This window comes from Cololabis saira, chromosome 8, assembly GCF_033807715.1.
Source record: "Cololabis saira isolate AMF1-May2022 chromosome 8, fColSai1.1, whole genome shotgun sequence".
Taxonomy (NCBI): Eukaryota; Metazoa; Chordata; class Actinopteri; order Beloniformes; family Belonidae; genus Cololabis; species Cololabis saira.
In genome coordinates, this window is record NC_084594.1 from 47,875,083 (window position 1) to 47,947,171 (window position 72,089).

Consider the following 72,089-nt stretch of genomic DNA (forward strand, 5'->3'; position numbering starts at 1 on the left):
AGTAGGGTTTTACTAATATTTATAACTTACAAATATTTAAAAAATTAGGAAAAAAAAGTTCCAGACATTTTATCGCTATGTTGGTCTGCCCTAAGCCAGTAGGTCAAATAAAAGGTATAGCTGAGACTTAGCTCAGCCAGATTATTACGGTCTTTGCTGCCAGAGGTCGAGAGTTCAAGCCTGGCTTGATATGCCAAAATTTTTGTCAGCAATTTTTGTGTTTTTTTTACATCAAAATGTTCGTCTCTGTCCTGTGATGACGCACATTACTTTTCTCTTTCCCCTTCTTCTGATTGGTTGTCCCGATTTTCTGCCATAACTTTTGAATTTGAGTGGAGTTTGCGCGCGCAGCTCCCGCGGGGGGAGGGGCTGATGTTCAGCGCGGCCGCCATCTTGGTCGAGGCGCCGCATTGACTGCCTGAGAACGTCGGGCGTGGCCGCCATCTTGGATCGGTATCGCTTTAACTCTAGAGCGTTCACTTCTATTGTGGAAGGAGGTGTCTGCATAAGTAAAATAACTATAACTCACTTGATCTTCAACCGATTTTCACGCGGTTTGCTTTGTTACAAACGGCAGACATGTAGCTATGATACAGGATGCTTGATGTACGTTAAATATGCAAGCTTTCATGCTAAAATACGTTCTGCAGGTAGTCACACTTCAGGTATACACACACACACACACACACATATATATATATATATATATATATATATATATATATATATATATATATATATATATATATATATATATATATATATATATATACACACACACACACACACACACACACACACAATATACACAATACAAAATACAGTATAGCATATTAATGAATGTATTAATATATTTGAATAACAGACATAACAAGCTTAAAAACAAAAAACATAACGGATGACAGCATACAATTGTCATAATGGAGAAAAAAAAGAAACATTTGGAAGGAGTGTGTGTGTGAGGAATTGTATATTAGTGTTATAAATTGAAATTATATAATAATGCAATCGCTATGATATATAATTTTACAATATAATACAGTCAAAAATATATGAAATGAAGCAACATACAATGCAATAATACAATATGCTATATTACTGGGTACGCTAATATGAAATAACAACATGTAATATAATATGGTATAATAGATTAATATAATATCATCCATTCTGGACCATGAGATACAGCTGTACTGTATGATCGTCGTTCATTTGAGTGATCTGATTTTTTTTTTCATGGTTTGCATTAATGGGCGTGTCCTCACGGCTCAACAGCGCCCCCTAGAATACTTTTTTCTGCCATAACTTTTGAAAGGTTTGACATAGAGAGTCGTGGGTGGTGTCATGGGACTCGGCATTGAGTCCTTGACCATAATTGGTGACAATTAGCCCAGTCCCTTTTTCTGATTGGTTGTCCCTATTTTCTGCTATAACTTTTGAATGTTTTGACATAGAGAGTCGTGGGTGGTGTCATGGGACTCTGTAATGAGTCCTTGATCTTCTTTGCCCTGAATTAGCCCCGCCCCTTCTTCTGACTGGTCGTCCCTTTTTTCTGCTATAACTTTTGAAGGGTTTGACATAGGAAGTCGTGGGTGGTGTCATTTCTGATATGCTTATGGGGGGCGGTTGACGTGAGTGCGAGGGCCCGTTCATTGCTGCTTGCAGCTTTAATTATTATTATTATTATTTTCCTGACAAAGTGAAGGCCTTTTTGCCCCCCTTAACATGCCCAAAAAGTCACCAAATTTTGCACCCTAGTCAGGCCTGGCGAAAAATTTGATATTTAAAGGTTTGCATTAATGGGCGTGGCAAAATGGCTCAACAGCGCCCCCTTGAAAACTTTGTGCCTCAAGCCCCACGATACGGTTTGACGTACATGCACGAAAATCGGTACACACCTGTATCATGGGACAACTTAAACAAAAGTCTCTTGGGGTCATGCCCGAAAGCGAACAGGATGTCGGCCATTTTGAATTAGTCGTGTCATTTTGGCGAAATTTATGCCATTCCTTCGAAAGTTAATTCAGCCCGAACCGTAACGTGCCCCCAAGTGTGTTATACATCAAAATGTGCGTCTCCATCCTGCGACAACACGCATTACTTTTCTCTTTCAAAAGCGTTACCGTGGCAGCGCTAGACGCCAAAAAGCGCGCCCACCCTTCATCTGATTGGTTCGACAGAAAAAACTTTGTGCCTCAAGCCCCATACTACGGTTTGACGTACATGAACGAAAATCGGTACACACCTGTATCATGTTGCAACTAAAAGAAAAGTCTCTTGGCGCCATGGCCGAAACCGAACAGGAAGTTGGCCATTTTGAACATTCTGAATTAATTGCGTAATTTTGGAGCAATATATGCCATTCCTTCGAGAGTTAATTCAGCCCGAACCGTATCGTGAACCCAGATGTGTTATACATCAAAATATGTGTCTCCATCCTGCCACTACACGCATTACTTTTCTCTTTCGAAAGTGTTACCGTGGCGACGCTAGACGCCAACAAGCGCACCCCCCCTTCATCAGATTGGTCCATATTTGATAGTTCCCCAAAAGGCACCAAATTTGGCATGCAAGCCATGCCTGGCGATAAATTTGATATTTCATGGTTTGCATTAATGGGCGTGGCAAAATGGCTCAACAGCGCCCCCCGGAAAACTTTGTGCCTCAAGCCCCACAATACGGTTTGACGTACATGCACGAAAATCGGTACACACCTGTATCATGGCACAACTTAAAGAAAAGTCTCTTGGAGCCATGGCCGAAACCGAACAGGATGTCGGCCATTTTGAATTAATTGTGTAATTTTGGCGCAATTTATGCCATTCCTTCGGCAGTTAATTCAGCCCGAACCGTAACGTGCACCCAGGTGTGTTATACACCAAAATGTGCGTCTCCATCGTGCGACACCACGCATTACTTTTCTCTTTCAAAAGTGTTACCGTGGCGACGCTAGACGCGAAAAAGCGCACCCACCCTTCATCTGATTGGTCCATATTTGATAGTTCTCCAAAAGTCACCAAAATTTGCATGCAAGCCAGGCCTGGCGATAAATGTGATATTTCATGGTTTGCATTAATGGGCGTGGCCTAACGGCTCAACAGCGCCCCCTAGAATACTTTTCTCTGCCATAACTTTTGAATGGTTTCACATAGAGAGTCGTGGGTGGTGTCATGGGACTCTGTAATGAGTCCTTAAGCTTCGTTGGCCTTAATTAGCCCCGCCCCTTCTTCTGATTGGTTGTCCCGATTTTCTGCTATAACTTTTGAATGGTTTGACATAGAGAGTCGTGGGTGGTGTCATCAGATTCTTTATGGAGTCCTTGACCTTCATTGGCCTGAATTAGCCCCGCCCCTTCTTCTGATTGGTTGTCCTTTTTCTATAATAAAATTGCCGCGAGCCGCCAGTCGCTCTCGCGCTGACTCCCGCTTCCTGATTCAAACGTCTGCCGGCCCCGCCCCCTGACCAATCAGTGGCGAGTAGGGTGATGGCGGCCCCGCCCCCCGACCAATCAGTGGCGAGTAGGGTGATGACGGCCCCGCCCCCCGACCAATCAGTGGCGAGTAGGGTGATGACGGCCCCGCCCCCCGACCAATCAGCTCCCTGTAATGTGGTGACTTCAGAAATATTCCCGGCTCAGCCCGGTTACAACCTTGGCAGAATGGTTACAGAAAAAGTAATAATTTAAATAGTAGGGTTTTACTCATATTTATAACTTACAAATATTTAAAAAATTAGGAAAAAAAAGTTCCACACATTTTATCGCTATGTTGGTCTGTCCTAAGCCAGTAGGTCAAATAAAAGGAATAGCTGAGACTTAGCTCAGCCAGATTATTGCGGTCTTTGCTGCCAGAGGTCGAGAGTTCAAGCCTGGCTTGATATGCCAAAATTTTTGTCAGCAATTTTTGTGCTTTTTTTACATCAAAATGTTCGTCTCTGTCCTGTGACGGCGCACATTACTTTTCTCTTTCCCCTTCTTCTGATTGGTTGTCCCGATTTTCTGCCATAACTTTTGAATTTGAGTGGAGTTTGCGCGCGCAGCTCCCGCGGGGGGAGGGACTGGTGTTCAGCGCGGCCGCCATCTTGGTCGAGGCGCCGCATTGACTGCCTGAGAACGTCGGGCGTGGCCGCCATCTTGGATCGGTATCGCTTTAACTCTAGAGCGTTCACTTCTATTGTGGAAGGAGGTGTCTGCATAAGTAAAATAACTATAACTCACTTGATTTTCAACCGATTTTCACGCGGTTTGCTTTGTTACAAACGGCAGACATGTAGCTATGATACAGGATGCTTGATGTACGTTAAATATGCAAGCTTTCATGCTAAAATACGTTCTGCAGGTAGTCACACTTCAGGTATATACACACACACACACATATATATATATATATATATATATATATATATATATATATATATATATATATATATACACACACACACACAATATACACAATACAAAGTACAGTATAGCATATTAATGAATGTATAAATATATTTGAATAACAGAGATAACAAGCTTAAAAACAAAAAACATAACGGATGACAGCATACAATTGTCATAGTGGAGAAAAAAAAGAAACATTTGGAAGGAGTGTGTGTGTGAGGAATTGTATATTAGTGTTATAAATTGAAATTATATAATAATGCAATCGCTATGATATATAATTTTACAATATAATACAGTCAAAAATATATGAAATGAAGCAACATACAATGCAATAATACAATATGCTATATTACTGGGTACGCTAATATGAAATAACAACATGTAATATAATATGGTATAATAGATTAATATAATATCATACATTCTGGACCATGAGATACAGCTGTACTGTATGATCGTCGTTCATTTGAGTGATCTGATTTTTTTTTTCATGGTTTGCATTAATGGGCGTGTCCTCACGGCTCAACAGCGCCCCTTAGAATACTTTTTTCTGCCATAACTTTTGAAAGGTTTGAAATAGAGAGTCGTGGGTGGTGTCATGGGACTCGGCATTGAGTCCTTGACCATAATTGGTGACAATTAGCCCAGTCCCTTTTTCTGATTGGTTGTCCCTATTTTCTGCTATAACTTTTGAATGTTTTGACATAGAGAGTCGTGGGTGGTGTCATGGGACTCTGTAATGAGTCCTTGATCTTCTTTGCCCTGAATTAGCCCCGCCCCTTCTTCTGACTGGTCGTCCCTTTTTTCTGCTATAACTTTTGAATGGTTTTACATAGGAAGTCGTGGGTGGTGTCATTTCTGATATGCTTATGGGGGGCGGTTGACGTGAGTGCGAGGGCCCGTTCATTGCTGCTTGCAGCTTTAATTTCTAGTTAAAATGTCTCATTTTAGTATAAAAAATCTCATTACACTTAAAACAAGACTCATCACTGGAAAAAACAACAATTTCCACCTGTTTCAAGTAGATTTTCACTTAAAATAAGTAGAAAAATCTGCCAGTGGAACAAGATTTTTTTGCTTGTAATAAGAAGATAAATCTTGTTCCACTGGCAGATTTTTCTACTTATTTCAAGTGAAAATTTACTTGAAACAGGTGAAAATTGTCAAATAAGTTATTTTTCTGGTGTTATTTTTCTGGTGATGACTCTAAATGTTGAAATAGCAGTAAAACCACATTCATTGATGAAATGACATAAGGGATGGAAAGGGGGGATGGAAGTTTTACAGGGGGGATGATTTGGACCGTTTTTATTTCAGGGGGGGATGATTTGGACCGTTTTTATTTCAGGGGGGGATGATTTGGACCGTTTTTATTTCAGGGGGGGATGATTTGGACCGTTTTTATTTCAGGGGGGGATGCCATCTCCCCTCACCCCCCCTCAACTCCAGGACTGAATGTAGTTGTCCGTTGAGCAGTTTCTTTGCTGTGGGTTGTGTGGAGTCCTGAGTGTCTCTCCGCCTCAGATCAATCCTGACATGAACATTGACCAGCGGTCGGTCAGAACGACGGCCGTAGAGAAATGCTAACTTGTTTTGCTGGTAAAGGTTCTCTGATCTACTAAATCTTGCAGTGTTAGGTTTTTTCCACACACTGCTTTTGCATAAGCTTATTTTTGTTGAATGGCTAATGAAACTTTTCAGTCTATCTTGTGTTTGTGTTCATCAGTTGTCGTAGAGGACTGTCTCAGAAAATTAGAATATTGTGACAAAGTTCTTTATTTTCTGTAATGCAATTAAAAAAACACTCTCTCGGCTGGCCTGGGAACGCCTCGGACTCCCCTCGGAGGAGCTGGAGGAAGTGTCTGGAGTGAAGGAAGTCTGGGCATCTCTGCTGAGGCTGCTGCCCCGCGACCCGGGAACGGATAAGCGGCGGACGATGGATGGATGGATGGATGGATGGATGGATGGATGGATGGATGGATGGATGGATGGATGGATGGGCAATTAAAAAAACAAAAATGTCATACATTCTGGATTCATTACAAATCAACTGAAATATTGCAAGCCTTTTATTATTTTAATATTGCTGATTATGGTTTACAGTTTAAGATTAAGATTCCCAGAATATTCTAATTTTTTGAGATAGGATATTTGAGTTTTATTAAGCTGTAAGCCATGATCAGCAATATTAAAATAATAAAAGGCTTGCAATATTTCAGTTGATTTGTAATGAATCCAGAATGTATGACACTTTTGTTTTTGTAATTGCATTACAGAAAATCACAATATTCAAATTTTCTGAGACAGTCCTGTAAATGATGAACGTTCCTTTGTGCTGCTTCAATGGCTCCAGGTATCTAAGTGTCTTCACGTCGACGTGCCCTAAGGTTTCTGCAAGGAAATGGATTTGATCAGAAAAGCGGAACTGGTGAATCTTGTCCTTGTTAACTGCAATTGTCAAAAAAAAAAAAAAAACAAGTGTCGGTGGATGAAAACAGCAAGTCCAGAGCAAATCAAGAGGAATCCACTCGTTTTGACACAATTATGAGAGAATCATATGAAACACAACACAAAAGATTTATTGTCATTCGAAAAGACAAAAAAAAACAGAAATGTACACCTTTAAATTATACAAGCTCTTATAAACAAAATAAAGTCTCTATATTTACACCAGCAGGGATAATGACAGGTGACTCCTACACATCTCTCCACTAAAAGAAGATAAACAGTTTCCTCTGATATTCATCTCTGTACATGAAATCCAGCATCTTCAGATGTGGAGCCGGGCGTTTCCAGGCCTTGTGATTTGTCAGCCTTGCATTCAGGTGATGGTGAATCCACAGCAGTTTTATTCTTTTATTTTCAATGTTCCTACTGGTCAGCAGGTTGATGTAACCTTGAGAACAAAGACACCAAAACCTTCATATGAGGTAACGGCATCAGCCTTTTAACAGCAAACACTTCAATATTACGCAGGAAATGCGTAATATCAAAAGTGCCTGCAAGGTTTTCCAGTCAGCAGAAAGCAGCCACAGTAACTTCACACTTCTGCTCGTCTCTGGTAAAAACCTCACATTGCTTGTGGGACCACTTCTTTTAGTATTTAAAAACTTTACCAGCACATTAAGCCAAATTCTTTGTACATGTCTTGTACTTTGCCGATTCTGAACTACAGGACTGTCTCAGAAAATTAGAATATTAGATATTCTAATTTTTTGAGATAGGATATTTGAGTTTTCTTAAGCTGTAAGCCATGATCAGCAATATTAAAATAATAAAAGGCTTGCAATATTTCAGTTGATTTGTAATGAATCCAGAATGTATGATATTTTTGTTTTTGTAATTGCATTACAGAAAATCACAATATTCTAATTTACTTAGACAGTCTTGTATAGCAAGTGTGAAGCATTGGGGAAGGCTCTGTATCTTTCACTTATTGGTAGAATTCAGAAGAAAGAGGACAGGAGTGGGAAGCCAATCCTCTCCTGCTAATTAAACCATACCCGAGAAGTTGCGTTTTTTTCTGTCTCTGTCTGACATGTAGGAGGTGATGGAGTTACGGCAGGTCTAGTGTTGGGTTACAGACAGTTCTGCTGCTCCGCAGGATTAAACCGCTGGACAAATATCTCTCTTTCAGAAGAAGAGTACACTAAACACTGCTGGCTGAACTATCCATGGCTTTTATTCTATTTAGTCAAATCGGGTGACGGATCCCATTGACTTCGCATAGTGCTATATCCGTGGTGCTCCCATTAAAACCTCAATAAAACATTGCTAAAACAGCGTTAAAAACATGCTTTTACAAACTGACAGTAACAAACAGTACCTTGCGCATCAAAAACGTATAACTTAGCCACTATAATAAAGAATAATATATAAATAATAATAATGTCATAATCCGTGTATATATCACGACCACGGATCCCATTGACTTTGCATAGTACTATATCCGTGGTGCTCCCATTAAAACCTCAATAAAACACTGCTAAAACAGCGTTAAAAATGTGCTTTTACAAACTGACAGTAAAAAACGGTACCTTGCGCGACAAAAACTCATAATTTAGCCACTATAACAAAGAATAATATATAAATAATAATAATGTCATAATCCGTGTATATATCACGACAATGGATCCCATTGACTTTGCATGGTACAATATCCGTGGTGCTCACACGGAATTATACAATTTTCCGTGTATATACCACGGAAAATAGTGGTGAGAGGTCGTGGGCATTTCATGGATTTTTGTGAGATCAGGTTGGCCTGTGCTTCTGCATTACCAGCTCTCCTCTTGTCTAAGCTGTTCTGGTGCTACACCCGGCTGCAGCATGTTGGTGTTTTACAGCACCACCACAGCTGACTGATAACAGGAAGCAGGAAGTCTGCAGCATGTGTTTGTCTCTGGCATGTGTCTGTCTGTTTTAGTCGTTTTCTCTCTGGATTTTAAGGATTTTCACCTGTGGTTTTTTGCGCCGATAAACGGACAATTCTCAAAAAGACTTGTTTGACGAAAAGTGGCATCAAGGACAACCTTATTGTTAGCTTGCAGCTGTTGCTGCTCTTCCTCCTCTGGAGGAGAGTCAGGCCTGCTAGCAGTAGCTTCAGGAGACACAGCCGTGCTGTAGCATCATCTGACTTGAGCTGCAGACACCCCCAGGACTCACCTGACCTCCACCCCATCCAGGCTAGGCCGGGGGCCTGCCGGGCCCATCCACCAGGCCAGGCCCTTCCATCAACTGGGCCCAGGACCTGCTGCAGCCCATCCATCCAACAGGCTTCCATCCAACAGCCTGACTACCAGGCCAAGGCTAAAGCCAGGCAGACACTGTGCGATTGTCGGCTCGTTTTGAGTTTCGAGCTGAGGATTATGATCGTATAGTGTTAGCAGACGGGTTGCATCAGAGCATCAGTACAGTGTGAGACCATAAATCGTGGGCTGTGAACTTTTGAACTCAGCGATCTAGTCGTGCAGTTTGAGATGGGACTGAATCAAACGATTTAAAATATCGCACAGTGTTTGCCTGGCTTAAGACACATTGTTCATCCACTCATTCATCCGTCAATCTGCTGAGGCCTGATTACCAAGAAAGATGGCAATGAAAAGTCTCCAAAATTGCATGGAAGAGTTAATCGAAGCAATGAACATGATGACAGGCGAGATGAAAACCTTCACAAAGCAGCAAACCGTCATAACTGACCTGTTGAATGAAATAAAGCAACTCAAAGGGAAACACTTGGAACATGAAAGGAGGATTGAAGAATTGGAAAACCGACTTGATGACTTGGAGCTTGATGACTTGGAGCAGTACTCCCGAATGAACGACGTAATCATTTCTGGTCTGGTGATTAAACCAGAGAGTTACCAGCAAGCAGTGAAAGGCATTGGGTCGGAGAGCAGAAATGATCATGATGAGCCGACAGAGGAGCAGGTAACAGCATTTCTTCCTGGCAAGAACTTAGACATTGAAACTAGTAATATTGAGGTATGTCACCCTCTACCAGTGAAAAAGATAAAGGATAAACCCAATCATACCTGCAATAATTGTTCACTTTACCAACCGGAAACATAAAGTTGATCTGCTTAGACAGGGTAGGAAAGTAAAAGGCACAAATGTTTACATTAATACGCACCTTACCAGGAAAAACGCTGATATAGCCAGGAAGACAAGACAGCTCAAGAAACTGGGGAAAATCCAGACCACTTGGACTGTCAACTGTAACGTTTTCATTAAACCAAATGGTGCACCAGAAAATTCCAAAGGGTTGTGCATTAGGAGCATGGATCAAATTGAAAGATTTGACAGCGCCTAGTAGTCTTTGACTCTCACTTTTACGTCTTCTCAGGGATGGATTGCCATTGTTGTATGTACTTTACTCATGATAGAAGCTGAACAAGACATAGATCCTGATCAGAACCTTCTTAATAACATCCATGCAAATTGTTGCTACTACACAGGAACAGTTTAATACTACCATCAAATATGACCATGGTATTTTCATCATCCATTTTAATAGTAGAAGTCTTTATGCAAATGTTCAGAGTATAAAAGATTATCTCAGTCAATTTAAAAAACCCTTCAATATCATTGCTGTTTCAGAAACATGGATAAATGCAGAGAGGGGGTCTGATTTCTTTATTAAGGGATATGGGTTTCATTGCACCAGTAGATTGTGTGGCTCTGTTTGTTGAAGAAAGTCTCTCTTACAAGGTTCTTGATGACTTGTCAGTAACTGTTGATGATACAATGGAAAGTATTATGATGGAACTAGAATTAGTGAGAAGGAAAGATGTAATCATCAGATGTGTCTACAGAAAACCAGGTTCCAACATTGACACTTTTATCACAATCATGGAAAAATTGTTTATCTCAACAAAACAAAAAATGTTTGTGGGGATTATAACATTGATTTGCTGAATCCAAACAAGCATAAATCAATAGATGAATTTATTGAAATAATGTATAGTATGAGTCTTTTCCCAACAATAATTGAATTGAAAAAAAAATCAGTTTTTCAGAAAATACAGACGTCACATCATTGACCCATCCAGACTAGCTATCGTTGGGCTGGTCCTTCCCTACAGCAGCATTTCTACCACCAAGCTATGTTTGGGGATGTTTTAGTTCTTGCAAACGTAGAGTTGCTGCAGCCTCACCTCCACCGTGTCCTCCTTTTACCTTTTCTCTGCTCCCCCCAACAATAAACACTATTCCTTATCCTCTGTAGTGTTTTCATTTCCCGCCTTTGCATTTACAACACTAAAGTTAAACAGCAGCTGATACATGGAGCCTGTCTTTACCTTAAATAGCTCTGAGAGAGGCGTGTGCCGGCCGGGCATCGGCTCGTCCTTTTACTGCCGTCCAGATCCAGATAACTCTGAGTCTGACTGGTGCGCCGTCGTCTGCTCTCTGTCCACAGGACTATAAAGGTGAAGAGAGGATGTCTCACTGTGAGAGGGCTGAGGAGAGACACGGCCTGCCCACCGAGGAACACCTCAGCAGCGACTCCGAAGGTTTGATACTCTTCATCTCTGGGCAGTAACAGTTATTATTCCCTCCTGATGTCACCAGAGGAGACAGATATCAGAAAATCCCCAGTAACTATGTTCATCAGCTCTGGGGCTGAGAATAAGGGGGAATATGTCACATTAACAGAGCTCAGTCTGGGCATGAAGAGGGATTAACCCTGGTGCTGTCTGGAGGGAGGGAGGGAGGGAGGGAGGGAGGAAGGAAGGAAGGAAGGAAGGAAGGAAGGAAGGAAGGAAGGAAGGAAGGAAGGAAGGAAGGAAGGAAGGAAGGAAGGAAGGAAGGAAGGAAGGAAGGAAGGAAGGAAGGAAGGAAGGAAGGAAGGAAGGAAGGAAGGAAGGAAGGAAGGAAGGAAGGAAGGAAGGAAGGAAGGAAGGAAGGAAGGAAGGAAGGAAGGAAGGAAGGAAGGAAGGAAGGAAGGAAGGAAGGAAGGAAGGAAGGAAGGAAGGAAGGAAGGAAGGAAGGAAGGAAGGAAGGAAGGAAGGAAGGAAGGAAGGAAGGAAGGAAGGAAGGAAGGAAGGAAGGAAGGAAGGAAGGAAGGAAGGAAGGAAGGAAGGAAGGAAGGAAGGAAGGAAGGAAGGAAGGAAGGAAGGAAGGAAGGAAGGAAGGAAGGAAGGAAGGAAGGAAGGAAGGAAGGAAGGAAGGAAGGAAGGAAGGAAGGAAGGAAGGAAGGAAGGAAGGAAGGAAGGAAGGAAGGAAGGAAGGAAGGAAGGAAGGAAGGAAGGAAGGAAGGAAGGAAGGAAGGAAGGAAGGAAGGAAGGAAGGAAGGAAGGAAGGAAGGAAGGAAGGAAGGAAGGAAGGAAGGAAGGAAGGAAGGAAGGAAGGAAGGAAGGAAGGAAGGAAGGAAGGAAGGAAGGAAGGAAGGAAGGAAGGAAGGAAGGAAGGAAGGAAGGAAGGAAGGAAGGAAGGAAGGAAGGAAGGAAGGAAGGAAGGAAGGAAGGAAGGAAGGAAGGAAGGAAGGAAGGAAGGAAGGAAGGAAGGAAGGAAGGAAGGAGATTGATATATACACACACACACTCTTATGGCACTTTTCCACTAGTACTCAGTACTAGTACTACTCAGCTTGACTCGCCCTCGTTTCTTTTCAACACCCAGATGAGAAGTAGGAGGTTGGAGTGAAGCTGCTGTGACGTATTTGATTGTGTATCTAAAGGAAGAAGACAACAACACTAAAGATGTAGAACCTGGAGGAGATGATAGATGTGCTGCTGGGTCTGTGGCTTGTGTTGGATATTAAGTTAAAAATGAGAGTGAGAGAAGATTCAAGCGGCGACGCTTTTTTGTTTGTCTCGGTGCTGCTGAAAAGTCAGCTGGAGCCGTGAGCAGCTATGAAGAGACAGATCTCCTGGTAGAACTGGTCGTTCCTTATCCCCGTCTAGATCTTTTTAATTCTCTCCTCAGCACCAGGTTTATGAACATCTGACCCTCAGAGTTGGATCATGAAACAGACTTCTGCTGCCGTTGCTGGTTTAATAAAATGAACCAGAATCCGTCAGAGTCTCTTTCTCTGATTTCCTCCTCCTGACTCAGACGTCTGACTCCAACCCCCCGACCAATCGGTGGCCTGTAGTGTGATGATGTCAGATACAGCCGACTCAGCAGCTTAGAACCTCGGCAGAATAGTTACAGAAAAGTATCTACTCGGCACGTTAGACCCCTGGTGGGAAAGAGCAAAACCGAGTGGAGTCGGGCTGAGTAGGTTGTAGTGGAAAAGCACCATTTGTATGAAAAAGTGTAGCATTCTTCGATGGTCCAGCCCTAACCCGGTCTCCTCCAGGTGCCCTGCCGGTCTCCGTCTCCGGCAGCTACGCCGAGTCCCGGCCCACACCCTCCTCCGGCCACATCAAGAGGCCCATGAACGCCTTCATGGTGTGGGCCAAGGACGAGCGGCGGAGGATCCTGCAGGCCTTCCCCGACATGCACAACTCCTCCATCAGCAAGATCCTCGGTGAGCACACCCGTCCGTCTGTCTCCATGTCTGTGGTTGAGGTATTTATTCATGCATGTAGCAACATACCAAACATCCTTATTGCCATCTTAGCTTCTTACAAATGAATGTTATCATGATAGTAATAAATCACGGAGCATAATTAAATCTGTTGCCATAATTGAGATGAAGGCCAGAAGCATCTCTGTGGTTCCACTGCGTTCAAGAAAAGACTACAAAAGAGTAAGAAGCATCGCTGAAAGACGTTTGACTAGATCTCTGAATGACTTGCAGCGAAAGCTGATGCAGACAAAAGCTTGATTGGAAACCAAACTTCCGCTGAGTTCCGTTTCAGAGCGAGCGTTTGGGAGTGAACTGCGATCCTTGTGTGTGTCCAGGCTCCAGGTGGAAGGGCATGTCCAATCACGAGAAGCAGCCGTACTACGAGGAGCAGGCGCGCCTGAGCCGGCAGCACCTGGAGCGCTACCCCGACTACAAGTACAAGCCCCGGCCCAAACGCACCTGCATCGTGGAGGGCCGGCGGCTCCGGGTGGGCGAGTACAAGGCCATGATGAAGAGCCGCCGGCAGGAGCAGAGGGCCACCTACATGCACAGGTAGAAGCTCCACACCCACGCAGTTTTACTGGTGGGGGGGCTGGGAGGACCATTTTTATTTCAGGGGGGATCCCTCGTCCCCCCTCAACTCCAGTACTGATCTTAACCCATTTTGGGAATGAGTTGAAGTCATGTTAGCAGTAATGTTAGCAGTAATGAAGCAGTAATGTTAGCAGTAATGTTAGCGGTAATGTTTGCAGTCATGAAGCAGCTGTCGGCCGGGGCAGCTGCTCTCAGGAAGCCCGGCCTCCTCACCTTCCTCGTGTCCAGGTTTATTCTGAATATCACTGTCTGATCTGGTCTCACTGGACAAATGTGTCTTCTTGTCTTCCAGCCAGACGGAGCCGCAGCAGATCCATTATTCCCACGGCGACGGCCAGTTCCCCGCCGGCGGCTCGGTGTCCGTGGCAGGCATGCCGTTCCACCCGGCGCTGCTGGAGCATTACATACCGCAGGTCCCGGCCCCCCGGGGCCGACCGGAGGGCCAGGCCACGCCCACGGGCCCCCCCAGGGACAGGGACAGGGACCGGGAGAGGGAGAGACCTCCCTACAGCGAAGGGGAGGAGAGTGATGCGGGAGAGAGGAGTGAGGGGGAACTGGTGCTGCTGACGGACTGAGGAGGAGGAAGAGGAGGGACGGACGACGGGGGGACGAGTCGGAGAGGATGGTTGGAGGAGGGACAGACGACGGGGGACGAGTCAGAGGGGATGGTTGGAGGAGGGACAGACGACGGGGGACGAGTCGGAGAGGACGCTTGGAGGAGGGACAGACGGCGGGGGACGAGTCAGAGGGGACGGTTGGAGGAGGGACAGACGATGGGGGACGCTCTCTGGACTGCAGAGGTTTCTCTTCACTGAACAGCAATCAAAACTAACAAACTGACGGAGTGAGTGAATAAATAGAGGAAAACTCCTAATTGTCCCCTTTAAAGTGTCCCAGTCTCTGGTGACGTCCTGCCCGCTCACGTCCACGCATCAAGGCAAGCTCAATCCTCAACAGATGTTTCATGTCTTTACCTACATTGTTTTATAACATTGTAGATATAATGTAAAAAGCTTATTGTTTAATCCATTCTGCTTCTTGTTTTCCTCCCATGTTGGCTTTTAACCAACAATAGGCCTGATAGAGATGATCCACCTGTAAGGAGTTTAGAGAGAGGTGCACCGCCCCCTGGTGGTCAAGGCTTCTCATTACCGCTGCTCCTTTTATTTCTACAAACCTTATTCTTATTAGAACATAGTGATATTTGAAGCAGCAGACTAACTTTCTGCCAGATATACAATCTCATAATGCTTCTTGACATTACATTTTATATGTCATTCGGGCTTTTTTTACATTTTTTTTTTACATCTTTTTATCCAAGTGGAAGTGAAGTGGAACATTTGGCATGTGGACTGTATGAAAAACAAAGTGGAAGAAAGTAGAAATGGACTCAAACAGGGACTCCAGCCTTTCCATCCCATTAGCGGTTTGTGCATTCATCCACCACGCCATTTATACAATAGATCTCCAGAAAGTTCTGTATCTGAGAAAGTAGGTAAAGCGGTTCACGTGTCTGTGGGAGGATTGGGGGAAACCAACCATTTTGTGGCACACGTGACCCAGGTATATGTTGTACATATACGTACATATAGAGGGAATGCATGACGTCACAGATGAGACTTCACAGCGGGTTAATGTACGCCCACTGAGTGTCAGAAAGACTGAGTGTCAGAAAGACTGAGTGTCAGAAAGACTGAGTGTCAGAAAGACTGAGTGTCAGAAAGACTGAGTGTTAGAAAGACTGAGTGGCAGAAAGACTGAGTGTCAGCGTAAACTTTCAGTTTGAGCAACTGGAAAACATCTAAAATGGGAAAGAGCTGTTGTGCGATCGACTGTACTCATAGATTTAGCAAGAAATCAGAGTTATCGTTTTACAGACTGATGAAAAATAAGCTTAAGAGAGACAAACGGATCGCTGCAATTCACAGAAACAACTGGATTCCAGACACTGAAACGTGGATTTGTGGTTCCCATTTTGTATCAGGTAATGTTGGATTTTTGGGTAGCTAACGTTAAACGGTCAAATCATAAAGTTCGGTGTCCTCATCACTTTAATTTCTACAACAAATCCTGCCTTGAAGTCGGACCAAGCGTCAAGACTTTTGTCTGCCTTCAAGCTTTGCTTCGTGTATTTCCCTGGCGTAGAAATTAAGTTCATATAAATATTAGGAAACTGCATTCGTGGCCAAATATTAATGTTAATGTAATATTAATGTCCATGGAGCACTGGTTCTTGGCCGATAATCAGCTGTTGTTCCGTCTTCTCCACTCAGTGCAGTTAGGGGGCTGGTCCAGTGGGAAAGTGACATCATTGCATTCCCTCTATACTGGTTTTATTTTAGCGTCACAGTTACCTTGATTTACAAAAACAACAACAAAACATTCCCCATGTTTCTAACACACAAATTCCATGTTTTCTGCCTCCTGTGAGTTGATACTTCATCTAAGTGTGATGGGATCAGGTTATCTGGAAACAGATCATCGATGCTTCCAGCTCTTTCAAACTGGGCGGGGAAAAAAACTTGAGCAAAACACATTTTAAATATTGAATAAGATTAGAATCAGCAGTTTTAGTTGGAATCAGAGAAACATTTGAGTTTAAGGTGGCACCAAGCGGTGTGGCCTCCACTTGGCTGTTTCACAGACCAACATGTCAGTTTAAGGCCTCTGGGTGGGACGTGGTACTAAGGAAATTCCCGTTGTCGTCCCGATTCTCATCTTTCCAACCCTCCTCTTCCTCTTCCTCCCACGTTCCACTGCTGATGGGAGCTGTGCGGGACGGACTGTCTGCTTTAACTCCCTCCACAGCACGGCGGGTCGACCTCAGTGTCGCTTATTTATGTATTTGCTTCTTTGAGTTTTGAATTAAGTTTTGTTGTTGATTTTATCCGTGTATACAAATATTTACTGTATTTCCTCTGCCGATATTCTTTTTTTCCAATCTTGAAAAGTTTGGTGAACTTTGATTTGAAAAGCTGTCTTTCATCATCCGTTCTGTGGTCGTCAAGGCAACAATCAACGAGAAGAACAAGCCACAAATCTGCGTTGTTGTACATGTATCTGAAGTTAGTTACCCTTCGCTACGTTAGTTACCTACGTTCTGCTTCTACCACACTCAACAGTGAGCTGTACTTTGAGATTGGGCCCACTTAATGTTGGGCATCATGTTGTCTGGAAACCTGTTTGCGTTACAATTCTTCTAGCCTGCAGACACAATGGGTCTCTACAGGACTGTCTCAGAAAATTTGAATATTGTGATAAAGTTCTTTATTTTCTGTAATGCAATTTAAAAAAAACAAAAATGTCATACATTCTGGATTCATTACAAATCAACTGAAATATTGCAAGCCTTTTATTATTTTAATATTGCTGATCATGGCTTAAAATAATAAAAGGCTTGCAATATTTCAGTTGATTTGTAATGAATCCAGAATGTATGACATTTTTGTTTTTTTTAATTGCATTACAGAAAATAAAGAACTTTATCACAATATTACAATTTTCTGAGACAGTCCTCCAGACACGCCGGATCTCTGGACACGCCGGGTTTCTGGACACGCCGGGTCTCTGGACACGCCGGGTCTCTGCACACGCCGGGTCTCTGGACACGCCGGGTTTCTGGACACGCCGGGTCTCTGGACACGCCGGGTCTCTGGACACGCTGGGTTTCTCTACTTTCACAGTTCAGTCGGTCAGCTAATTAGATTAGAAGGCAGAAAGTAGCAGGAAGTTATTTTGGACACAGCCTGGGACTGGGGGGGTTGCAGAGGGAATCAGAGATCAGATGGGGGTTAGGGGTTAGGTTTAGGGGTAGGGGCTAGGGTTAGGGGTTAGGGCTAGTGTTAGGGGCTAGGGTTAGGGCTAGGGTTAGTGGTAGGGTTAGTGGTAGGGGTTAGGGGCTAGGGTTAGGGGTTAGGGCTAGTGTTAGGGGCTAGGGTTAGGGCTAGGGTTAGTGGTAGGGTTAGTGGTAGGGGTTAGGGGCTAGGGTTAGGGTTAGGGGTTAGGGGTTAGGGGTAGGGGCTAGGGTTAGGGGTTAGGGTCTAGGGTTAGGGTTAGGGCTAGTGTTAGGGGCTAGGGTTAGGGCTAGGGTTAGTGGTAGGGTTAGTGGTAGGGGTTAGGGGCTAGGGTTAGGGGTTAGGGTTAGGGGTTAGGGGTAGGGGCTAGGGTTAGGGGTTAGGGTCTAGGGTTAGGGTTAGGGCTAGTGTTAGGGGCTAGGGTTAGTGGTAGGGTTAGTGGTAGGGGTTAGGGGCTAGGGTTAGGGGTTAGGGCTAGGGTTAGGGGCTAGGGTTAGGGGTTAGGGGTAGGGGCTAGGGTTAGGGGTTAGGGTTAGGGCTAGTGTTAGGGGTAGGGTTAGTGTTAGGGTTAGGGTTAGGGCTAGTGTTAGGGGTAGGGTTAGTGTTAGGGGTTAGGGCTAGGGTTAGGGGCTAGGGTTAGGGTTGGGGGCTAGGGGTAGGGTTAGGGGCTAGGGTTAGGGTTGGGGGCTAGGGGTAGGGTTAGGGGTTAGGGTTAGGGTTGGGGGCTAGGGGTAGGGTTAGGGGTTAGGGTTAGGTTTGGGTTTAGGGTTAGGGCTGCTGGTCATCTGGAGAGCAAAGATGGTCAAATCACGGCTGCATTGTTCTTATGCTTTAGCCTGCTGAGTGATGAAAGGCACTAAGCACTTACTAGCCATATTAGTTCAGGACGGGGGGATATTCTTGGTTTAAGAAATTGTAGATATATAATATGCTTTAAAGCACATTATACATACTTGATCAAGCAATATTTGTTCTCTTTTGTAACCGGATCCAGACCGGATCGGTTTACTCCATGAAATGAACTGGGACAGAGTTCAGCTGTCCGTTATCAAGACATTTTAGCTGTGCGGAATCTAACGGCTCGGCAAAAGGAGCACTGCTTTTTTCTTGTGGTTTTATTTTTGCTTTCTTTTGCAGGAAACACAGTTTTTCACTTCCTGTAATAAAACACTGTAAGCTCAGTGCTCATGATGCTTAATCACACTGTTCCACTGCTTCCTCCAACGATTCCCTTCATGAACTCGCTGCAGAGCAGACGCTGAGTTGTTGGGGGATCTCGGGTCATTGTTTTAGGTCAGGAATTTCTACATTTTGAATTCTCATTTCAAGCCCTTCTAAAGTCAGCCCTCCGGGAATTATACAGTAAATACATTCATGTTAGAAGAAAATGTTGCTCCATTTCTTTTTACTGTACCAGTACGCTGTTTCATACTGTATTACGGCCATGCAGGAGAAAAAATATTTGAGAGAGGAGGATTTTTTTTATTGTGCACTTCGAGGAAAAAATCAAAATGTTGAAATACAATTTCGAGAAAAAAGTTGAAATGTCACCTTTTTTCTCAACATTTCAACTTTATTCACGAAACTTTGACTTTTTCTCGACATTTCGACTTTTTTCTAGAAGTGCATAAAAAAAATCTTCCTCCTCTAAAATATTATTTTTATTTTTAACACTCTTCCGTAGTTTCATGATTGTATGAAGCAGCGCATCAAAACCTTGCAGGCACTTTTGATATTACGCATTTCCTGCGTAATATTGAAGTGTTTGCTGTTAAAAGGCTGATGCCGTTACCTCATATGAAGGTTTTGGTGTCTTTGTTCTCAAGGTTACATCAACCTGCTGACCAGTAGGAACATTGAAAATAAAAGAATAAAACTGCTGTGGATTCACCATCACCTGAATGCAAGGCTGACAAATCACAAGGCCTGGAAACGCCCGGCTCCAGATCTGAAGATGCTGGATTTCATGTACAGAGATGAATATCAGAGGAAACTGTTTATCTTCTTTTAGTGGAGAGATGTGTAGGAGTCACCTGTCATTATCCCTGCTGGTGTAAATATAGAGACTTTATTTTGTTTATAAGAGCTTGTATAATTTAAAGGTGTACATTTCTGTTTTTTTTTGTCTTTTCGAATGACAATAAATCTTTTGTGTTGTGTTTCATATGATTCTCTCATAATTGTGTCAAAACGAGTGGATTCCTCTTGATTTGCTCTGGACTTGCTGTTTTCATCCACTGACACTTGTTTTTTTTTTTTTTTTTGACAATTGCAGTTAACAAGGACATGATTCACCAGTTCCGCTTTTCTGATCAAATCCATTTCCTTGCAGAAACCTTAGGGCACGTCGACGTGAAGACGCTTAGATAGCTGGAGCCATTGAAGCAGCACAAAGGAACGTTCATCATTTACAGGACTGTCTCAGAAAATTAGAATATTGTGATTTTCTGTAATGCAATTACAAAAACAAAAGTGTCATACATTCTGGATTCATTACAAATCAACTGAAATATTGCAAGCCTTTTATTATTTTAATATTGCTGATCATGGCTTACAGTTTAAGAAAACTCAAATATCCTATCTCAAAAAATTTGAATATTTTGGGAATCTTAATCTTAAACTGTAAGCCATAATCAGCAATATTAAAATAATAAAAGGCTTACAATATTTCAGTTGATTTGTAATGAATCCAGAATGTATGAGGTTTTGTTTTTTTTTTAATTGCATTACAGAAAATAAAGAACTTTATCACAATATTCTAATTTTCTGAGACAGTCCTGTAGTTCAGAATCGGCAAAGTACAAGACATGTACAAAGAATTTGGCTTAATGTGCTGGTGCAAGTTTTTAAATACTAAAAGATGTGGTCCCACAAGCAATGTGAGGTTTTTACCAGAGGAAGTGTGAAGTTACTGTGGCTGCTTTCTGCTGACTGGACGACCTCCAGGCAGATACGTCCTCAAACCAAGCAGGAATTTTAACGTGAAACTAATGTTTGTGCTGCTTTACAGTCAAGGCTTTTTAGCCTTTATTACATTTGTAAAATTGGATCAAGTCCAGCAATTTCCCATCAGCTTGTAAGCAGTGGCGACTTGTCAATAGGGGGCGCTAGGGCGCCGCCCCCATTAAAATTACAGGAAAAAATATAGACACAGTACACATAAATTACGTAATAAAAAGTAATTATCACATCTGTGCACTCATAAAATGTGTCTGACTAAATTTTTCAAGCCTTCCCATCCCATACTGGGTTTATTCAGAGTTGTTTTTTGTGCAGACTGAAATACATAGGTTTCAATGGCCAAATGAGTTTGCATTGTATGTTCTTAAACTTTTCTTCCATGTGACTTCATGCTGGTCTCTAATTGGTTAAAGATTCTCCTCCGTGGCCAATCAGCGTGTTTTCTGTCATTCTTCATCCAATCTGATTGATTCATGAGCTGTCAATCAAAGTCACACCCCTGACAGTGACAGTGTGACTGTATCTGTCACTCGCTACAAACAGTCACAACCACAAGACAGGAGACAATCCAGCAGAAAAACTACATTCGGTTGTTTCATTACAAAATAATTTCACGAGGCGTTCGCCGGAGGAAACGTAGGGGTTACGTTCCAAAAAGAACCCGTGGTAAATGAAATTCTTTTTACAATTATTATAGAAGGCTTCAGATTGCGGAGATCAGCCCCGCCTCGCACGTATTCCTGCTCTTCTGAGTCGCTGCATCCCGACTCTGCAGCGTCTTTTTCTCCTAAAGCCGCGGTGCAGGTGGGTTTTTTTCCAGAGAAGAAAATAGTTATGGGTCGTTGTTGTCGCTCTTTTTTCTTCTGGGCAAAAAGATTCTTATAAACCGACACCATTGATTATATTTGAGACTGTAATGAACGATTCATCAAAGGCTCCTGTTCCTGAGCTGCTGCTGAAGCTCATTGGCCGTTCTCAGCATTGTTGCTAAGCAACCAACGTTATTGACACAGGAAGTGAAGAAGCGGGAAGACTGTTTAGCCAATCAGAATGCAGAACACGAGGCACAATGTAAATCCATACAGTACCTGCTGAAATGAAGCTAGAGGGGATTAATGGGAGCATTTAAAATAACGTTTTTATTTAAGGGAACTAAAAGGTTACTTTTCATAGTAACGCATTACTTTTTGGTCTAAGTAACTGAGTTACTAACAGTTACTTTTTAATGAAGTAACTAGTAACAGTAACTAGTTACTATTTTTCAGTAACTAGCACAACACTGATCCTAACCCTAATCCCCACTTGCCAGTTAGGGTTGCCACCTTTCAGAAATAGAAATAAGGGACACCCCGATTTCAGCAGAGCAGATGCCAAAAAAAGTGACATCCCCAAAACTTCTAAACTGCATAGAAATGTATTTTATATAAAAAAAATGCTTTGATTTAAAGTTTAAAGTGCTTTAATAGCATTGAACTTGCATGACTGTACAGACAGTCAACCAACCATACTAGCAACTGAAATAACCTCCCATGCTACGTTTGTGTAAAAGTATGGTAATATATGGTGTATATAGTGTAAAAGTTAATTTATTTCAATAATTCAACTGAAAAGGTGAAACTAATATATTACATAGTCTCATTACATGCAAAGCAATATATGTTAAGCCTTTATTTGTTATAATTTTGATGATTGAATTGTTTATTGATTTCATAAAATATTCAAATTGTTTTAGATTTTTTTATTTGGGGTTTTCATAAACTGTGAGCCATAATCACCACAATTATAACAAATAAAGGTTTGAAATATCTCACTTTGAATGTAGTGGGAAATAATACATGTTTCACCTTAAGTTGAATTTACTACGAATAAAGTTTTGCAATATATTCAAATTTTCCACCTCCACCTGTAGATTATTACATAAATAAATAAGAGCATAATATGTGTCTGTATTGGTTCAATACGGAACGCAACTTTTAATTCCCAATTACGGAAATATTCCGTATTTCAAGGGACGGGTGGCGACCCTAGCTACAGTGCTCCCCCCCAAAATGTTTTATCATTTAGTTGTAAGGTAGTGATGTGACCTCGGCTGTCATTTCATTGCTTCTAGATCAACATCTTTAGTCCATTGTAGTTTGCTAAGCTAACTTGTGGATTTGTATTTCTACATGTTGGTATATTCTGAGATGTATTTCTCCTCCTGCAGCTGTGTGAAGCTGGAAGGCTCAGAGGAGTCAGATGTGTTGGAATCTCCAGAGCGTCTGGTTCCTGTGAGATGACGGTGACGGTGACAGGAAAGGACATGTGGAAACGTCTGCACTTTCAGGTGTTGGGAGTTCTGATAGTCAGTGAGCAGGACGTCCAGCAGGACGTCCCAAACCAGAGATCTGTCCTTCCTTCCTCCCGTCAGGGCCAGACCCGCTCGGCTGGCAACCAGAGACAAATGGAGGAAGAAAGCGGAGCGTTGCTATACAGGACTGTCTCAGAAAACTAGAATATTGTGATTTTCTGTAATGCAATTACAAAAACAATTAAAGCTGCAAGCAGCGATGAACGGGCCCTCGCACTCACGGCCACCGCCCCCCATAAGCATATCAGAAATGACACCACCCACGACTTCCTATGTCAAACCATTCAAAAGTTATGGCAGAAAATAGGGACAACCAATCAGAAGAAGGGGCGGGGCTAATTCAGGCCAATGAAGTTCAAGGACTCAATACAGAGTCCGATGACACCACCCACGACTCTCTATGTCAAACCATTCAAGAGTGAAAGCAGAAAATAGGGACAACCAATTAGAAGAAGGGGCGGGGCTAATTTTAACAAATTATGGTCAAGGACTCAATACCGAGTCCCATGACACCACCCACGACTCTTTATGTCAAACCATTCAAAAGTTATGGCATAGAAAAGTATTCTAGGGGGCGCTGTTGAGCCATTAGGCCACGCCCATTAATGCAAACCATGAAATATCAAATTTATCGCCAGGCCTGGCTTGCATGCAAAATTTGGTGACTTTTGGTGACTATCAAATATGGACCAATCAGATGAAGGGGGGGCGCGCGTTTTGGCGTTTAGCGTCGCCACAGTAACACTTTTGAAAGAGAAAAGTAATGCGTGTTGTCGCAGGATGGAGTCGCATATTTTGATGTATAACACACCTGGGTTCATGATACGGTTCGGGCCGTATTAACTGCCGAAGGAATGGCATAAATTGCTCCAAAATTACGCGATTAATTCAGAATGTTCAAAATGGCCGACTTCCTGTTCGGTTTCAGCCATGGCGCCAAGAGACTTTTCTTTAAGTTGCGACATGATACAGGTGTGTACCGATTTTCATTCATGTACGTCAAACCGTATTATGGGGCTTGAGGCACAAAGTTTTTTCTGTCTGAACCAATCAGATGAAGGGGGGCGCGCTTTTTGGCGTCTAGTGTCGCCACAGTAACGCTTTTGAAAGAGAAAAGTAATGCGCGTAGTCACAGGATGGAGACGCACATTTTGATGTATAACACACCTGGGTGCACGTTACGGTTCGGTCCGTATTAATTGCCAAAGTATGCCATAAATTGCGCCAAAATTACACAATTAATTCAAAATAGCAGACTTCCTGTTCGGTGTCGGCCATGGCGCCAAGAGACTTTTCTTTAAGTTGTGACATGATACAGGTGTGTACCGATTTTCGTTCATGTACGTCAAACCGTATTGTGGGGCTTGAGGCGCAAAGTTCGCTGCTGCTTCCACCTGCCTGCTGTGTGCTGTTGACGTCCCCGACTCCCCCAGTCTGGCCTTCGGCAGGAGGGTCCCCCCTTATGATCCAGGTCCTGCTCAAGGTTTCTTCCCTCCTAAAGGGGAGTTTTCCTTGCCACTGTTTGGCTTAAGGTTTTTCTCCCACTAGGGGAGTTTTTACCTGCCATTGTTTATGTAATAATTGCTCGGGGGTTTATGTTTATGTTTATGTTCATGTTCTGGATCTCTGGAAAGCGTCTAGAGATAACATCTGTTGTATTAGACGCTATATAAATAAAATTGAAATTGAAATTTTTCCGGGGGGCGCTGTTGAGCCATTTTGCCACGCCCATTAATGCAAACCATAAAATATCAAATTTTTCGCCAGGCCTGGCTTGCATGCAAAATTTGGTGACTTTTTGGGCATGTTTAGGGGGGCAAAAAGGCCCTCCTTTCGTCAGAAGAAAGAAAAAGAAAGAAAGAAAAAAGAAAGAAAAAAAATTCCTACAGATACAATAGGGCCTTCGCACCGTAAGAGCTCGGGCCCTAAAAATGTCATACATTCTGGATTAATTACAAATCAATTGAAATATTGCAAACCTTTTATTATTTTAATATTGCTGATCATGGCTTACAGTTTAAGAAAACTCAAATATCCTATCTCAAAATATTAGAATATTCTGGGAATCTTAATCTTAAACTGTAAGCCATAATCAGCAATATTAAAATAATAACAGGCTGGCAATATTTTAGTTGATTTGTAATGAATCCAGAATGTATGATTTTTTTTTTTTTTTTTTTTTTTATAAATTGCATTACAGAAAATAAAGAACTTTATCACAATATTCTAATTTTCGGAGACAGTCCTGTAACCTCGTCATATCACGGCTATTTCAGACCAGAAATTCAAAAGCCACCAAATCATTTTAAAATAATGTCTTACTCTTTAATGGAAATATTTACTGGCAAATATTAAATAATTCATGACACTTACAGAGTGTGTGATGGATCACTGTACTTACAGTATTTACATTATTGAGCACATTTACAACGTCACGTCTAGCTGGGTCCCTCAACACAGTGCCGGACAGTTCAAGTCAAAGCTTTTAGAAAAAGTAAATATCAGCATACAAAGAAAAATACTCCGTTTTCTGAACAGGGTTTCTTTAAAATAAATAATTATTAAATTAGTACATTCACACATAAAAATAGATCCCAAATGAACTGCAAAGCAAACAGAAGCTGGTGATTCTGGTGGAGTTACAAAACAAAACAAACAAAATTAACAGTATGAAATGCAATGTTAGATTTAAACAATAAAAAAATAAACTGCTTTAAACATGACAATGAGATCTGACACCTAGCAGAGCAGCAAATGAGCAGTATCCACAAAAGTGAAGAAATATTTCTATTGGTCTTCTGAGGGGAAGGTTTTCAGGAGTGTAGCACCTATAATGTAATCATTTCACCCTATAATGTAATCATTTCACCCTATAATGTAATCATGTCACCCTATAATGTAATAATTCCCTATAATGTAATCATTTCACCCTATAATGTAATAATTCCCTATAATGTAATCATTTCCTGAAAATGTAATAACGCCTGATAATGTAATAAAATTTGCACTTAACTCAATCGAAAATGTAATAAAACCCAATAATGTAATAACTTCACCAATAATGTAATAAAATATCCTGACTGATATTGTCATAACAGTTTTACCAATAATGCAATTTAACCCAATAGTCATTCTGGTGTTTCAAATCCAGCGTATATAACATTCTTAGATACTTAAAACAAAAAATGTGGAACTCTGGACTGAAAATGAACATATATATTACATTATTTGTCAAGTATTACATTATCAGTTTTGGAAAAAAAAAAGAAGACCCACCTGAAAATGTAATAAACACCCAATAATGTAATAAGGTATTACATTATCGGTGAAAATGTTATTACAATATCAGTCAGGATATTTAATTAGATTATTGGTGAAGTTATTACATTACATTTCCAGGAAATTATTACATTATAGTAAATTTTACATTATAGGAAATTATTACATTATAGGAAATTATTACATTATAGGAAATTATGACATTATAGTAAATTATGACATTATAGGGAGCTACAGGGAGCTTTACTGAAGCGTCATTAATGTGGTTGGTTCACGGTCACCTCAGTCACTGAAGACGTCTGGATCTGAAACTGCTGATCAGCAGAAACCAGCAGACTGGTGAAACCGTCATGTAGATTCAGACCGGCAGCGCTGCATGTGCGTTACTGAGCTGCAGCGCTGACACTGATTCTGAGCATTCACCGCTGTGTCTAGTCCACACAGCAGGGCCTCCGGTACCAGCCAGGAATACACCAGGCTCTGCATCAGTCGTAGCAGAAAGTCTTCAGGGAGTGGACACATTCAAGTTGTGCAGCTGTAACTGGTCACCAGTCCTGCACAGGACCGGTGACCAGTCTGGAAATGGAAGAAAGCATCATCGTAGCTGCGTACATGAGGTCAGTGTGACCACCAAACCAATGTGTTTCGTATTTAGCTTCAGAAAAACGCAATAATCCTATGTAAAGAGGATTTTGGCATCAAACTTTCAGAGCGAGATCACAGTGGCTGATGTTTGGTTCGGTACAGGGCTTCAGGTCTTTGGAATGCATTCTAAACTCACTCTTACACTTTTTATTACACCGCAGGTTTTTATTATTGACTTCTTCTCTTTTCAGAGGAAAATAAATACAAGTGAGCCCCCTCTCCTGGTCCAGTCAGGCTTGGTGTCTGCTGCTCAACGGACACAGGAAATGGAGTGCAAATGCCCTTTAGTCCAGAGAGAACTCCTCGCAGGGCTCAGGGATGTGCATTCAAGCAGCAACGGCACTCATGTGGCCTTTGCATGACAAATTCACTAAGCAGAATCTTTCACCGCCCATCCATCCATCCATCCATCCGTCGTGTACTGGGACTTCTTCATAAAACTGAAACTGCTCCACATCATCATCATCATCATCATCATCATCAGATGAGTTCTGCTTCACGCTGAGAGGGCTCGTCTTCACACGTTTCACCCAGTTTGGAAGTGAACTAGCTCAAATGAAAGTGAACATCAGCTCCGGGATGGTCCGGCCCAGTCCTGCTCTGCAGGGCAGAGGTCCGTGCTCACTGGCTCCCTCCTCCGGTACCGGAGACCAGGGAAACACATTCTGAGGACCAGGAGGCTCAAACACAAGATCCATCACTCAGCTAGACAGCAGACCTTTTCTGAAATTGCATGTGGCATTTAAAAGCAGACACATGTGGGATGAAACTGCTGAAGAAGGTCTTTGTACATCAACAAGCTGCAGAAAAGCTGGTGCTTCTACACTGGACAGTTAGCAGGACCTGTGATCATTCCTTCACTTAGTTTCTACTTCAGTCCCAGCTAGGATGACGGGGGGCTCGGGGGATTCAAGTCAATGGTAGTTGGTGCTGAGGTTCATCAGGAGCAGCTTTTAAAGACAACTGAGCTGCTAACCTGTTAAGTTTACGTTATGTTTATGTAATAATTGCTCGGGGGTTTATGTTCTGGGTCTCTGGAAAGATCCTGGAGACACTTCTGTTGTAATAGACGCTATAGAAATAAAACTGAATTGAATTGACCTCTTTCTGCCGTTGCGTTGTATTTTTATATCTACAGTTTTTTAATCCAACTTAAACCTACACGGAGGTTTCCTGGGAGTCACGTTCAGGTAGACGTTGACTTGAACAGAAATACAGACAACCATAGTTTCACACGTTAAAGTGAACAAGTTCAACCGCTGCTCTCTGACCTTGACCTTGGAAGAGTTGGATTCCTAGGAATCCTGGAAACATTTGGTGAGGTTTGTGCTTCCTGCAGAGACTTTGTGTAGAGTGCATTTCTCTTCCAAAGCAATAATAAAGGAGCTTGTGGGCAGAGAGCAGAGTGGCGTTAGTGGCCTGTGGAACAGATGAAGACGTACGGAGAAACGTACGGGCTGCTGGGAGGAGAGCAGAAGCACAAATAAAAAAAGAGACAGGCCGACAAAAGGGGAAGGAGGGCAGAGGTTGATGTTCCAAGATGTCTGGAAAGTTTCAATTACGGTGGCCGAGACCTGCCATTGCTGAAAATTAAAGAAACGCTGCAAATAAAAGAAACGCTGCTGCAAATAAAAAAAAAAACTACGCAAATAAAAAAGCCACAACGGAAGTGAATTACCGGGGACTATTTTTGCTGATGCACCGGTGTTTTTTACGTGAGAGGAGAAGAAGAAGACGAAGAGGACGTAAGTGAAAAGGAAGAAATAAGAAGAGCGACGAATAAGAAGAACAACGAACGAGAAAATAAGTGAAAAGGTTAGTGTTCAACGTCACTACGTGTCATTTTTAATGTGCAACACCGGTGCATCGGCAAAAGTAGTCCCCGGTAATTCACTTCCGTTGTGGCTTTTTTATTTGCGTGGTTTTTTAAATGTTATTTGCAGTGGGGTTTCTTTATATTTTCAGCGTTTCTTTTATTTGCAGCAGCGTTTGTTTCTGTTTGCAGCGTTTCTTTAATTTTCAGCAAAGTCTCGGCCACCGTATTAAATGGAAAGTCAAGAGCGATGTGCCATAACCATAAAAGTAACGAAGGTGTAAAATTGTTTCATACTGACATGTGCAAACAGCCGAGGCTCACATTTATCCTGGCGTCCTCTTTTTAGCCGTTATTTATCAGCTGGATATAGAAACTGAACACAAAGCCTCATTCACCAAACAATCCCACTCTGAGGAGCTGTAAACCTGAGATGTCAAATAGCCGTAATATCGTTACATAAATAAATACATGAACGCACATTAAGCCTGCCTGCCTCTCTTTCTCTCTTTCCAACTCTTATCTTAACAACATTGATTCACCCACGGGCATAAAGAGAAGTAGCTTCTGCATTTCTTGTAGCAGCAGCAAAGATAAGAACAGTTGAGCCGCTGACAGAAACACTGAAACAGATGCTCGTAGTGTTTGATGCACTAGTTACGTCTGGCTCGGTGCAGAAACACAGCAGCTACTGGTGCTTGGGACAAAAGGTGGAGAGGAGAAAACCAGCGGGAGCTCCCGCGGCTCAAAGCTACCAAAGGTAAAACGATGTTTCAGTGCACACACCTCAAACAGACTGGAAAGAAAACCAAAAAAAAGCCTCCTGGAATCAGTTTCTAGCTCTGACGATGCCGTGATGCTCATTCTGGAAAAAGTTCATCAACATAAATTAAAGACAGACTGCGATGCTAGTGAACGTGCAGGCTAACGGTAGTCGTGTTATTCTGTAGCTGGAGTCGTGACAGACATGGAGGCGAGTTGAAATGAATCAAAGTAATTGCGCTTGTTGCAGAAGAAGAATGCTTGGTAGACGGAGCCAGGACCGAGCCAGGACCGAGCCAGGACCGCTCCACACCTGCCCAGCTGCTCGTCCTGCAGGAACTCCTGCAGCTTCCCCTCCAGTCTTCTGGTTAGATTCTGCTGGATCCTCCACCCCCTCTCATTCTGGGATCTGCATGGCCATCACCGCAGGTTTGGTCTTAAAGTACTGGTTGAAACGCAGCACGGCGTACCTGGGAGAGACCAGAGAAACACAGTAGGCCCATTTTAAAATCCTGGCTACCTGTTAGTTTTCATGTTGAGTTTAAAGTTATTTTACTAGTTTGTACAGGACTGTCTCAGAAAATTACAATATTGTGATTTTCTGTAATGCAATTACAAAAACAAAAATGTCATACATTCTGGATTCATTACAAATCAACTGAAATATTGCAAGCCTTTTATTATTTTAATATTGCTGATCATGGCTTACAGCTTAAGAAAACTCAAATATCCTATCTCAAAAAATTAGAATATTCTGGGAATGTTAATCTTAAACTGTAAACCATAATCAGCAATATTAAAATAATAAAAGGCTTGTAATATTTCAGTTGATTTGTAATGAATCCAGAATGTATGACTTTTTTTTTTTTTTTTTTTTTTTTTTTTTTTTTTAAATTGCATTACAGAAAATAAAGAACTTTATCACAATATTCTAATTTTCTGAGACAGTCCTGTATATGGGAAACATTTCACGAATGATTCCACATCTTTTTGGAATGACGGGCTATAATTCTGCATTTAAACATCCAATCAAACAGTTCCTCATGAGGGCAAGTGTCAGGAATCTTACAAAGGACATGCAAGCCCCCCTGGCTTTGGGGTTATAGTTTTAGCCTCAACCCTCTTTAACCCCGATAGATCCTCGTCAAAGGAATGCTTTAAACATTACATAACATCTGAACCTGGTGGGGGTGAAGGGTCGAGACACACACACACATTCTCACACCAGAACTTACCCGAGGAAGTCAAAGTGGATGGAGGAGTATTTGGCTTGGATGAGTGCCCAGAAGCCCCAGAAGAAGTGAGAAGCCTTGAGAGAGACACAAGCCAGAGATGAGAGGTGGTGGAGCGGGAGTGGCCCAGGTGCTGAGCACTAACCCTGGATTCAACCTGAAAGGTGCTGAGCACTAACCCTGGATTCAACCTGAAAGGTGCTGAGCACTAACCCTGGATTCAACCTGAAAGGTGCTGAGCACTAACCCTGGATTCAACCTGAAAGGTGCTGAGCACTAACCCTGGATTCAACCTGAAAGGTGCTGAGCACTAACCCTGGATTCAACCTGAAAGGTGCTGAGCACTTTACCCTGGATTCAACCTGAAAGGTGCTGAACACTAACCCTGGATTCAACCTGAAAGGTGCTGAGCACTTTACCCTGGATTCAACCTGAAAGGTGCTGAGCACTAACCCTGGATTCAACCTGAAAGGTGCTGAGCACTAACCCTGGATTCAACCTGAAAGGTGCTGAGCACTTTACCCTGGATTCAACCTGAAAGGTGTTGAGCAGTAACCCTGGATTCAACCTGAAAGGTGCTGAGCACTTTACCCTGGATTCAACCTGAAAGGTGCTGAGCACTTTACCCTGGATTCAACCTGAAAGGTGCTGAGCACTTTACCCTGGATTCAACCTGAAAGGTGTTGAGCAGTAACCCTGGATTCAACCTGAAAGGTGCTGAGCACTTTACCCTGGATTCAACCTGAAAGGTGCTGAGCACTTTACCCTGGATTCAACCTGAAAGGTGCTGAGCACTTTACCCTGGATTCAACCTGAAAGGTGCTGAGCACTTTACCCTGGATTCAACCTGAAAGGTGCTGAGCACTTTACCCTGGATTCAACCTGAAAGGTGCTGAGCACTTTACCCTGGATTCAACCTGAAAGGTGCTGAGCACTTTACCCTGGATTCAACCTGAAAGGTGCTGAGCACTTTACCCTGGATTCAACCTGAAAGGTGCTGAGCACTTTACCCTGGATTCAACCTGAAAGGTGCTGAGCACTAACCCTGGATTCAACCTGAAAGGTGCTGAGCATGTTACCCTGGATTCAACCTGAAAGGTGCTGAGCACTAACCCTGGATTCAACCTGAAAGGTGCTGAGCACTAACCCTGGATTCAACCTGAAAGGTGCTGAGCACTAACCCTGGATTCAACCTGAAAGGTGCTGAGCACTAACCCTGGATTCAACCTGAAAAGTGCTGAGCACTAACCCTGGATTCAACCTGAAAGGTGCTGAGCACTAATCCCACCAGAGGGATGGAAAGTTTTACAGGGTGATGGTGAATTCACAGGGGGGGGGATGATTTGGACCATTTTTATTTCAGGGGGAGATGATTTGGACCGTTTTTATTTCAGGGGGGGTGATTTGGACCGTTTTTATTTCAGGGGGGGATGATTTGGACCATTTTTATTTCAGGGGGGGATGATTTGGACTGTTTTTATTTCAGGGGGGATGATTTGGACTGTTTTTATTTCAGGGGGGATGATTTGGACCGTTTTTATTTCAGGGGGGGTGATTTGGACCGTTTTTATTTCAGGGGGGATGATTTTGACCGTTTTTATTTCAGGGGGGATGATTTGGACCGTTTTTATTTCAGGGGGGGATGATTTGGACCGTTTTTATTTCAGGGGGGGATGATTTGGACCGTTTTTATTTCAGGGGGGGATGCCATCCCCCCTCAACTCCAGTACTGCTTGTTTCCCTCCAGTTCTGCAGCTTGAAGCCCCGCCCACTAAGGCCCCTCCCCCTACAGGCCCCGCCCACTGCAGGCATCGACAGACTATAGTGTGAATCCACCAAGCAGCGATGCAGGCGTCAGGACATTTTTGACTCTTTCAGTGTGAATCCAGAATTAGAGACAGTGTGTGTGCATTTGCCGACATGTTTCCCCTCACCAGAGCAAACTTATTGACTTGTACGTAGAGCGTCTCCAGCTCTCTCGGGCTGACCTCCTCCGTTTTCTTGGTGAAGAGTTTGTATGCCATCAGGTATTCTTTAAGCCAGTCCATTTGCATCTCCAGACTCGGGTACAAGCCGTAGTCCAACTCAGCCATGCCTGGTCACACGTGGGAACGCAAGGTTAGAAACTCAATCCTTCTGTGCAGATAAAACATTAACTCTCACATGCAAATTGTTCCGTAGTTTGCAAACCTGCAAATTCATTAAAGTGGTTTCCGATGTCAAATGCTTGATAGTTGTAGCTGGAGTATTCATAATCTATAAAGCGCACATGACCTGAAAAACAACAAATAGACACCACACACAAAGTGAATTATTGTGCATTTTCCTTTCTCCTTCAAAGACGTGGCCCCCCACACGACCCTGGACAGCAGCACGGCACCAGCTTTACTGTGCAAACATGGAACCCTGTTCCTTCTTATCTAAAGTCGACAGCGACGTCACTGGACTCGGAGGCAGCCGGTCTCAACTGTCATACAGTGAACATATGGATTGTTTCTTCAAGATCTGGTTTTGGAAGAAATGAGGAAAACCAGATCTTTGCCTGCTCTGTTTATATAATAATTGCTCGGGGGTTTATGTTCATGTTCATGTTCTGGATCTCTGGAAAGCGTGTAGAGACAACATCTGTTGTATTAGACGCTATATAAATAAAATTGAATTGAATTGAAATGTGCTCCAGCCCAAAAAGGAAGGAGGACCAAACATTTCACTTCAAGTCTGGTATGAGTGTCTGGTAATTACCGTCCGTTTTAGGGCTGGAGATCCATTCAAATGTCAAGAATCGATTCAATTCCAATTCTTAAGATTCAGAATCGATTATCAAGATTTGATTCGATTTAATTCCAATATTGATTTGGGTTAGTGTTATTAAAACAGTTTTTTGAGCTGTTGCATGAATGATATGACTGTAGTTCTGCAACATATTAATACTAGTATTATATTGAGATTCAACAGCAAGTATTGCAGCTAATGATGCTGTAAGGACCAATCAGCTCCCAGAATGCTGATAGAACTGAAACAGAAACATCGTGGGTCAGAATTACCAAACAGATCCAGGGAGGAAACAGAGATGCAGGAAATCAGTTAGATTTTTTCCCACATTCCGTTTTAATATTTCCCATTTTCGGTTTTTAATTTCGGATCAATTTGGTTTTTACCATATTATGCAAATATAACCCCAAGATAGTATATAAAGTAATGAAATATAGATAATTTATGCAATTATAACTGAAAACTATTTAAAAGGCAAAAACATGGCACCAGTTATTCTCGTGTCCAACAAAACATTCCTTTTTTGGGCATAAACCAAAAAATACCAAAAGTTGTAACGTAATGATGAAAAAAAACAAATTGATCTTTAGACATACAAATCGATTTTTAGGAATTAATAATCGATTTAGAATCGGAAAATTGATTTTTTTCAACCCAGGCATAGTCCGTATGTACAGTAAAAACAGCAGGAAGACGTTTTACCCTCTTTGCTGTTGTAGATGATGTTTTTACAGAGCAGGTCGTTGTGGCAGAGCACCACCGGGGAGCCCAGCATGGACAGATGCTCCTGCATCCACACCATCTCCTGCTCCAGCACCAGCTTGCTGGGAACCTCCCGCTGGATCCTGGGGGGAACGACACCAAGGTTTGGTTCTCAATGGAAGTGAAAACAACTGAGAATGTACATGATCCACACAGACCAGGGGCCTCATGCACAAAAAACATGCGTACGCCACTTTCTCCGCTCACAGTCAGATGTTCAAAAAGTGACTTCTACGTCCTTCACGCACACATCGAGGCTGCCGTACGCACATTTCTAAAGTTTTGTCCGTTAGTACAACGAGTTCATGATCACACAACAGTCCCCACATCAGCAGATAAGTTACACACCAGTGGAGCTGCAGCAATAAGTACCAACTAGACAAAATTCCCGGGAAATTTTGAAGTGCCACGGACTACTGCCGGATGATCGCGGGATGCACCCATGAAGGTCAAGGACTCGATACTTAGTCATTTGACACCACCCATGACTCTCTATGTCAAACCATTCAAAAGATATTGGACTATAACGTATCGGCCAATCAGAAGAAGGGGCGGGGCTAATTTGTACCAATGAGGGTCAAGGACTCGAGACTTAGTAATATGACATCACCCATGACTCTGTATGTCAAACCATTCAAAAGATATTTGACTATAACGTATCGGCCAATCAGAAGAAGGGGCGGGGCTAATTTGTACCAATGAGGGTCAGGGACTCGATACTTAGTCATTTGACACCACCCATGACTCTCTATGTCAAACCATTCAAAAGATATTGGACTATAACGTATCGGCCAATCAGAAGAAGGGGCGGGGCTAATTTGCACCAATGAGGGTCAGGGACTCGATACTTAGTCATTTGACACCACCCATGACTCTCTATGTCAAACCATTCAAAAGGTATTGGACTATAACGTATCGGCCAATCAGAAGAAGGGGCGGGGCTAATTTGCACCAATGAGGGTCAGGGACTCGATACTTAGTCATTTGACACCACCCATGAATCTCTATGTCAAACCATTCAAAAGATATTGGACTATAACGTATCGGCCAATCAGAAGAAGGGGCGGGGCTAATTTGCACCAATGAGGGTCAGGGACTCGATACTTAGTCATTTGACACCACCCATTACTCTGTATGTCAAACCATTCAAAAGATATTGGACTATAACGTATCGGCCAATCAGAAGAAGGGGCGGGGCTAATTTGTATATATAATATACAAATGTAAATATTTATATGTATAATAATAATAATATACATATATATCCAATGAACCTGTTCCCAGCAGGACTGGGGATCATGTAAGGTCAAAAGGTTTCCTCCATTTTCCAGGTTATATTACATGAAGTCTGTAATGACTGTGTCATGTGACCAGGTCTGGGTCAGTCTAATCAGCACAGCTGTGCTCTGGTTGTTAGGGGCAACAAGAACCTGATACAGAGGGAGCGGGAATGACAGCTAGATTTTCGGTTGTGACAAACCTCAAATCACTCCACTTTGCGGTCAAACCGTAGCTCTTAGCAGAAAAATGAAAACATCGTGAGAGACGGAGAACCCAGAACATTCTGTCAATCTTATTTTCATTCAGATATTCCTTAAAATGTGTTAGTAACGGCAATTCGAAAACAAAAATGAGATTTTTTTTAAGAAAACGTTCTTTAACATTAGAGTCAATGGAGAGCGAGACAGGAATTGGCATGGCTGTTGGCCCCCCCGTTCAAATTTTGTGCACACCACGCCTGTCAAAGTCACATTATTTGAATCTCAACATCTATGTCTACATTCTGACCAAAAATTATCTTTCTAGCTTTTACGGTTTGCCCGTGAGCTCGAGTTACAAATAAAAATTATGATAATTTTTTCAAAGTCTCTTCCACTCTAATCAATTAGAACCGCACTGAAGATTTGACAAAAAAGTGATTTCCAGTCCTCGCTTGAGCGCTCATATCTCGAAAAGTGTACATCTTAGGAAAAAACAGTCCGGGGTTTAGAGAGAGAAGAGAAGTTTTCCTCCGTTTTGAAGTTTGAATGACGTTTCTACGTGCAAGTATGAGAAAGATAGGTGACTCAGGAAAAAGGTGATATTTTTTTTTTTTAACCTCCTCCCACCCACAGTGTGAAATGCTGCCCCATACAAATACATGGTCCCCATTAGTTTGGAAATTTGGAAATGTTTTTGCACTTCGTGCAAAAACTATTTGTGCCATCGCTCTGAAAATCCACAGGACTGTAGTTAAATTCAGGGTCTACAACTTTCTAAATCGGTTCAGAATTTTTCGAGTAACGGTGTGCGAGTGGTGAGGCCCCAAACTTCTCGCAATGCGTTCCGGATGGGGCAAAAAGCGCACGTTTGTGCACTTTGCGCAAAAACTTGCACGCCAATCGCTTATAAAAGTCATACCAATCGATTCCCGATTAAGGCGCACGTTTCTACGTTTTTACTTTTCGCGTTTTCTCAAAGCTGTGGGACTAGTTACGCGCCAAAGTTTTTACGGAAGAATCTATAATAATAAGCCTGAGCAATAGTATGAGTGCCTCGTGCTGCGCACGAGGCACTCCTCCTCCATTGAGCTTGCGCAGCTCAATGGAGGAGGCGTGCCACGTGGCGCAGCCGTGGCACTAATAAGGACCAACATCAGCTGGTTTAGTCTGGACCTGCTGGTCCAGGACTAAGACTGGACCATCAGCTGGTTTAGTCTGGACCTGCTGGTCCAGGACTAAGACTGGACCATCAGCTGGTTTAGTCTGGACCTGCTGGTCCAGGACTAAGACTGGACCATCAGCTGGTTTAGTCTGGACCTGCTGGTCCAGGACTAAGACTGGACCATCAGCTGGAGCTGCTACAGGTCAGACATCTCAGTCGCCATGACGACCGTATGGGACGACTACTGGAGATTAAAGCCAGATCTTAAAACATCCCATAACTGTGTCTGGACAGAAAAACATTAAAATACATTTTGCAGCGAAAAACCAGTTCTGAAAATTTGTCTTTTAAAATAAAACTAACATGTCACGGAAAGGTTGGTTGGTACGAACTGATGTGACTCAGCAATGATGAATAAAGTTTTTATTGAATGTTTAGGCAAATTTCAGAGTCTGATATTAGTCAGCTGCAGGAGCTGCAGGTCCAGAAAGAGTTTCTCCGGTGATGGAGGCCAGGACCTAGACCAGTCTCTCCTCCCAGGACCTGGACCTGGATCTGGATCTGGACCTGGATCTAGACCGATCTGTCCTCCCGGTGATGCAACACTCCGAGTTACAACAACTTTCCTCTTTATTTCTCACGTTTGCACCTCGATAATCCCGTCGGCACAAGTTGTCTTTATTTCTGCAGCGGATGAATCAGATCGTGATGCTTCATGTTTTAAATATAAGTTTATATTGTTCATATTGCTGATGAGAGTGGAGATCACAGACATCCACAATGTGTAACACTCAATAAATGTGTACATTGGTCTTAATCCGTTAGTATATAATACGTGTGACAATAAACCGAAACCAGGAGCCGTTTTTCTTCCACCAACTTAAGTTCTGGTGTCGGTTCTTAAAATACAAACAAGAAAAGGAGTGTTACAATAAACTAACGCCAAATATTAACATTCACAAACCCATACGGACGTAATAAAACCACAACTCTTCACGCAACGCAACACAAAGCAAACAACAATACCCATAATGCAATGCAGCTTAAATCGGAAGAAATGCCCCAAATAAATTATTTTTTCCAGGCCTCAACTTTTGACAGGAGTGTCTCCAGCTCAAAGCTGATTTTCTTTTTCATTTGTTTCTGCAAGTTCGTCGTTAGGATGAGTGGTTTTTAATGGATATTTATTCAAATATATCTACTTGAGGGAGGAGGTTGATTGTGATGTTCAAAGAAACGTGCGTGGATTTGGGCGTACGCACAGTTTTGAACATCTGATTTTTCTTTTGCGTACACAAGAATTCCACGCACGGATTCACGTTGAAATCCACGCACTTTTGACCATGAGGCCCCTGGTGAGCTCAGCGAGCTCGTTTACACTCATCATGCTGCAAAGCCACGATAGCAGGACTGGTTCTTTTAAATGAGTTCAAAAACCTCATAGAAAATATCTGATCCATCAATGTTGTACTTAAACTACTAAATAGCCTTCATGCATTTGCTGCATGTGTACCACCGTCCTTTTAATTTGCATGAACTTTGCACAGGTCCATTGAACACTTACTTTTATTTTATTTATTTTTTAATATCTTTTTATTTCACAATAATTTTCACAATTTCACATTCACGATTTCTATTTTACCCACATTGCTACCCTCCCCATAATTGCCCAGGGGGAAAAAAAAAATAAATAAATATATATATACATATATATATATATATATATATATATAAAAAATTAAAAAATAATGGCAGCAACAGCGATATCAAACTATATATATATATATATATATATATATCCATACATACATACTAGGGCTGGGCGATATGGACCAAAAGTCATATCTCCATATTTTCTAGCTGAATGGCGATACTCGATATATCTCGATATTTTTTCTGTGCCATAATTGGGGTTATAAAGCATTATAGCATAGCATCTCTGTTAGCTTCATTTTTTTCTGAGGCAAACCCTTAAAAAAACAGTCAGTTTTAATACAAAGCCTCATGCCAAATGTCACACAGGTTCCTTTATTAACAGAGGTCTGCACAATATTAAAATGTATAAAACAAATGAAATAAAAATAAACTGCCTGCATATATAGAATAAAAATGCTTCTTGAATAAAATAAAACAAATATCCCTTTCCTGCATAACAATTAAATTAAAATACACTGTAATTAATACAATGTAGACAGTAACAGGCAGACTTTTCCACTGAGGTTGACAGTTGTGTAAATAACAAAGCATTTGTGCAAATCTCAAATAAAACATTCAAGTCAATTTGTCACAAAATAAGCTATATCAAAATCATAATATTTTTTTTTTTTTTTTAAATCGATATAAACGATATTGTCTCGTACCATATCGCGTTTGAAAATATATCGATATATATTAAAATCTCGATATATCGCCCAGCCCTAATACATACAAACATACATACATATAAGTCACAAGTTCGAAAATAGAGATACTCATTGGTCCCCCTTGGAAAAGTTCTCCAGTTTTGAAAAAGAAATTGTATTTTTCCGAAGTTAATTTTTCCAATGGTATAAAAAACTGAAATTTGATCCAAAAAAAACTTGAAAGTTGGAGGGGAATCATCTTTCCAAAGTAAAAGTATGCATTTCTTAGCGAAGTATGTGATCATAATTAATATACTGCTTTTTTTCCGGTCTAACTGAAGATCCACTTATACTTCTAACAAATATTAAACCCAATTCAAATGACAGATCAACAGCAAACTGGCTTAAAATGGCCTAAGAGTGATATTACAGACAAATGAATAACAGGAAAGGCAGTGAATGAGCAGCTCGGCCAGCCAGGTCCTGGTGCTGATCAGAGACCCCTGTGCTGCTGTAATGTGCTTATGGAGCTTAATCCACAATCCGCCTACAAGGAGGAGAGGAAGCGGGGCAGGAGGAAATCTTTTTTATTCTGCAGTAGAAATGTCTTCTGAGATCATTCTGCTTCATACTAGATAGAAGTCACTAATATATTTGTAGCTGCGTAAACAAAAAAATAAACAGGACACTAAGTTTCCAGGTTACCATGGAAGAAAGAAAAGTGACCTGATATAGAGAGCTAAGAAAACATCTGATAGCCCACTGCACGCTTCAGACATCCTAATCCAGATGGGTATTATTGTTACAGCCATGCAGGACACACGCTGGGCTTCATTTTACCCTTAGGCACCAGGACGAAGGCAGCTGGGACAGAGCAACTGACTACGTTTACATGCAGTCAAAATTGGGGTTATTGCTAATATTCCGGTTACTGAAACATTGGGAATATTCCGTTTCCATGGTAATTAATCATTTGGGATATCTGGATCAAACCAGCGAAGCACGGAGAACGTGATGACACAATTCCCGTCATTTCTGCTTCTTCTTCCTGTATCCAAATTCAAAACAAATGCTGCTTCGCGTAACTTTCCTCTCACCTTCTTGTAAATCTTCTATCCCGGTACTTTCTACCGTCTACAAATGCAGAAATGTTCATATCCTTCATTACATTTATGAAGTGATTAGTCTCCTCCTGGTCTTGGTTTCTCCGTGTTTATAAGAACTTCCTGGACTCAAAAGACCAGGATTCCTTGTGAACAGAGCATGTGCAGAAAACTAATTCCTGTTCCGTTTGATGGGGATATTCTGTTTGGTGTTTACATGACCCAATATTCGGGTTTCAAAAGGAGTAACCCAGGGGTCATATTGGGGTTTTTAAAAACCTGAATATGAGCAAATTCGGGTTATTCAAAGGGGTTATTGGTGTTTACATGGCCGTGCAAAGTCGGGTTATTGCCAATATTGGGGATTTAAAAGGGTTATTGATGCATGGAAACGTAGTCACTGTTAGGTCTGCTTCACAAGTCCAGGGATGGAAATAGCCACTTTCAGAAATCACACAAAGTTGGGATACTGAAAAGATGAGATGTGCACCGGTGCAAACATGCACCGGATTTCACTAAAGATTTTGTGCAATGTAAAGCTAGTTTTGAGGTAAAAGACAACACATCATGTTAGAGGGCATCAATGGTGATTCTGCCAATGTTTCAGTACAATAGCAGCATCCATGAAAGACTGATCCCTTCAGGATCAAAGCTGGGCAGAAGATGTCCACTTGGTGTATACCAAATGTTTAAAAAATGTTAGAAAACGTCCTCAAAGACACAATGAGAGTATCCTTATTGTCCTGTGACCACCTCTTCACAGTTTTTTGGGTCAAAGATTGCTTGTGAACAATGGGCTCGTAGGTGGAAGGGAGAGAAGTCCTCTAGAGGAGATGGAAGCACCTCTGACATTCACAGAGAACTCATCTGGTGAAGCAGCTAACCAGCTGGGAAAACACTAGAACTTCAGTAGTGCAAGAAGAATGGCTGAAATCTCCAGAGATCACCACCAATCCAGTGGAGAAGTGTGTTTGTAGTTTATACTGCCGCTTTCCCAGTGGATAAGACATCCAGAAACCTACAATAGGTGGGCTGCAGTGGCAGCATTTCAGTGCTACGTGTCCTGGATTACACCAAAATATCTCATTTCAAGAGCTTCACGTCCTTTTCTTGCCAGTGTGGAACCATGTGGGCAAACTTTGGGCCTATATTGGAGCTTTTCCACTAGTACCTACTCAGCCCGACTCCACTCGCCCTCGTTTCTTTTCAACACCCAGATCAGAAGTAGGAGGTTGGAGTTAAGCTGCTGTGACGTATTTGATTGTGTGATCTAAACGAAGAAGACAACAACACTAAAGATTGCTCGTCTAGATCCCTTTTTTCTCTTTTGTACATGGTGCAGCATCCTCTGCCGGTGGCGAAGAGCATCTCTGAATGCACAACACCGGAACCTGCAGCGTGGGAGTGAGAGGGAAAGGGTAACGGCCCGGTCAGGCGGGGGAGAGATTTGTCCGTCAAGACTCCTCTCCCTGGCCCTGCCCCTTCTCAACCTTTCCCCGACCCTGCACCCCAACCTGGGGCTTGCTGATTGGGCCGAAACTTCGGGAGCTGCGTGCTGGCCTGCAGTCCCCACCCCCGGTCATCCCGTTGCTGCTTCCACCTGCCTGCTGTCCCCACCCCCGGTCATCCCGCTGCAGCTTCCACCTGCCTGCTGTCCCCACCCCCGGTCATCCCGTTGCTGCTTCCACCTGCCTGCTGTGTGCTGTTGACGTCCCTGACCCCCAGTCTGGCCCTCGGCAGGAGGGTCCCCCCTTATGATCCTGGTCCTGGTCCAGGTTTCTTCCCTCCTAAAGGGGAGTTTTTCTTGCCACTGTTTGGATTAAGGTTTTTCTCCCACTATGGGAGTTTTTACCTGCCATTGTTTATGTAATAATTGCTCGGGGTTTATGTTCATGTTCTGGGTCTCTGGAAAGCGTCTGGAGACAACATCTGTTGTATTAGACCCTATAAAAATAAAATTGAATTGAGTTGGAGTGAAGCTGCTGTGACGTATTTGATTGTGTATCTAAACGAAGAAGACAACAACACTAAAGATGTAGAACCTGGAGGAGATGATAGATGTGCTGCTGGGTCTGTGGCTTCTGTTCAATATCAAGATAAAAAATGAGAGTGAGAGAAGCTTCAACTTCAACGCTTTTTTTTTGTTTGTTTGTCTCGGTGCTGCTGAAAAGTCAGCTGGGAGCAGCTATGAAGTGACAGAGTTCTTGGTGGATCAGGGGCCGGATTCACAAAACATTCTTGAGAAAAAAAATCTTCTTAAGTGTCATTTTCTTCTTAAGTTCAGTCTTAAGAAGAAAAAAGACAAGAAGTCATATCTCCAAAAAAGTTATAAGTATTTTCTCAACTTTCTTCTTAAGTTTCTTCTTAAGAAAAAACTTAAGAATAAATGGTATTCTTGAAATAAAAGTTATCAAATTTGTTCTTGACTTTTTTCTTAACTTTAAGACAACCTTGACCTGTCTTAAAATGTCTTCTGTGAAAAGGTAAGCCTTTAATATCACCTTTTTCCAACACATTTTAGACAAGTTTAGACTAGTAGGTCATAGTTTGAGGATATACTTTGTAATTAATTACATAAAGAGCCTGTTAACTGTTTGTTAGCATGTTAGCGTAGTAGTTAATTATTATCAATTTTCCCCAATAGTAATTTTTTTTGCACATTAATCTCATCCACCATAACCTTGAAAAGTTCCTGCATCTCTTTTTCTCCTTCTCCATGTTTAGTGAGTGACTGACGGTTAAGACCCAAACTACCTGTATAAATGTTGTTTGTTGGCGCGTGCAATGCAGTGACATATTTTAAGAAGTTCCTAAGTAGGAAAAATAAGAAATTCGTAAGAAATGACAGTTCTTAAGACGGTTCTTAAGAAAATATTGAGGAATTGCACTTAAGAACTTTCCTATGAACTTCTTAATTTTATATCTTAAGACATTTCTCAAGAAGAACATATTGGTGAATCTGGCCCCTGGTCGTTCCTTATCACCGTCTAGATCCCTTTTTAATTCTCTCCTCAGCACCAGGTTTATGAACATCTGCACCTCAGAGTTGGATCATGAAACAGACTTTTGTGCTGCCGTTGCTGGTTGAATAAAATGAACCAGAATCCGTCAGAGTCTCTTTCTCTGATTTCCACCTCCTGACTCAGACGTCTGACTCCAACCCCCCGACCAATCGGTGGTCTGTAGTGTGATGATGTCAGATACAGCCGACTCAGCAGCTTAGAACCTCGGCAGAATAGATACAGAAAAGTATCTACTCGGCATGTCTCCACCCGCCTCCACCCCTAGTGGAGAAGCGCAGCCGAGGCGAGTCGGGCTGAGTAGGTACTAGTGGAAAAGCGCCATATGGGACCACACTCACAAATGCCACGTAAAGCTTCACCGTGCAAAAACAGAGTTGGCCCCGGCATCTCGGCCTGCAGTTGTGACCTGATAAACACAGGGGGGTAGACTAACCCCCCCCAACCGCCGGGGTGGAGCTGGGACTGACAGCAAGCTAGGCTGAGACATCCCAAGGCATCTAAGAATGCAGACTTCCTGCTCTTTTAATAGGGGAAGAAACAGATTGAGTAAGTGGAAGGAAGCATTCGGAGGGAGAATAAGCAGCTGCACAGCAGAAATAACCCCTAGGGTTGGATCATATCTTTCATTTAGATGTCCTCGCTCTCTCTTGGCCTGATGTTCAGCTCTATCTACAGGGTCATTAAACTGATGCCATTTTCGTATCGTATTAACCTAAATGAGTTGGCAGTTCAGGGATCAAAAGTCAGTCTCAGAAAATCTGGTAGTTTCATTTTTTTCTGGTTATATTATTAGTCAACACAAAGCTCTGGATTTTTTTTTTGGCTGTGACAAAACTATGTTTTCTTCATTCTCAGCACAAAGGCAACTGTCACTTTCATTAAACAGGTAAATGCAACACTAAAAAGTCTTAGTCTAATTAAAGATGCCACTTATTTCTTTAATGAGTAGTCTTAGATAGGGCTGCAACCAGCGACTATTCTGAAAGTTGATCAGTCGTCGACTATTGAGACAATTAGTTGACTAATCAGATTATACATTTCATAATTATTAAATGACTTTTATTCAGCTTTCAGCGTTCAAATCTTGCTTAAGGCTAAAAAGACAAGAAAGATGGACGTTTCATTCAAAAATACATCGTTTCATGATCTTTGATCTTTTGGAAAAAAAAAAAAAAAAAAAAAAATATATATATATAGACAGTACACATAAATTACGTAATAAAAAGTAATTATCACATCTGTGCACTCATAAAATGTGTCTGACTAAATTTTTCAAGCCTTCTCATCCCATACTGGGTTTATTCAGTTGTTTTTTGTGCAGACTGAAATACATAGGTTTCAATGGCCAAATGAGTTTGTATTGTATGTTCTTGAACTTTTCTTCCATGTGACTTCATGCTGGTCTCTAATTGGTTACTCAAAGATTCTCCTCCGTGGCCAGTAAATAAATTGACTTATTTTCATAAAGCGCCTTTCTACAAAGAAATGTACGTTTTACGTCTCATTTATTCATTCACACACGCACTGATATACTTGGGAAACAGTTAGGCACCAAATGTAATATATTTAATTTTCTGAGATGGCAAAAACAAGAACTTTATTGATCCCACATAGGAGTAATTCATGTTATATCAGCTATATAAGGTATATAAGTTAGTCAGTTATATAAGGTAGTGCCGAAAAACAATATATATCCCCCCTCACAAAAATAAGAAAAATAGAGAAACACATTTTCTCATCAACAAAACAAATTAAAAAATTTTCAAATAACAAAATAACATATTTGAACCATTTTTCAGACAATATCTGTCAATATCTCTATATAATAACTCTAACTACAATAAATCAAATATGTTATTTTGTTACTTGAAAAATTTAAAATATATTCATGTAAAATATGCTACATGTATATGTAGTATATGTATATGTATATGTAGTATATGTATATGTAGTATATGTAGTGATATGTAATAAAAAATAATAATAAGTAGAGTTTATAGTTGTGTTGTAATCCCCACTCGCCAGTGCGCCCCCCCCAGATTTTTTATCACCAGCCTCCACTGGTTAACAATTACATTTTTCGGCTACTCTTTTTATTATCTATTTTTGTTGACAACGTGGACTAATGGTTGCAGCCCTAGTCTTCATCAGGTCTGTGGAAAGCGGCCTCTGTACCCTTGTTTGATTGTAAAACACTTTGGTCAACTTTGTTGTTTTTAAATGTGCTATAAGTAAAGTTGACCTTGAGCTCTGAATATTACTGCAGCTCAAATCAGTTTGGGATTTTTATCAAGTGTTGAGCAAGAAGCAGAAGCTTACAGACGATACGCAGCGAGGAACCGTAGCTGACCTGGAGTTGGAAGCTTCTTCAGTGAACTCTGTGGCCAGAAGGGAGAAGTACTTCTGCAGCTTGATCCACAGGTTGGGTTTGGGGATGCAGCCGTTATGTGCGTGGATGGCATGAATGCGAGCCATTTCCCTAGCTATCAATCTGAAACCAGAAAAAAAGGAGGAGGTTAAGATTAGGATTAAACATGAAATAACTGCGAAACTCAAGATTTGATTTTCAAAATAAAGTGAAAAAAACACATCTTGTTTGGTTTAGGATAAAACTGAAAAAGATCCAATTGCAAATAACAGATACAGGACTGTCTCAGAAAATTTGAATATTGGGATTTTCTGTAATGCAATTACAAAAACGTCATCCATTCTGGATTCATTACAAATCAACTGAAATATTGCAAGCCTTTTATTATTTTAATATTGCTGATCATGGCTTACAGCTTAAGAAAACTCAAATATCCTATCTCAAAAAATTAGAATATTCTGGGAATCTTAATCTTAAACTGTAAGCCATAATCAGCAATATTAAAATAATAAAAGGCTTGCAATATTTCAGTTGATTTGTAATGAATCCAGAATGTATGACATTTTTTTTTTTTTTTTTTTTTTTTTTTTTTTTAAATTGCATTACAGAAAATAAAGAACTTTATCACAATATTCTAATTTTCTGAGACAGTCCTGTATATTCCAAGGGTTTGGCCTGCCTGGCCAATGAGCTGCTTTTCCTCATGAAGCCATCTGGAATCTTCTCTTCATTGTCTTTTATTACAGTATTTATAACATTAAATTGAGTTCAGGTTATTTGTATGGTATCAGTTGGTAACAAAAGTCATCTCATGGTACTTTACATGTAAATACATCAAATGCAGTCAATTTCAGAAAAGTCTAACTATTAAATCCAATTCAAATACAGCTGTGTATTATATTGCATGTGTGCACAGCTCTGTATAAAGCTGACACAACAAACTCTAAGAAATGGTAACAACTTAATTTGGCACAGTGTTTATAATTTTCCCATTTATGAAATAAATCACTATAAGTGTTAAAATGTTCCATGACTCCATCGTCTCCTGACCTGAGTAAGGTTGGATCCCTGACATCCTGCGGTCCGAGAGCGTCTCCCTGAATGAACTCGTAACAGAGGCCGTTTTGGAAGGTGCAGTAAAGGCGGGGAGCGCAGCCGTTGGCGTGCAGCACCTGGAGCAGAGGCAGGACGGCAGGAGAATCACGTGAGAGACGCTTTAAAGGGGACCTATTCTGAAAAAACAGGTTTTTTCTTCTTTAACATATATAAAGTGGTCTCCCCTCAGCCTGCCAACTCAGAGAAGGAGGAAAGAACCAGATTCTGCAGTGTCTGTACAGCCGCCCGGATGAGCCGTCCAGTGTGATGTGGATCTACGAGCCAATTCTACTCCTGTCGTTACGTAACGGCGGGAGTGATTTACATCGGTTGGTCTCCGATGCGTGAAACCACGCCCACAGCTAACTCTGGCCGGAACAACAACAACTAACTCCGCAGGCCGGAGCTTCCACCATTTTTTCATAGCGGTGTATCGCGTCATTCAGGCAGCCAATCAGCACAGAGCCTCATTATCATAGCCCCGCCCACTCAGAATCCCACATAGATAATGAGGTTAGAGAATGGGAAGATAAAGACATGGATCAGAGGCTGAATTTCTAATTTATTTAGCAAAAACAATCAAAAGCTTGTTTTTAAGACATTCAAGGCCTTTTTAGGTATTAGATGCCATAATAGGTCCCCTTTAACTGAGGCAACTTCAGCTATGTTACCTGAAAGCTTTTGAGCTCATTTTCTCTGTCCACAATCAGCTCTGTCTTGTTCCCGTACACTCGGACGAGGACGACGTCCTCGGGACTGTCGTCCACGTAGCAGCCCACCAACTTGTTGGTGGTTCCATCAGTGAAGAACTAGGAGAAAGAAAAGACATCATCTTAATTAGTCTTGCAAAAACACACACAGTTTGAAACACATACACATGCTTTCTCCATGTTTGCCTGAATTAACGTTTGTGTTCTTTGTACAGACGTGTAAAACTACAAACTTCTTTGCCAAGCGAGTTTGCATGAAATGGATATAGGAGAACAGGTGAAATAGTGCAGCAAGCAGAGATCATTCCTTCTGCTTGCGTTTCATGAATTAGGTTCATTTTGTATTTCATTTCACATCTCAGAAAGAAGTTAGTTCCACAGTTTTCCTTTAGATTTTTCATGCAGGTCAAGTAATTGGATTAAAATCATTAAGCCCATGTCAATTGTGGGTGCTTTTAGATTTAAAATCACTTTTTAACTACATGTTTTTACTTTAATTGTTTTGCACTGAGCACAGGAGAAGCACTACATTTTTGTTGTACAATGACAATAAAAGGCATTCAATTCATTCAATTTCTGATATTAAATCAAATGTTAAAAGGTCTACACATACATGCAGGACTGTCTCAGAAAATTTGAATATTGTGATTTTCTGTAATGCAATTACAAAAACAAAAATGTCATACATTCTGGATTCATTACAAATCAACTGAAATATTGCAAGCCTTTTATTATTTTAATATTGCTGATCATGGCTTACAGTTTAAGAAAACTCAAATATCCTATCTAAAAAAATTAGAATATTCTGGGAATCTTAATCTTAAACTGTAAGCCATAATCAGCAATATTAAAATAATAAAAGGCTTGCAATATTTCAGTTGATTTGTAATGAATCCAGAATGTATGACATTTTTGTTTTTTTCAATTGCATTACAGAAAATAAAGAACTTTATCACAATATTCTAATTTTCTGAGACAGTCCTGTATGTGCCTTTATAAACCTCATCTAGCTTCTACGAAGCACTTCTATAAAGCGTTTCTCATTCATACAAATATGATCACACAATCCTTCTTTTGTACACTGTATGGAGTCTATATACAATAGCACTTTGTTTCTGCAATCATATCCCAATTAACATATCAGAGGACAATAAGGTGTTCCATTTCCTGCCCACTCATTTGAACAATAACTAGAGCCCGACTATCTGAGTGACAGCATCAGCCCAGAGGAGACATATTGATCCGTTCCCCTGTGGCAACAACATACGTGATGCTGCGTGTCCTGGCCCGGACGCTCACTCACATATCTGGCATTCCACACGTAGCTGACCACAGAGATGGCACACAGGCATCCCTGTTATGACCGTAATCCACAAACAGACACGCCTCCCCACCACATGACTGATCCCTCCTGCCCCCACACAATACTGGACTAACCCTAGGGACCGACGCAATACTGGACTAACCCTAGGGACCGACACAATACTGGACTAACCCTAGGGACCGACACAATACTGGACTAACCCTAGGGACCGACACAATACTGGACTAACCCTAGGGACCAACACAATACTGGACTAACCCTAGGGACCAACACAATACTGGACTAACCCTAGTGATCGACACAATACTGGACTAACCCTAGGGACCGACACAATACTGGACTAACCCTAGGGACCGACACAATACTGGACTAACCCTAGGGACCGACACAATACTGGACTAACCCTAGGGACCGACACAATACTGGACTAACCCTAGGGACCGACACAATACTGGACTAACCCTAGGGACCGACACAATATTGGACTAACCCTAGTGATCAACACAATACTGGTCTAACCCTAGTGATCAACACAATACTGGACTAACCCTAGGGACCAACACAATACTGGTCTAACCCTAGTGATCAACACAATACTGGTCTAACCCTAGTGATCAACACAATACTGGACTAACCCTAGTGATCAACACAATACTGGACTAACCCTAGGGACCGACACAATACTGGACTAACCCTAGGGACCGACACAATACTGGACTAACCCTAGGGACCGACACAATACTGGACTAACCCTAGGGACCGACACAATACTGGACTAACCCTAGGGACCGACACAATACTGGACTAACCCTAGGGACCGACACAATACTGGACTAACCCTAGGGACCGACACAATACTGGACTAACCCTAGGGACCGACACAATACTGGACTAACCCTAGGGACCGACACAATACTGGACTAACCCTAGGGACCGACACAATACTGGACTAACCCTAAGGACCGACACAATACTGGACTAACTCTAGGGACCGACACAATACTGGACTAACCCTAGGGACAGACACAATACTGGACTAACCCTAGGGACCGACACAATACTGGACTAACCCTAGGGACCAACACAGTACTGGACTAACCCAAGGGACCAACACAATACTGGACTAATCCTAGGGACCAACACAATACTGGACTAACCCTAGGGACCGACACAATACTGGACTAACCCTAGGGACCAACACAATACTGAACTAACCCTAGGGACCGACACAATACTGGACTAACCCTAGGGACCGACACAGTACTGGACTAACCCTAGGGACCGACACAATACTGGACTAACCCTAGGGACCAACACATCCACACACAGCCATAAGCTTGGACTCAGACAAAGGTAAACATTCAGCCATATACCGACCACATGGAACAATGACAGTGGCAATGTTTCACCTCCAGTCCTACCCAAAAAAACTTTTCACTTTAGGCCACGTTTACACACAGCCGGGTATTTACAAAGACGGATATTTCCCCCTCTACATTTTGAAAAATACCATCATTTCCAGGAACCTGCATAAATAGCTGTAAAGGTGCTATGAGCAGCCAAACCTACAGGGGGCAGTGTAACGAGAAGATAAAGTCATGCTAGCCAATCAGAATCCTGGAAAAAACCATCAACAAATGACACGAGTAACTTCCAGTTACTTCCAAGATGAACGAGTCTTTCGTTTGGAGTGACAGAGAAGTGGAGTTACTTTTAAGTGTGACGTTAGAATATAAAAAAGGTAAAATACTAGAAAATATTGACCGTTACAAACAAATTGTAAACGGGTCAATGACGACTAAGGATTTTCAACAGGTCAATTTTTTTGAGTTTTTTGTCATGATGAATTGGCACTAGCTTTAAAAAAGGTCATGTGGTGCAACCATGATTCATATTAAAATAAATTAATTTTCTTAAGATCTTGACATCTTTTTTTTAACAAGTTTTCACTATTATACAAAAATGGTTATTTTTTAATGGTTGCGCCACATGATATTTCATTAAATGGACATCAGTCAAACTTTGTTTGTATATTATGATGGAAATATAAATACAAATGTGTGCCAATCTTACACACTACAAGACACTTCAGAAATCATGCCAGATAGGGCAGAAGATTGATTTAAATACATTTAGAGTGATTTTAAAAGAGTCGTGGTCGGACGGTCGCACCACATGACATTTTGACGCTTAAAACGACAACAAGATCCCAAATAACTAGTATTTTTTGTCAAATTCAAGAGAGTCCATATGTGGGACAGGTCGGTCATATATATGGTATTTTTTTATCCATTTAAACCTTTTTTGAATTGAAAAAAAAATCTGTTTTTCAGAAAATATAGGCGTCACGTCATTGATCCAAACACAGATCGCACTCATGACGCTGGTGACGTTTCTGTCTCATAATAATGTGACGTTCTGAAGCCTAAATGTCCGTTTCTCTCCGTTCACAAGCAAACGTGAAGACGGAGTTTTTGCAAATCTCCACTTTGGCCGGAGTTTTCAGAAAGTATGGTTTTTGGTGACTTTGAGCTTTGTTTTTTTCTTGTAAATGAACGGCCAAAACGCATGAAAACACCAGCGTTTCTGCTCCGTGTAAATGGGGCCTAGGTCTGACACTTTCCCAACTCCTGTCAGTTGTGAGCTGGTCCTGTGTGGGTCCGTAGGGGTCTCAGGTCCCCTCACATCAGCTGACAGGATGGAAACACACGTCTGAGGAAGCCCAGCTGGAACCGGGATCATGGAGAGTCGGAGCAATAAAAAAAACACTTATCTCCTCTGTCAGAGCAATTCCAATAACTTTGACGTGGTTGTTAAACATGAGTCACCTGGTCAATTACCAGGGATCAATGACATCAATGATCGTATATTTCCTGATGGTCTGGTTCCAGAGCTGGTAGTAACGAGTTACATTTACTCCGTTACATTTATTTGAGTAAGTTTTGGGAAATTTTGTACTTTTAGGAGTAGTTTTGAATCACTATACTTTTTACTTTTATATGAGTAGATTTGTGAAGACTCTGCTACATTAGGCTACGTTGAGCTGTTACTTTTCTTTTATCCCTTTTATCCACGTACGCGTCAATCTCATGACATCACTGGGTGATTCTTTGGGAAAAATGTTTGTTTTTGCATGTTTTGTCACATTTACACAGACTCAAACACACACAGAGTTTCTATGAGTTCATGTTTGTTCTAGTTCTGCCTGGTTAAAAAAGAAAAGTACAAAGGCTTGAAATTCTGTGCTACTTGTGCTTAATTTATTTTTTTATTCTGTTATTTGATTTATTGTATTTATTAAATCACTTGAATTTACTTTAAGATTTTAATTTAAGCTATTTTTTATTAATTGTATTATTTTATTGATTTAATTTGCCTGAAGATGATTATTTTGTACTTTTGTCTGTTTGAATGGTTGTGTTAAAAAAAATAAATCAGACGTTACTCAGTTCTTGAGTAATTTTTTCACCAAGTACTTTACTTTTACTCAAGTAATTATTTGGATGACTACTTTCTACTTCTACTTGAGTCATATTATTCTGAAGTAACAGTACTTTTACTTGAGGACAATTTTTGGCTCCTCTACCAGCTCTGTCTGGTTCTGACATCACTTACAGGTTTTGTAGAACACTGAGTTCACAATCAGGGACTAGAACAATTAAAAGGAAAAAAGAAAAAAAAAAACATCTACATGTGGCCTCACAACGGACTGGACCTGTCCAGGGGGAACAGGCTTCAGCAGATCATGTGACCCTAAATAAATAAGGAGGTATCCAATTAAAAAAAAATAATTAAAAAAAAGAGTGCGTATAGTGGGTGAGTCAGCTGAGGATAATGTTATTCTGAAAGCTCTCCAAAAAAACTGCAGAACCACGCGGTACATCCTGGTACATCTATAATAATAAAGCTTAAGTGCACTGCCATGCAACTTTGAGCCAAATAAACAATTCACCCATCTTGAAGTCCTTCTTTAGAGCTCACACTGGCCCAAGAACGCAGAAATATCACCAACTAAATAAATGGTTGAAGTTATTTATTTATGTACAGGTGTATGTATGCATGTGTATATGTATATATATATATATATATATATATATATATATATATATATATATGTATGAGTATGTACAGCGCGGGAAATAAGTATTGAACACGTCAACATTTCTCTCAAAAAACATTTCTAATCGAGCTATTGACATGAAATTTTCACCAGATGTCGGCATCAACCCAAGTAATGCACACATACAAAGAAATCCAAACATTTAAGTCCATAAATTAAGTTATGTGTAATAAAGTGAAATGGCACAGGGAATAAGTATTGAACACATGAAGAAAAGGAGGGGTACAAAGGTCTGGAAAGCCAAGAAAACAGCTGGAGTTTGTCAGTATTTAGAAAGTTAACCTGTCCCCTATTAGATAGTCATTATTAGATATAGAGCAGATGGAGTTAATATAGAGGTAGTATGGGGTAAATAAGTATATTTATAGAAATATTTATATGGGCATGTGTGTACAAATATATAGAAATACTCAACTATGTGTGTGTATGTATGTATGTATGTATGTATGTATGTATGTATGTATGTATGTATGTATGTATGTATGTATGTATGTATGTATAGGTAAGTGTTGAGTATAATTATAGTATAGTTAGTTATTATAAATACTTGTTAATAAATGATCAGTGAATGGGGGTAGGATTAAATAAGTTTACACTTCTTCCTACTCCTTTTTGCACATGTAATTAAGATATTAAGTGTTAAAGTATGACATTTTGTTGGGTTTTTTTTTTTTGTTTGCTTTGTTTTGTTTTCTTATCTTCTCTTTAAATTGTTGTACAAAATCAAATCAAAAAAGTTGCCTTTCTCCCTGTATCTATGATCATTAACATTTGGTCAAATTTAATTTGAAACATTTGCCATGATAAATACTAAAGAAGTGTGTGTTACTGTCAATAGTCCGACCGTGACTCTCTGCATCCTTGAACCTGCAGTGGACCTTGCTCACAACAAACACTTCCCCTCCAGGGAGCTCCATCTGTTGCACATTACCAGCCTGGTGTGCTGCTTTCCTAGGACACTAAATTCAACTAATAACCTTTAATCTTATTAATTCCATCTGTGCTTTTCTTGCGTTGACGTGTCAGAAGAAAACAACTCCTCATCCTGTCACGAGCAGATGCCCAGGGACACCACTTTCATCTAGATTTGGTCCAACACATAATAACCAAGGCAGGTATTAGGTTAAAAACTCAACTGATTATTTGAGCTAGATCATTACCTGGTAGCCTGGTTGGCCTGAGGACACTTTAGTAGATTAGGGCAAGGCAAGGCAAATGTATTTATATAGCACAATTCAACACAAGGTCATTCAAAGTGCTTTACATTGACATTAAAAGCGGCAAGACATAATTAGACAGTAAATAATTAGACTTAATTAGACAGTAAATAACAAATAAGATTGAATAAGATGATAAGAAAAGAAGTAAAATAATAAAAAGCACAAGCTGTTAAAAATAAGGGCAGTAGAATACAGCAGGTACGTTTAATTTAGGAGTACGCTTCAGTAAACAGTAATATTTTTAACCCTGATTTAAAGGATCTACAGCAGCAGACCTCAGGTCTACAGGAAGTTTGTTCCACCGTTGAGGAGCAGAATAACTGAACGCTGCTGAACCTTGCTTGGTTCTGGTTCTTGGGACACACAACAAACCAGATCCAGATGAAGCTCAGGGGTCTGGGAGCTTCATAGGAACTAACAGATCCAGATGATCCTCAGGGATCTGGGAGCTTCATAGGAACTAACAGATCCAGATGAATCTCAGGGGTCTGGGAGCTTCATAGGAACTAACAGATCCAGATGATCCTCAGGGATCTGGGAGCTTCATAGGAACTAACAGATCCAGATGAACCTCAGGGGTCTGGGAGCTTCATAGGAACTAACAGATCCAGATGAATCTCAGGGGTCTGGGAGCTTCATAGGAACTAACAGATCCAGCATGTATTTTGGTCCAAGACCATTCAGGTCTTTGTAGACCAGCAGGAAGATTTTAAACTCTATCCTTTGACTCACTGGAAGCCAGTGTAGTGATTTCATGACCGGTGTAATGTGGTCCAGTTTCCTGGTGTTTGTAAGGACTCTGGATCAGCGTTCTGGATCAGCTGCAGCTGCCTGATAGATTTCTTGTTAAGGCCTGTAAAGATGCCATTGCAATAATCCAACCTACTGAAAATGAATGCATGAATACGTTTTTCCATGTCTTGTTTAGATAGAATCCCCTTAATTCTAGCAATGTTTTTAGGTGGTAATAGGCAGATTTAGTGATAAACTTTAGATGGCTGTTGAAGTTCAGGTCTGAGTCAAGATTTCTGGCTTGATTCGTAGCTGTCAATGACATGGAGCCAAGGTGAGCGCTGATCTTTTCCCTTTCATTTTTAGGGCCAAAAATGATCACCTCTGTCTTTTCTGCATTTAGCAGGAGAAAATTCTGGCACATCCACTCATTGATTTGCTGAATAACAGACATACACAAATGTTCTTCTGTTACCAAGCCTGCAGCAACATATGAAACCTTCATTAATAAATTATTTGAGTCAAGTAAATGTGTCTCTGTAGAGAATAAGTGAGTTTTTTTTACGGTGTTCTGCGGATTTCTGCTGCTTCTTCTGCTGCGACTATGCGCATGGGCAGAACCACAAAGTAGCAGGTCTCGACGGGGAGCAAGGATCGGCAGAACACCGGTGTTCTGCCAATTTATGCTGCTTTGCCAAAAAATGCTCCCTAATGGTTTTCTACCTTTGTAGAGCTACATTTTTACTGTGTTTTACTCCCTAAACCACTTCCTTTCCACCCAAGTGATCCTTGTCGCTTTCCAGTCCGTCATTGTAAATAAGAATGTGTTCTGCCTGGTTAAATAAAGGCGAATGACTGAATGAATATCAAACAAAGCGCTAGAATTGTTTTGTTTTTTTTTCATTATCGTATAATGTTCACAAAGTGTAATACAATTTATGTCATGGGCAGTGTATTTTGAAGGATCAAATACTCAATATCCCATATTATCAATTTTACATCGTGCAAGAAATCATGGACGTGCCAATCAAACTTTGAAAATCCACTGTGCACACGCGCATGCGCAGAACGCAATCTCGAGGGGGAGCAAGGATCGGCAGGACACCTGCTGCGACTGTGCGCATGCGCAGAAGCAGAAAGTAGCAGGTCTCGACGAGGAGCGAGGATCGGCAGAACACCGGGGCCCTGGCGCTGCTGCACGGCGGCTACTTTAGCGGCTAATGTTACCTTAGTCTTCACACTGCTGCTTTCCCACGACGGTCTCAGCTCCTTCATGAGCCTCATCGCCCCCTCTGTCACGTTGTGTTCGTCCACAAAAACGGGGATTTTTCTTATAACCGGTGACCCAACAGGGACATGTATCTGGGTTTCCATTCTGCAGCAGTTTCCCTGACAGGTAAATTTTCGAGTTCTACACAAATATTCTACAAAATAAAGGGGGAAAAAAAGTGTTGTTTGCTTTTTATGTCGCTAAAACGTTGGCGTTTCTGTCAATGGGCTGCCCCGGGCTTCTGTTTAAGCTGTGTTAAAGCCTAAAGCAGCGAGAATGTGCGGCTTTACTCTCGGGTTTGGATGCTCGTCGCCGGGTGTCTTCGGAGCCGACACTTCCTCTGACTTGGCCCCGCCCCCTCCAGCCCTGGCCACGCCCCCTCTCGCACTGGCCACGCCCCCTCGGGATCATCCGATAGCGCCTCCGTTCCGACCGACCCAGAGCGATGGATATGTTTGGATGTTTTATCCATCGCTCTGGACCGACCTATGCGACCGACCGAGACGTCACTCTGGTAGACGCGCCCATTAGACGCGACTGTACCCGAGTGGAGCCGAGTGGAGCCGAGTAAAGACGAGTGAAGCCGACTGGAGCCGAGTGAAGCCGTGTTCAGCCGAATGACCTAACTTTTTTTTTCACAAAACTTTATTGAAAATATACAAACTCTCAAACAGGATAATGGAAATATGTCAATTTAAATGCAATGTGAAAAGAAGGAAAATAAAGATAAAAAATGGGGATTCTTGTAAGGAATACAAAAAACAAGGCGCTCTAAGAATTAAAAGGTGCATATAAATAACAAAATAAATTAAAGCTGCAAGCAGCGATGAACCCTTGTGCACGTTCAGGCTGCAGTGGAAGCTTGTATGACCTGTTATGTAGATTCTTCAGGCCTGGACATTTAGCGTATGACACCACCCACGACTCTCTATACCAAACCATTCAAAAGTTATGGCATAAAGTAGGAACTATCAAATATGGACCAATCAGATGAAGGGGGGTGCTTTTTGGCGTCTAGCGTCGTTTTTTTTAATATATTTTTATCCCGGTTTTTTCCCCCATATTATCACCCAGTGCTCCTACCTAACAACAGTCCTGGGCATTGCTCCCTCTACCAACCCCGGGAGTTCCTGCACTGAGCTCAGGTCTCCTCCTTAACCTGAGGAGTGAGCAGCAGCAGCATCTTTTCACCAGACAGAGTGGGGCTTCTCCGGTCGGATGTAGCGCGCGGAAGGATCACGTTATTCCGGCCGGATCATCCCCACCCCATCTGTACCCCGGTTGGCCGGAGGGGGCAGAGTAATAAGTACCAAAGAAATCTAATACTCAAGTAAAGTACAAATCCTCTGGATATGTACTTAAGTACAGTACTCAAGTAAATTTACTCCGTTACTGTCCACCACTGCCTGTACCATTTCACATTCATACAACATGTGGATCAATGTACCCCTCCCCTTGTCACACCTCCAACACTTGTCATCCTCTCTTAGTCCCAGCCTCTTTGCTGGTGTCCAGTAATTTCTATTTATTATTCTGAAATTAATTAGGCGTGTTTGCATGTCCCGGGCTGTGGAATACCACAATTGTATTGTCTTCCTCCAGCTATCCCCTTGAATAGTTGTTCCAAAATCTTTTTCCCAAGCCAGTTTGGCACCCACATAATTTGGTAGTTGATATTCTCTAAACTTATAAAACCTGGATGTCCCTCCTTTAAGCTTCCAGCGCGATCGCCACAACTCCTGAATATCAGTGACAGGGGCAACATGTTTCTGCTGTTGTTATACAACTCCTAATTTGCATAAATTTCCAGAAATCCTTCCTAGGTATGTCATATTTGGACACCAGCAGCTCAAAGGAGAGTAAGTGTTTCCCATCGAACAGGTCTTCCATTAGCATTACTCCTGCTCTCACCCAATTTTCCCACATGATAGACTTCTTATAAATTTTCCAGGACTTATTATACCGTATTGATGACCCCTTGGTATAATGGGGATTCGAGCTACAAATCTGATGAGCTCTTCTCCAACTATCTCTAGCAAATGCCAACACAGGATTTCTATAAGGTACTTCCCCTCCTGTCTGAGTTAGAAAAGCTTGTATTGAGCAGGGCTCCCCCAGCTCTTTCTCCATTGCTACCCATGCAGGAGCGCAGGCACCTGACATATTTGATTTAGACAACTGACTTAGTGAGAATGCATAATGATACCAATCTATCCTTGGACACCCAAGTCCCCCCTCCCCCACTGATGCATACAGTTTTTTCTTATTAAAAGAGGGTTTCTTGCCTGCCCATAGAAAACTACTTATGTTTGATGTATGATTTCTGTTAAATCTAGCAAAAAGTGGGGGCGGAAACTCCAGAGGTAGCATATATGTTACATAATTCATCTGTGGTACTAGAATCATCTTTAAGATATCTACCCTACCTATCAGTGACAGACCCAACTTAGCCCAATTTAATAAGTGATTTAAATTTTTTGGATAAGGGGCAGCAGATTCACGTTCATTATGTTTTCCAATCCAGCCGTAATCATAATACCTAGATAAACCAGCCCGGTTGGAAGCCACTTAAATCGCCAATTACTTCGAATACTCGGGGGGCATAATTTAGACAAGGGCATGGCTTCGGATTTAGACCAATTGATCTTATAGCCTGATATACGCGAGAAAGAGCCAATCAATGACAGAACCTTTGGAACTGCAGTTTCTGGGTTATTTGATAACCATAAAATGTAATCCGCATACAAAATCACCCGATCTATCTGTATCATTGTCCCTCACTTGATTAAAGTCACCTCCAATTATTATATCAGTATTCCTCATATTCCGTATTATTTTGTTTAAATGGGACATATTATGGCATTTAATGTATATTTTAAATAGGCCTTGAATGTCTTAAAAACAATCTAAAGCTTGTTTTTTCTACATAAATCAGAAATTCAGCTTGTGGGCCATGTGTCTAGTTTTACCGCTTCTAAAGCCTTTTTCTGTGCTTCATTTTAGGGAAGGGGAGGCTATGATAATGAGGCTCTGCGCTGATTGGCTGCTTGAATGACGTGTAGGAGGGGAGGAGAATAAGCCTTGCTCCGGCCAGAGCAGCCGGCTGCGTCGTACACAAAACGTGTCCCATGCGAGAAGCTTCTGCTACAAAATCAATGCCATTGCTTTATTTTTTTCGTATTAGACTGTCCTAACTGGCCGCGAGTTTAACAGTTTCAGTGTGGACAGAGAGAGTTTAACAGTTTCAGTGTGGACAGAGAGAGTTTAACAGTTTCAGTGTGGACAGAGAGAGTTTAACAGTTTCAGTGTGGACAGAGAGAGTTTAACGGTTTCAGTGTGGACAGAGAGAGTTTAACAGTTTCAGTGTGGACAGAGAGAGTTTAACGGTTTCAGTGTGGACAGAGAGAGTTTAACAGTTTCAGTGTGGACAGAGAGAGTTTAACGGTTTCAGTGTGGACAGAGAGAGTTTAACGGTTTCAGTGTGGACAGAGAGAGTTTAACAGTTTCAGTGTGGACAGAGAGAGTTTAATGGTTTCAGTGTGGACAGAGAGAGTTTAACAGTTTCAGTGTGGACAGAGAGAGTTTAACGGTTTCAGTGTGGACAGAGAGAGTTTAACAGTTTCAGTGTGGACAGAGAGAGTTTAACAGTTTCAGTGTGGACAGAGAGAGTTTAACAGTTTCAGTGTGGACAGAGAGAGTTTAACGGTTTCAGTGTGGACAGAGAGAGTTTAACGGTTTCAGTGTGGACAGAGAGAGTTTAACGGTTTCAGTGTGGACAGAGAGCGTCCGATGTCACGCAGCTCGACGTGATAGTCGGACGCTCTCATTCAGTTACACGCTGTAAACGGATCTTAAAGCCTGATTTACGGTTCTGCGTTAAATCGACGCATACCCTACGCCGTAGGCTCTGCGTTGGTGTAACATGGAACCATAAATCAGCCTTTAGTCACCTCGTCTTCACACAGGAAGATTTCTCATCATTTCTTATGTTACAAGACAAATGAATCATGTTAACTGTAAAGAAATCACAACACTGAATTTTCACAAATGGCAACTTTATAGTTAAAAAAATAAAACATGAGCTGTATATAAATAACATTTATGCACTATTGCTGGCTCAAGGAAGGACTGTGCGTCTTCTGGAGGTGTCTGAACAGCTTCAGGTGCTTGGAAGATCTGAAACCATAAACAGAAGAAAAATGTATTACTAATTTACCTAACGAGTGAGTGGCTCCGTTAGGGGAGCACTGGAGCCGCCGGGGCCCGGGGCTCCTCACCGGGCCGGTCCGTGAGCAGCTCCGGCAGCTCCGTATGCGGCCCCGGTGCTCCGGAGCTAAGCTAAATACTAAGCCCATGCAAAAACAAACTTGTAGACAAATACAAATAACATAAGAAATAACGTCACTTACCGCTGACTCGTGTGCAGTTGCCGGGTCTGCTGTTGGAACTGATCCTTTTATGAGAGTAAATGTCGATGCAAAATCTCATTTTAACTGTCCCTCGTTGTCCAAACAGCCACCGCTTCTAAACAATGGCCGAAGCTCCAGCCGGCGGAGTAGGTTGTGGGCGTGGTTTCAGCAGCGGAGGAGACCTATGAAAATCTGCTCCCGACGGGAGCAGAATCTGAACGGCTCAAAAAAGTCACATGACACTGGAAGATTCATTCGGGCGGGGGTCACAGACCCTGCAGATTTTCATGGGATTTCATCCTCCCTGTGTTAGCAGGGTGAGGGGAGACCACTTTATATATGTTAAAACAAGAAAAAACGTGTTTTTCATAATAGGTCCCCTTTAAGTCAAAGAAAAACTCTGGCGCCTATGCTTGTCATAAGAGTGATCTGCGGTGTCACCTTACTATCCAGCAAACCAGAATGTGCTAAACTATTGAAAACAAGAAATAATAAGAAAACTGTCAGAAAAAGCACATACGTTACCAACCCCTGGCCGCAAAGACCATCCAACAGGTCCTGGTCTGCTGCCATCCTCAACTTTGATAACGAAAAGAAAACAACCTACTATAATAGGTCCGTGGAACTAAAAGTGCCCGGCTGCCAAACACCCCACCCCCCCTCGTCTCCAATTCTCTTATTACCCTTCTATTTGTGCATATCAGACTGTAACCAATAATCTTTTGTAACTAGGCCCCTTTAATACCAACCTCAGTGCAAGTCTATATTTATTGTACAAACCTAGAAAAAGTCAGAACAGCCCCTCCAAGTTCCCCTCCCCTCCCCAAACAATTCACAATTATACATCCATACACTGCCAGTTCACACAAATATAGTAATCAGCCTGAGATGTTCAGTCCTCAACATTAGGATTATTGACCACTAGTGTGGTCTTTCCTGTCCCAATCCCCAGATAATAGGGCAGTCTCATCCCCCGTTTTGACTATAACCTCAATAACATATTTACAAAACATATATGAATTATGTTGTAGTGAAATTATAATGACTCCTATTGCCATAATAGTCCCGTAGGAGCAATATTGTCCCTAATTAACAAAAAGCAAAAAGGTAATATGAATGCTCATGAACGGTTAATTGAAATTACAGATAATATGTCTTACATCCTCCATATAGAGTGCTAGTGGCTCCTCATCTCTGGTTTCTATTTCTGGTAACACGAAGTCCAAGTCCCAAGGGGTTGTGTGATCTCTATCGCCCCCTAGTGACTGATCCTCAGCAGATGCAGCTGTCAGCGCAGAGTGGAGATGAACGCCTGCGCCTCTGCAGGGGTCTTGAAGAGGTGGCTCTTTTTGTCCGCCGATATCTTCAGTATATCCGGGTACAACACGGCATATGATACACCCTCTATCAGTCGAATTTGGCGTTTAGCTTCGTCATATTTTTTGCGCTTCTGTACTGTGTCTCTAGACAGGTCCTGTCTGAAGTAAATGCGCTGGCCTCGCCACTCCACGTTGCCCTTCTCCCTCGCTGCTCTCAGCACCGCCTCTCTCGCCCCGAACCGGAGGAACTTGACCAAGATGTGGCGGCTATATCTCGCTCCAGGGTTTGACTCGGGGCCACATCTGTGAGCCCGCTCCATCTCAAAGCCTCCACCAATGTCCAAGCCCAGCCCCTCCTCCAGCAATGTACCCACAAACTCCTCCATATTTCTCTTCTCAGAGTCCTCCAAAACACCAACAATAGGAACATTATTACGGTGCCCCGCATCTTCCAGATATGCCACCCGTTCCTGAAGCTGCGTTATAGTTTTATCCACTCGAGTTACCTTTTCCTCTCTCGTGTTACATCCATCTTCTAGCATAGAAATGCGGGTTTCAGCCTCCATAATTCGGCCCCCGAGCTGCAGTACTGTCGTCTGGAGGGACTCGAGGGCTTTCATTCCTCCGATGTCGGTTGCAATTCTCTGCAGCATAGTGTTTATGCTAGCTAGCTCCGTGGCTGTATCACACCGAGCCTCGTCCAATGTCGTTAACTCCTTTTCATCTTTCTTCTTCCCCCGCGTGCTTTGTCTTGGTTCGTCTCCTGGCATGTCGTCTATTTGTTCTTATCACTATTAGACTTATATTCGAGCACTTAGTAACGCATCTCATTTTTAGAGGGGTGTAATGTGTTCGGCTATGCGCAGCTCCTCACTTCGCAGCCATTCCGGACGGCATCCCACGTGACTCCCCTTTCCTCGACATTTCAACTTTTTTCTCGAGATTGTACTTCAACATTAATCTTGACATTTCGACTTTTTTCTCTAAATTTTGACTTTTTTCTCGACATTTCGACTTTTTTCTCGACATTTCAACTTTTTTCTCAACATTGACTTTTTTCTCGAGATTGTACTTCAACATTAATCTCGACATTTCGACTTTTTTCTCTACTTTTTTCTCAACATTTCGACTTTTTGCACGTCCTTTCGACTTTTTGCTCGAAATCTTGACTATTTTCTCGACTTTTTTCTTGAAGTGCATAATGAAAATAAAAATCTCCCTAATATAGAAACATGCAGCATGTGTTGCCTTCATTCTAAGGCTGATACAAGACTTAATTTTTTGCGGCTCCAGACATATTTGTTTTTTGTGTTTTTGGTCCAATATGACTCTTTCAACATTTTGGGTTGCCGACCCCTGGTGTAAACTAAGGAGGTTATACTAGACTTCAGGCGGAACAGACCAGCCCCTGCACCACTCTATCTGAATGGGGACTGTGGAGAGGGTGCCATCATTCACATTCCTCGGCGTACACATCTCCGAAGAACTCTCCTGGTCCACTAACACAAAAGCAATAACAAAGAGGGCCCAGCAGCGACCTGTCAGGAAAAAGCACCTTAAACAGAAGCTGCTTGCGTCTCACCTACTGCATTATAGCCTGGTATGAAGGGAGTTCAGCGGCAGACAGGGGGGCCGTACAGTATGGAGCTAGAACAGTCTCATAATTCACAAATGCACAGGACAAGTTTTACAAATGCACAGACCAATTTGCAAATACACACACCGTTTCACACGTGCACAGGACAAGTTTTACAAATGCAAAGACCGATTTACAAATGGCGAGGACAAGTTTTACAAATGCACAGACCGATTTACAAATGCACACACCGTTTCACACGTGCACAGAACAATTCACACGTGCGTAGGACAAGATATACAAATGTATTTTTGATGCACACACAAATATAACCTGATTTACAAATGTTTTTTTGTCTGTGAGCTGCGCTGGATTTGTGTGTGAGTTTTGAGACTCTCCTGACGTGACTAGATCCACAAATGTGTTTTTTTTTAACACGGAAGGATCTGCAACCAATCAGATTAAAGGGGCGGATACACCTGCTGTTTGAACTGCGTTCACTTAGAAAAGTGATTAATATTTGGAGTTGGTGGAGTAAAGATAAATAAACCAGACAGGAGATAAAAGATAAATAAACAGGATGAAGAGGAGATCATTGATCTGATTTTCTTGTGATCTAAAGAAAACAGCGCGATCTGAGATGGTTTGTCGGGCTGTTCAACCAGAGCCGTCAGGAGAGTTCTAGTCCTGCCGATGCAGCAACTGATGATGCGAAACAGCAGAGATATTTCTGTATTTGAACTACAGGTGTCTTTCAGGAGAACAAGCCTGTTGACGGGGGTGAATATTGCTGCAGGTCGTGTTCTGGCTCTGGCCACTAGCGGCGCTGGTCCCGGTCAGACACCAGCTGACCACAGTGACCAGACGTGGAGGTCAGAAACAAGCAGCTGTTATCCTCACATTTATGATGTGACATTGCCACCACACAGAGACAAACATGTGTCAAAACAGCGGTGGCAGATCAAATCATTCCCGGTGCAGAGTCGTGCTCATGGGAAGATGCAGCCGAACTGCGTTCGCTTAGAAAAGTGATAAATATTTGGAGTTGGTGGAGTAAAGATAAATAAACATCAACAGGAGATAAAAGATAAATAAACAGGATGGAAAGGAGATCATTGTTCTGCTTTTCATGTGATCCCGCAAGAAAACAGCGCGATCAGAGATGGTTTGTCGGGCTGTTCAACCAGAGCCGTCGGGACTGGAGAGCTCCAAGTCCTGCCGATGCAGCAACTGATGATGAAACAGCGGAGATATTTATGTATTTGCTCCGTTTGGTTTCACGACGTGTTTGATGGGATTGTCCCGCTGATTCAGAACCAGAGAGCTGCTGCGCTGCCTGACAGGGACGAGCAGCAGCGGCCAGGTGGAGCAGCACGCACATGTCAGGAGATTAATTTACCGAAATATCTGGAGTAAAGTCGGTATCGGTCGACTGATACCGACTTTACTCCAGAGAAGAACCGAAGAACCTCTGTATCCAGCTCAGATGTTTGATGATCGGTGGACTAAACCCCCTACCAGCATCATCACGGCTGCATCTTCCCATGAGCACGACTCTGCACCGGGAATGATTTGATCTGCCACTGCTGTTTTGACACATGTTTGTCTCTGTGTGGTGGCAATGTCACATCATGAATGTGAGGATAACAGCTGCTTGTTTCCGACCTCCACGTCTGGTCACTGTGGTCAGCTGGTGTCTGACCGGGACCACCGCCGCTAGTGGCCAGAGCCAGAACACGACCTGCAGCAATATTCACCCCCGTCAACAGGCTTGTTCTCCTGAAAGACACCTGTAGTTCAAATACAGAAATATCTCTGCTGTTTCGCATCATCAGTTGCTGCATCGGCAGGACTAGCTCTCCTGACGGCTCTGGATGAACAGCCCGACAAACCATCTCAGATCGCGCTGTTTTCTTTAGATCACAAGAAAATCAGATCAATGATCTCCTCTTCATCCTGTTTATTTATCTTTTATCTCCTGTCTGGTTTATTTATCTTTACTCCACCAACTCCAAATATTAATCACTTTTCTAAGTGAACGCAGTTCAAACAGCAGGTGTATCCGCCCCTTTAATCTGATTGGTTGCAGATCCTTCTGTGTTAAAAAAAAACACATTTGTGGATCTAGTCACGTCAGGAGAGTCTCAAAACTCACACACAAATCCAGCGCAGCTCACAGACAAAAAAACATTTGTAAATCAGGTTATATTTGTGTGTGCATCAAAAATACATTTGTATATCTTGTCCTACGCACGTGTGAATTGTTCTGTGCACGTGTGAAACTGTGTGTGCATTTGTAAATTGGTCTGTGCATTTGTAAAACTTGTCCTTTGCATTTGTAAATCGGTCTGTGCATTTGTAAAACTTGTCCTGTGCACGTGTGAAACGGTGTGTGTATTTGCAAATCGGTCTGTGCATTTGTGAATTATGAGACTGTTCTAGCTCCATAGTACAGAGGGTCATAGGCTCAGCCCAGATCACCGGCTGCCCTCTGCCCACCCAACTCCCGCTATTCTCCCTTTGTTAACCTCTCTCTCAGTAAAACCTTGTGAGCTTTTCAAAAACTTGGGTGTTATTTTAGATGCTGATCTTAACTTCCAGAAACACATAGCTAATGTCTCCAGGACTGCCTTCCATCACCTCAGAAATATATCTAAAGTAAGATGCTTTCTGTCACAATCACTCTGAAAAGCTGGTTCATGCTTTTATCTCCAGTAGATTAGATTATTGCAATGTACTTTTTGCAGGACTAACAAAGCAAGTGTCACATAAACTCCAGCTTATTCAAAAAGCTGCAGCCAGAATTCTAACAAAAACCAAGAGGTATGAACACATCACTACTGTTTCATCCTCTCTTCACTGGCTCCCTGTTAAACAAAGAGTAGATTTTAAGTACTTCTTATTGTTTTCAAATCTATGAATGGCTTTACCGTGTTTATCTGCATGTAGGTGATAACAATTTTGTTTATGAAGCTTTACATTTTGCACCAGCTCAGTGGATCATAAGTTACACTTTTACCTTTTTTTCAGTCTCATTGTAGATATTTTTTGACATTTCTTTGTTGCATAGCCCTGTTAAAAAATTGTCTTCAGTTTGGATTTTCATTTCTTTTTGCAGGTCAGAGCCTATGTGGAGCAGAATGACCACCGGCGCCCTCTAGTGGTGACAGGAGGACCGTGCACAGGGGGGACTGTGTTGATTGCACACTGCACTCTGCAAGTAGGTGCATGAACGTGACATTTGAAACCAAGGAGACTCCTTTTTTACCTAGTTTTTATTTATTTAAGGTTAATATACTTACATTTTCCCTAATTTACTTTGATCTGAATGGATGTCAGCAGTCCAATAAATTAAGAAAAACCTTTTAGGTGTTAATTTACCTTAACTTAACCTTAAAACTAGGGTCTACGATTTTACATATTGTACATTTTTATCAAAATCATTTATAAGGTTGTTATGGCCCAATAGTGTTACCTATGAAATATGATTAGCAAAAAGAACCAAAAGAAAATATTTCTTCTATCTGCTGTAATCCTGCAAAGAAGTCAACCAATAGGCGCCTTTCGGCCCGAACGGCGCCTAGAGCTTCATGTGAGGCAGAGCACAGGGGGGAGGGAGTTTGTGTGGGGAGTAGGTGTCTACTCAAGATCGTAGACCCTAGCTTTAAGGGAGCTGTGCATAAAAGAATATCTGCAAACCTCAATGAACTAAAGCAACATTGTCAAGAAAAGGTCCATCCATCCATCCATCCATCCATCCATCCATCCATCCATCCATCCATCCATCCATCCATCCATCCATCCATCCATCCTGGAGAGAATGTGTATGAATGAATAATGATTTCTGTAAAGCGCTCTGGGTGCCTAGAAGGGCGCTATATAAATCCAAGTCATTATCATCATTATTATCAGGCAACATTACTCACAAGCCAGTCTTCCTCAGCGTGTATTGGAGACGGAGATTGATGTGCGTGTGGAGCTGGGATCTATGGACAGAAAACTATGTGCGCAAATGTTGGCATCACTGCTGAAAAGTTCAGAAAGGAGGGTAACATCTGGGCAACAAGCACTGGTGAACCAGGCGCTGACTTCCTGTTGTCTGCCTCTCTATACTCGGCTCCTGCATGCTCACACCTCGCTGTGGCACTCTGGTAGGACTGAGCACGAAAACACTCTCTTGAAGGATAACACATGTCATCTATAGTTTTAATAACGGCAAATGTTGTGACTAAAAGTGACCAAATAGCCAGTGCTTTTCCGTTGTTATTTTGGAGAATGACGTATAAACTGAAAATATGTATATATTTTTATACATATGTATAAATATAAATATGTATATATATTTATAGTCTGGGATGGACTGGTGACCTGTCCAGGGTGAACCTGCTCTCACCTGAAATGAGCTGGGATAGGCTCCAGCAGACCCCCGTGACCCTGAAGGATAAAGCGGGTATAGATAATGGATGGATGGATGGATATATTACAGTTTGTCTAAATCATATGTTTAGAAAAAAACGGAAAAATGTGAAAACTTTGCATCCAAATTGAACATGTAGGCCTTATGACACTTTAAGGGTGAAGAAGAACCATGTTTAAGTTAAGGACATGACCACAAATACCTCTGGAAGAGCGAACTTTGGATATCTGTTAATTGTGTGTTTTGTTCCTTTACTACAATGTTACTACAACATCAAAACAAAACAAATATCAGCAGTTTCAGATAACCTCATTTAGCTTGTCTCTGTCTCGCTCTCATCAGATACAGATGTGACTGAGTGGTCTCTCCCTGATGGCGTCCATTCATCCATTTCTGCACTCCTGGATCACCTGGAACAGAAACACGGCTCCTGGTTTGTGGCTCGTGCAGTCTCTTACCTCACCCTCTCCAGGACCGGGCTTTCAGAGGCTGAACTCGCCGACATGCTGTCCAATGCCGATGACATTCTTGCTGAGTATGTCTGTCACGCCAAAGGCTTTATCTGTACAAGGAAGGTCCCACAAGTCAATGTGGAGAGACTGCTTTTGGATTTAAAAAGCTTTCTCATCAAAAGGACATTTGCAGATTGACATCTGCTGTTCTGGGCGAGCAGGCATTTCAAGCTGGTTGTGGCTAAGAAGTATCTTGGCACTCAAGAGGCGAAGAAAAAGACTCGTTCAGAGATGGCAGACTATTTTAGTGGTCAATTGACCCCCAAAAGTGGAAAACCACCTCATCCTCACCATTCACCGAGACCCAACAGTAATGCAGGCAGCCGGGCATTTCTCTCCTGTTCTTCCAAAGATGTTGGTTGCGTGAATGTGAGACAAATTGTAGACTTGCTTCACCACTTGCAACAAAGTGACAGACCAGAGGAGTTTGAACGTTTGCTGTTGATATCTTCAGGCTTTCACCAGGCTTTAGTGCAGGCTGGTCTTTTAGGACCGTGATTCCCAACCCCCGGTCCCCGGACCGGTACCGGTCCGTAGAGCCGTTACTACCGGGCCGTGGAATGGCTTGTGTTCCGATCATAATCAGGGCTGCAACGATTCGTCGACGTTGTCGACAAAAAAACGATAATCAAAATTATCGGCAATTCTCACCAGACGTTTTTTTTCCCAATGGAGTGAGGCATCTCACTTCACTTCACCTCATACAATCTCTGCCGACAGCCGCGCTGCAGGACGGCTCAGCGCAGCCTTTTTTTTTTTTTTTTTTTTGCGTCCCAGCGCAGCTGCGGGTAACAAAACTTCAAATGTTCGGGAGCATTTTAGCCTGGATACGGCGAATAAAAAGAACACTTGCAAGTAGGGTTGCCACCCGTCCCGTAAAATACGGAATTGTCCTTTATTTGAGAAAAAAATGTTGCGTCCCGTATTGAACTAATAGCCTACGGGACGCAATTTGTCCCGTATTTTCATTAACGCCCCATACACACGTCTGTCACACACACATCAACACTAAATGTAACAATAATAAACAAAATAAAACACAGGAAACATTAAGGCCAGCAAAATCTTAGTGGCGGGACAACAGGACCTGCTGCGTCTGTGCCAGATCTTTCTATGTGCCAGACAGCGCTGCGGGGAGGACTCGGGCTTCACCTCCAGGTAGGGCTTGGGAATTGAGAATTAAAAGTTCCGTATTGAACCAATACGGACATATATTATGCCAGGCCCGGTTCTACGATGGGGCATAAGCAAGCATTGCACCCTCAGTTTGTGTTTGCGTGCTCAGTTGAAAAGACGAAAAGAAAACTGACAATGCGCCCGCGTTAAGCCTGATTTATGGTTCCGCGTTAAATCGACGGCATGGCTACGGCGATGGGTACGCGTGCGACGCGCATCGTACGTTCGCGTCCCCGCGTATCCTACCCCGTAAACTCTGCGTTGGTGCAACGCGGAACCATAAATCAGCCAGCGTCCGTCACTCATCTCCGTGCAGCAGTTACCTGCAGCAGCAAGACGCTGCTCTGATTATGGCTCACAGTTTATGAAAACCCCAAATAAAAAATAAATTAGAGAATATTTTATGAAATCAATAAACAATTCCATCATCAAAATTATAACAAATAAAGGTTCAAAATATCATGCTTTGCATGTAATAAGACTAGGTAATATATTAGTTTCACCTTTTAAGTTGAATTATTGAAATAGATTAACTTTTACACCAAATTCTAGTTGAATTATCGAAATAGATTAACTTTTACACCATATTCTAGTTGAATTATTGAAATAAGTTAACTTTTACACCATATTCTAGTTGAATTATTGAAATAAGTTAACTTTTACACCAAATTCTAGTTGAATTATCGAAATAGATTAACTTTTACACCATATTCTAGTTGAATTATTGAAATAAGTTAACTTTTACACCATATTCTAGTTGAATTATTGAAATAAGTTAACTTTTACACCATATTCTTCACCTGAAGCATTTTTTTTGTCATATAATTTCATCCAAAACTTGTATAAATCGAATTGTGTTTGTTTGAGTGGCAGCCCTGTCATGGCTTGGCGGACAATAAGTTCTGGTACCCGACCGGACTGAACAGCGCCATGCACAGGTGCTGTATGCAGGTCAGGTACAGTCAGCTGCAGAGATGAGCGGACCTCAGCAAACCTCCATGAGCCGTTTCTTTACTGGTTGTTCGAGTAAAAGAAATAGTGATGAACAAGTGGAAAATCCTACCAAAAAAAAAAGCAAAAGCTTTAATCGCAAGTACGACATTATGTATATAAATATGGATTTGTTGCAAAGGGCTTTTGGCTTTTGGCGATTTGGAGGTGCCAAACCCACTATGTATTTTATGTGGAGAAACGCTCGGCAACGAAGCAATGAAGCCATCCAAGCTCCAAGGACACTTAAATACAAAACATCCTTCTCTCAAAGACAAACCAGTGGATTTTTTCGAAAGGAAAAATCGTGAGTTAGATTTGCAGAAGCAAGTTTTAAAGGCCACAACATCAGCTAACGTCGCTGCAACGAGGGCTTCATATCTCGTTTCTCACCGGCTAAAAAGCTAAAAAGCCCTTTACAATTGGAGAGGAGCTAATACTGCCCACTGCAAAAGACATCTGCCTCGAACTTTTGGGGGGAAAAGCAGCTGGCAAAGTGTTGCAGCGTCTGGCAATTGAAATAGGCTGTTATTTTCGTAAAATGAGTCGCCACCTGTTGGTGGATAAATATATGCACCTGAAACCATTTTAAAGTTAGTAAAACAATGATAGCCTGCATTTTAAAATGCATTGTTTTTTTCTAAAATGTTTATTAAAATTGACATAAATTGTCAACTGGTCCCTGAGCTTTTTGTTTATACTTCTGCTGGTCCTCGGCACAAAAAAGGTTGGGAACCCCTGTTCTAGGAGAGCTGGTATCCATGTTGGAGACTAATGGAGACTCATCTAAATTTCAGTTTCTAAGAGAAAGATTGCTCCTCGCGAGCACATTGAAGTGTTCATCCTGCTTCCTGGTGAGCTCACCCTTGGAGTTGCCCACAGTCATGGAGAATGGCCTCTTGCCTTTTGTCGAGATCTTTCCTGCTCTCGAGGGTTACATCAGAGACATTAGAGAGGGAAGGAGGAAAAGAGGAAGAGGATTAGGAGTAGATCGTTGTCCAAGTCCCCTTTCTGTCACCCCAATTCAGTGTTTAAACTCTGATAGCAAAACCAGGGATATCTGTGTTACAGAATCTGCTGTTGCAGGGTGTAGTGTTGTTGCAGAGGTCATGGAGGATGGTTCTGTTTGGGTTTGGAAAGGTTTTGGGTGTGATCTAGTCAAACTGTCACTAAGCTTTGAGCAGGAAGAGCTAAAATTCACCGGAGTGAAGAGTAGTGACCAGTTCCTGCTGCTGTCAACAAGAAGCAACAAGCTTTTTGTGTGGGATGTGATCGGCCCAGAAGGTTTCTAGAAGTTGAAGACGGTTTGAAAAGAGAATTTGAGTCGGGCCAAACTCCCAACAGAGTTGAAGGATTTGTTAGGCATGTGGTGG

At 41.9% G+C, this 72,089-nt stretch overlaps 2 protein-coding genes and 1 pseudogene across 5 annotated transcripts in view; 2 read left to right on the forward strand and 1 right to left on the reverse strand.

Moving 5' to 3' along the window:
- Positions 1-14,596, forward strand: part of LOC133449058 (transcription factor SOX-13-like) — a 64,650-nt gene extending 50,054 nt beyond the window's left edge. For all 4 annotated transcript variants that reach the window (XM_061728171.1, XM_061728172.1, XM_061728173.1 and 1 more), the window contains exons 11-14: positions 11,307-11,400; positions 13,191-13,361; positions 13,739-13,955; positions 14,290-14,596. In XM_061728171.1, coding sequence (XP_061584155.1) covers positions 11,307-11,400; positions 13,191-13,361; positions 13,739-13,955; positions 14,290-14,572 — 765 coding nt within the window. In that variant the 3' untranslated portion in view covers positions 14,573-14,596. The remainder of the gene's footprint in view (positions 1-11,306; positions 11,401-13,190; positions 13,362-13,738; positions 13,956-14,289) is intronic.
- Positions 14,597-25,422: 10,826 nt separating this feature from the next.
- On the reverse strand, positions 25,423-56,636 carry etnk2 (ethanolamine kinase 2). Its single transcript, XM_061728176.1, has 9 exons — positions 56,275-56,636; positions 47,613-47,750; positions 46,897-47,018; positions 45,829-45,969; positions 34,308-34,450; positions 33,024-33,107; positions 32,768-32,928; positions 30,837-30,910; positions 25,423-30,071 (listed from the first exon to the last, which is right to left on the reverse strand). The coding sequence occupies exons 1-9, from the start codon at positions 56,419-56,421 to the stop codon at positions 29,999-30,001; spliced, it is 1,083 nt and encodes a 360-aa protein (XP_061584160.1). The 5' UTR covers positions 56,422-56,636; the 3' UTR covers positions 25,423-29,998.
- A 6,267-nt stretch (positions 56,637-62,903) lies between these two features.
- The window catches only part of LOC133449191 (NACHT domain- and WD repeat-containing protein 1-like), a 17,453-nt pseudogene continuing 8,267 nt past the window's right edge, over positions 62,904-72,089 (forward strand).

Bases quoted from the DNA above. Each gene is read 5' to 3' on its own strand.
- etnk2 (XM_061728176.1), bottom strand. From the start codon at position 56,421: ATGGAAACCCAGATACATGTCCCTGTTGGGTCACCGGTTATAAGAAAA. The intron at 32,929-33,023 runs GTTTGCAAACTA...ACGTGTGACCAG, and splicing joins CCACTTTAATGAATTTGCAG to GCATGGCTGAGTTGGACTAC. The intron at 30,911-32,767 runs GTGAGGGGAAAC...GTCTCTCTCAAG, and splicing joins AAGTCAATAAGTTTGCTCTG to GCTTCTCACTTCTTCTGGGG.